This window comes from Quercus lobata, chromosome 4, assembly GCF_001633185.2.
Source record: "Quercus lobata isolate SW786 chromosome 4, ValleyOak3.0 Primary Assembly, whole genome shotgun sequence".
In the NCBI taxonomy this organism is placed as follows: domain Eukaryota; kingdom Viridiplantae; phylum Streptophyta; class Magnoliopsida; order Fagales; family Fagaceae; genus Quercus; species Quercus lobata.
The window spans coordinates 59,989,878-60,061,966 of record NC_044907.1 but is presented as its reverse complement, the minus strand read 5'-3'; the positions used below and the strand labels follow the sequence as shown (position 1 = coordinate 60,061,966).

The 72,089-nt window shown below is 36.0% G+C and overlaps 2 protein-coding genes across 4 annotated transcripts; both read right to left on the bottom strand.

Annotated features, from left to right (window-relative positions):
* Positions 1-20,444: 20,444 nt before the first annotated feature.
* Positions 20,445-24,540, bottom strand: LOC115987075 (protein DETOXIFICATION 41-like). Of its 2 annotated transcripts, XM_031110523.1 has the most exons (9): positions 24,146-24,540; positions 23,520-24,064; positions 22,349-22,393; positions 22,174-22,260; positions 21,993-22,049; positions 21,633-21,871; positions 21,401-21,519; positions 21,241-21,327; positions 20,445-20,815 (listed from the first exon to the last, which is right to left on the bottom strand). In XM_031110523.1, the coding sequence occupies exons 1-9, from the start codon at positions 24,452-24,454 to the stop codon at positions 20,744-20,746; spliced, it is 1,560 nt and encodes a 519-aa protein (XP_030966383.1). In that variant the 5' UTR covers positions 24,455-24,540; the 3' UTR covers positions 20,445-20,743. The 2 variants fall into 2 exon arrangements, with proteins under 2 accessions (XP_030966383.1, XP_030966384.1); XM_031110524.1 differs by lacking the exon at positions 22,349-22,393.
* A 10,068-nt stretch (positions 24,541-34,608) lies between these two features.
* Positions 34,609-68,297, bottom strand: LOC115988013 (auxin response factor 6-like). 2 transcript variants are annotated; one of them, XM_031111639.1, is made up of 14 exons: positions 67,898-68,297; positions 67,360-67,472; positions 66,393-66,491; positions 66,256-66,312; positions 66,015-66,173; positions 65,827-65,911; positions 52,628-52,718; positions 50,520-50,684; positions 50,321-50,443; positions 48,951-49,026; positions 48,662-48,809; positions 47,414-48,561; positions 46,667-46,857; positions 34,609-35,229 (listed from the first exon to the last, which is right to left on the bottom strand). In XM_031111639.1, the coding sequence occupies exons 1-14, from the start codon at positions 67,944-67,946 to the stop codon at positions 35,025-35,027; spliced, it is 2,709 nt and encodes a 902-aa protein (XP_030967499.1). In that variant the 5' UTR covers positions 67,947-68,297; the 3' UTR covers positions 34,609-35,024. The 2 variants fall into 2 exon arrangements, with proteins under 2 accessions (XP_030967499.1, XP_030967500.1); XM_031111640.1 differs by lacking the exon at positions 34,609-35,229 and adding an exon at positions 35,499-35,740.
* Positions 68,298-72,089: the final 3,792 nt, after the last annotated feature.

Below are 72,089 nucleotides of genomic sequence, written 5' to 3'. Positions count from 1 at the left end.
AAATGCCATAAACCTAAAGTAATGAAAATTACATAAAAATACCAAAATAACAAAATACATAAATTCATTTGAAGATTTTTTCCTACATCAATACTTATGGGATTTCTCTCTATATTATATTCTAACATATTAAAGAAAATTGAGTTAAGAGTTTATATATTGACAACCTTTCAATTAAAAAAAAAAAGTTAGAATAATAAATATTTTGTTGAGATTGATAAATTGATAATGAGGTGATCTTATCTATGTTTTTTTTTTTTTTTTTTTGAGAAAGAAACTAATGGATTTTATTAATAAAATTCAACTACATCCAATTGTAAAATCGAACCAATATGAGATGGGACATCTTCCATCCATACTTGAAAATCTTGTATGCATAATGCATTTTTAGCCAGACTATGAGCAACCACATTGTCAGTTCTCTTAATGTGAGAATACAACAATCCTTCTCTACAAACATATGAAAACCTAATACAATGAAATAAACTTGCAAAATATTTAACATCACGACTAAGTAAACCAAAGGATTCCAAAGACTGCGAATCTGCATTCAAAGCGTTCATTGCAATCACTGAAACTCCCTCTGGGGTGACATCTTCCAAACTCAGATCAGCATCAAACTGTAAAGCCTTCGATATAGCCAAAGTTTCAAGCTCTATGATAGTTAGGGGGAGAGAAATGATTCCGACCATATGTGCCAAGCCTTTTCCTTGGCATTCTCAAATGATCACTTCAATTCTTGCCCTATCATCTTCTTGAAACATTGTATCGATATAATTTATGCCCGAACCCTCCACAATTACATCAATAGTCGATCTCCAAAACAACACTAATCCACCTCCCATATCCAAAACAACATCCACAGAATTTTGTTCCCGGAAAATCGCATCATCAGATTTCACCTTTAGGATCGGCCATGGATGTGTCCCTAATATCCAAAACATGACCGAGAACAACTTTTTATTTTGTTTCGATCTGATCATCCATGACAGCAACTCTTTGAAATCCATGAAAGCTACTTCCATAATAGAATCGCTGTTAATCAAAGACTTAGTCTACTGAGGATGTGCTCTAGCCTTGCTTCGTCTACCCATGTTTCGGTTATGAACATGGCAGAGGGATCTTTTGCCCGTGATATTTCACTAGGCTCTCTCTCTATCCATGGGTTCCCAAGCCCATGGCAGATCATTACTAAGAGAATCATTTCATCTGGCGGGGCTCTGGTACAGCCTCCGCCAATATTTGTGATTGAGAGACATCCTCCAAGGAAACTTGCCTGGTCCACCAACAAGGTTGACGCATGATACGCTTCCATGACCTAATGTTTTTTGGCTGTTCCCCACTCTCCACCGTTGATGGACTTAATTGTTTTTTCTCCAAATTAATTGTCACGTGGTGCTCATGTGTTGAGGCGGCAAGGGTTGTCTCCAAAGTAATTGATTTTCTCTCCATTACTATTGTTTCCACGGGATATGCATTCATTATAGGATTTGTATTCAAAACGCCAGAGTTAGGCACTTTATTCGTTACCATATCTGATCCTTCAAGAGTTAGGCTGGCATCATCAATTGTGTGATTAATCACGCCAGCTGCTACGTGTAATTCCGAATCATTGCTCCCTGAATTTGGCATAATTACTTCCTTATTTTTCGAGGTGGATTGAGTGCTAATCTGACTCTCTAGAGTAACGCTTTCCTTCCCTATTCTTCACTGAACATTAAAGTGTGTAACGGTCTCCTTATTCAAACTTGTCTCTAGCACTTCCCCAACCGTAACGGATACCACCACTGGAGGCACCGTGGCTGAATTTTCTCCCATCGTGATCTAGGCATCCTCCTCCCCTTGCTTTCTCCACTGAGATTTCCGACTCGCTTTCTCAAAAAAACCAGGAACATAAATAACATTTTTACCGGCAGTTTTGAATGGAGGAACTCGCAAATATGGACCGAACTGCTGTTGCTCTGTTGACAGTGTACCATTGCTCTCCATCCCAGCCAACACCTTGGCTCTCCACGGTGGCTCAGATGAGTGTTTTTCAAAAAAACCTGGAACAAAGAACACATCCTTACCAGCAGAATAGTAGGGAGGTGCCCTAAGACTCTGTCCAAACTGCTGAGACTCAAGGAGGACGAAATGATCACCTAGGTTGCGTATCTGAAAGCCATTTGTGGGACGTCGTATCTGCTTGAAAGTTCTAGCCATTGCTTCCATGCTCAAAAATCGTGAAGAGAGAAACGTTGCCGCTAGTATAATCTCTCTAGATCGCTGATCACTCTGAAGAACAAAACCAGTATCTTCCATTTCGGATAGGTTCAAATTCCCCCATATTCTCGTAAGGTCCACCATAATCCAGACAGATAATTGAAGACTAAAGCAAACCAAACAAGAAAAATGTTTCCCCGTAACCCAGAAAAAAACAAAACCACAAGCTCGAGAGACAAACCTGTTGTCTCAAGAGAACAAAACTCTCCTTCTCAAGAAGGGACAAACAAACTTCTACTACCTAAGAGAGGAGGGAGAACCAACTTTCTTAAAGACAAAGAAACTCATTGTAGAAACTCCTCATAGTTTTTCTCTTATCTATGTAGTTGAGTGTTATTATCGTGGTTCTCATCTTTGGCACCAAAATTGAGAAAAGGAAACACTTGGGACACATTGCATAAAATTAGACTCTAATTTAATTTTAATTGAATTCTCTCTTTGCCGTAGTCTATATATATATATATATATATATATATATGTATGTATGTATATATAGGTAAAGCTTAGAGAAAGTCCAATTTTGCACCATGTGTCTTAAATTATTTATTTTTAGAGAGAGTTTTATTTCCTAATTTTAGAATCAAATGTAGGACCATATCATAAATATTCATCTAAGTGAGTTATTGAATACAAAAACCAAAGAGTCTAGAATAAATGAATCGTAAAAGAAAAAAGTGCTCCACAATAACAAAATTAAGAAGTAATAAATAAATAAATAAACATGGACAATTTAAATTTTATACCTTATAATATTCTTACAAGACTTTTAAAGAGTTAACAAAATATAAGATTCTTACAAGACTTTTTAAAGAGTTAATAAAATATAAGAATGACTATCAATAGTATTTAAATCATATATATAGGAATTATACTATCCATCTTTTTATATATTTTTAAGTATATCCATGTATATGCATGGGGTTACAAGCTAGTTTAAATAATATATGATAAAAATTTGGGATATATGGTATAAAATTAGACTTCAATTGAAATCTAATTTGGATTTTAATTATATTTTCACTCTGTTTCAACTTTAATATAGTATATATGATAATCAATTACATATTTAAATTGATTATACAACAACTAGAAAAGGAGGGGTAACTTTATAACAACTAGCATGTAACCTGTGCAATGCACGAGATTTGTTAAATGTTATTAATATTATTTTTTTTTTTAAAGAAAAAAAATGAAGTGTGTTGAATTGAAGTAGTTTAGTCTATGTATTTTTTTTTTTTTTTTTGTAAAAAGATTTAAGTCGTGTTTTGGGCTTTTGGGAACTATTTCTTATTCTATTAGCAATAGTAACGTGTTATGGAGTAGAAATTTAGTATTTTAGAGAACTTTGGCACTTGAAAGAGGTAAGAGAGGCAGAAATATTAGATGTTTGTGTGATGGGAAGATGGACAACTTTTGTAGATAAGCATGGGGATGGTATAAAAAAATCCCTTTAGAGATCAATGGGTATGAGAGCGAATTGGGAGGTTTCTATAAATTTTGGATCAAACTTATGGATAATCTCTTCAGATTTTGAATCCAGTAACTCACTTGACTAAGGCTTCGTTTGGGAGTTCATAAAAAAATGGAATGAAATGTATTTAAGCAAGGGAAATGAATGGAATGAAATTAAGTAACCTTATTTGAATGTTTTAAAATAAAGGAATGGAAAAGAATGCAAATGAATAGAATATAAGTAACCTTGTGTGGACACCTAAAAATTCCCCCATTAGGTTTTTTTTGGGGGGGGCGGGTTCATTTGTCGATTCCTTTTAGGTTTGTCACACATTGGGTCCTTGACAACGTGACTCGTATGTGCTTATGTCACTAGGGTAGGGCATGTGTATGTGAGTCCCTTTTTCTTATTTTTATTTTAGGAGTCATCACCAGCCATTAGTTTTGTGTTAGGTGCGATTGGTCACAAAGGGATCTAATTCATTTTAAGTTGCCTAATTATCTAAACCAAATTTTAAGGGTTTATTAATTAAGGCGAACCAAAAAGTCTCGAACCAAAGATCTTGGATTCAGAAAGTTTGATTACGTGTGGGGAAGGTGTTAGGCATTCCACAACGTCTATCCAAAGATAGCACCTCATTTTAATTGATTTCAAACGTTATCTTTATAGTGAAGAAATAGAATACTTGGCAATTTGATTTTTTAAAAGGTTTTGCAAACAATATGTACATATATATACATGTGAGTAATTATTTACTTATAATATACCATGTGAATATTAACTTCTAGGGATATTTACAAACAAAGCATGTGAGGTATATACATTAGAAGCATGTAAAGGGGTATACAAGAATAATGTGCGTAGAATATTTACTAGGTGCATCTTTTTAAAAGAAAGGTTTTATTTTTATTTTTATTTTTTTTGGAGAAGTTTTAAGAAAACATCTTCAACACATTTTTTGAAAGGGAGAAAAATTCTTTTGAACAAGCAAAATTTGATAAGGAAAACAAGTTTTTATTTTTCTAGAAAAAGGGATTTTTGAAAAGTGCCATTTTTTAAGGGAACCTGAAAATTGGTTTGAGGAATTGAAAATTTTCAAATTCATTTTAAAACATTAGTTTTAAAAAAGTCAAAGATTCATGGGTTTTTTTTTTATTATTATAGAAAAGAAGATTTATGCTATGTTTGGTAACAATTTTTGTTATCTATTTTCAAAAACTTGTTTTTGGGAATATAAAGAAAAACAATTTCTTGTATTTTTGAAATAAAAAACATGTTTGGTTAGTTGAAATTCAGAAGATAATTTTTTGAAGAAAAAAATAGAAAATACTAAGGATATGTTTGGTAACTGTTTTTTTCCCTTATTTTCTATTTCCAAAAACAATTTTCTATTTTTGAGACTAAAAACATATTTTCAAATCCTAGTAACAATATATTTTTCTATTTTTTTTATCAAAATCTATCTTTTTAATTTCAACTAACCAAACATGTTTTTGATTTCAAAAATACAAGAAATTTTTTTTCTTTATATTACCAAAAACAAGTTTTTGAAAATAGAAAATAAAAACTGTTACCAAACATAACCAAAAATATGTTGCTACTAGGATTTGAATTCTAATGCTAACTCATTAAATGAGATATTCATTAAATTAAATGCCTGTTTTCATTGACTTTTGAAAAATAAAAACTGAAAACAGTCTTTTGCATGTTTTAAGTTTCCTTTAAAAATTGAGTTTTGAGAACAGTTTTTGTTTTCTGTCCATTTTGGGTTGCCAAACAAGTTTTTTAGTCTCAAAAATAAAAAATTGGTTTTGGAAACAGAAAATAAGGGAAAAAAAAACAGTTACCAAATATACTCTTAGCTTTTGAAAGAGTCTTATGATTTTTGAGAAAATGGTTTGAGGAAAAGAGTATTATTTTTTTGAAAATCTTTTTATTTATGTAAAAGATAGCTTAAAAAAAAACAAGGTTTTGGAAAATTTCTTTAAAAATTTCATGGGTTTTTCTTTTGAAAAGATTTGAATAAAAATCCAAAAAATTTTGGGTTCCAAGAAAAATCCCATGAATTTTATGTAAGGACAAATTTTTTTTGAACAAATTTTGCTTGTTCAAAAGATTTTCTTTTATTGAGAGAAGTTTAAACGTGGTAAAAGAAAAATTATTTGAAAACATTTTTTTTTAAAAGGAAATTGATTTTTTCGGATTTTTTAAGAAAAGAGAGAACATATTTTTTTAAAGCATTTTTAGAAAAAGACCTTTTTGAGAAAAGCATTTTTAAAGCAAATTTTTTAAAGAAAACTTTTTTTAATAAAGAACTAACTTTAAAAGGAACATATTTTGAAAAAGGGAGGAAAAAGATTTTTTTTTTTTTTTTGAAAAGCATTTCCTTAGAAAAGTATGTAAAGAATCTGTTCTTCCCAAGAAACTTTAATTTACAGCAATGTTATTATTGAGAGAAAATAAAGGAACAACAATAACAAAGTGCTGAAAAATAAATAGCTAGGAAAATAAAGTGCTGAAATTTAGATAACATTAAAAGTAGAGAGTTGAAATTAAAATGACATTAAAAGTAAAGAGCTGAAAAAATAAATGACTTTAAATTAAAAAAACTTGATATTTAAGGTGCTGAAATATTACAAAGATTCATTAAAAAATGTCTTTTAGAGTCCCTCCTAAATAGATTCTAATCTCTTTCAAGTCTTATGGGTGCTTCATCATAAAGAAATGGAAATTCTAAGCCATCAACCATTCTTATGAGATATATCCATATGTGCTTTACTTTGAGGTCTAAAATCCATTTAAAAAGGATATTTAAAAAATTACTGACTGGCACAATTTATTTATTACAAAAACAGGGTGGAAACTCCGTAATGGGAAGCCCAAACAACTAGTTAAAAGAATAGGATTACAAATATGAAGAGCAATGGCATACAAATTGCCTTTCCGAGGTACCGGGGAACAACAATTAAAAAAAGGACAAGAAAATGACCATATGATTCTTTCTCCCTCCTACTCTTTTCTAGGTTTTTTTTTTTTTTTTTTTTTTTTTCTTAAAAAATTGAGTTTTTAAAATAGTACGAACAAATAAATAAATGCTGAAGGCCAAAAAACTGAACTGTAATGCGGTGGATTTGGACAAGTACCTGACTCCGAGTAGTTGAATTCAATAGAATATTAGTGAGAGAGTTGGTGCTACCGACTACCGTGCTAACTTGTTAGATAGACACTCGTGCTACCGGGAAAGTTGGGTACTTTTGGAGAACTGAACAGAAGCGTAGGTGCTTAGCCACGTGCGCACAAAATTCACGCTTTTTTTTTTTTTTTTTTTTGCTGACTACAAAATTCACGGGGCGGCCTCTTTTGAGTTAGGGAGAAGAAATGAATGTCTTGTATATTGCTTTAGGAAATATTTTTAGGAAATGAATGTCTTGAATTTTTTTTGGCTATTTTTTATATTTCTTAAAAAAGTTTTTTAATTTTTATTTTTATACAGGATAGAAATTCTACTCTTAAATAATTTAAGTATATATGTGTATATAGCTTTCTCTTGAAAACTTAAACTCCGACTCTTACCCCTCACACTTTATAAGCAATTATACTTATGGAGTGACCATCACGCCAAGGGTGCGCAGTAGTTATTTCTCACGAAAGTGGTATTAAAACTTTTTTAAAAATGGTCTCCAATAATAAATGCCCTAATTGCACCCGCTAATTGAACCTAAAGAGTTATGAGTAATACTTTTTAACCACTCCTTAGAGTCAATCACCAACCTTATTGATGATGCAAAAAAATTATCAGTTGTACTCTCTTCTATCTGAAAGACAATGACAGGGTTTCTTCCAACAATCAAACTACAAAGAAAGTTGGAGAATGGACAAAGAGAGAGCACACCGGTGTGGTGTTAGCCAAAGGCTCTCCGTTGATCAAGTTTGAAATATGAGAAGATTCACTTAATAGGATCAATCAGAGAGAATAATATGTTTAGTGTGTAAAGATCAGATTGCGTACCTCTTTACCTTTGTTTTTCTTGGGTTTTATAGCTTCCTCTTTTATTCTTGATAATAAATATTTGTATTTATTTTGTATGAAACATCTGTTATGAATGGAGGGAGATAAATTTTTCCAACGGTCTTCTGTCTGTTGGTCCGTACATTACGCTATGGCTGATTATCCTCATAAATGTCATTTATTGCTCTGATCTTCCATTAATATGGACGATACTAATAAATTCACATTCATCAAATGTTATGAACGAATTAACATGCTATGGATGACCTAACATTTAATGCTATGGACGACCGTGGCCTTATGGATGACCATTGTAAATTTACACTCATTACCTATAATTCAATTGACACTTTATGATATTTTCACTGAAAACATATAGGATTTAAACTATCTCATTAATTCAAACAATTCACTCTATCTCACTAACTTAAATAATATAATTTTAATCATAATATAGTTACTATTACTTATTAGCATAAATTTGTGAATGAATAAAAAAAGAAAGCCGCAGTGTTTCATATGTTAGGGGAAAAAATTAAGTTAATTAAGTAGCTTGTAAACAAATTCGAGCTTGTTCAATAAGAAAATGAATTGAGTTTGAACATGTAATCTACTTTGACAATGAACCCGAACTCAAATTGTGTTAAAAATAAATTTAAATAAATAATTTGAACTTTTTTAATATTTAGTTCGGCTTGGCTCGTTTATATCCCTATACTTTTCTTTTTCTTTTTTGTTTTGTTTTGTTTTGTTTTTATCAGTGTACAAGTTAGCTTAGACTAAATAGAATGTTTAGCCGTTTAGGTATTTGGATGTTTTGATTAGTTGTGGGCACACGATTGAGCACTCTTTCAATTTCTTTGTAAGATCCTGCCACGTGTAAAAAATAATTTTTTTTAATATGTAATAAGCTTTAAAATATATATTTCATTCAATTTCTCTACACTAAAACTAATCAACACCCCAATTTTTTTTTTTTTTTTTTTTTTTTACAAATCTATATATACTACTAGCCTCTGAGCACGCACTCACACGTGTGCTCAGAGACTCTTTTATTTTTTTCGATAAAAGTTAATAATTTACTTCCATTATAATTTGACAATACTACATTTTCCTATCACAAAAAAACTTAGGTTTGTGATGAGTATTATACGTTTGTAGGTGAAATAATTTTTTCATCACATCCCTAGGTATTTTTGTGATTGGAAAATGTAATAATCCTAAACTATAATGGAAGTTGTTGATACCCATTTTCACGACACATTTTCTACAAGCCCGATTCAACCAAGCCCGACTTCCTTGTGGGCCCAATTCATGTATTACATTATATTTTATTCTTTTAAGCATGGCCCAAGCCCATGCGACTTATTGGAGGAAATGGAGGAAGTGTGGTTTGGAGGGTATGCGTCGGTTCCTTTCAAACCTTTTGCATAAGCCCAACCCTTGCATGCTACCAAGTGGGCAAGGGACACCGATAGCACCTCAGGCTCATGGAGGAGGTCTTGTATCCAAAATTTCCACCCTAAAATAGCTTGAAATGCTCTAGGTGATTATGGCCCAACTTTTCTACTCTACCATTTTTTTGCCTAAAACACAAAGCTGGCCCTAAGTGGCTGGCCTTGCCTACCGCAACAACCAAATGCAATCTCCAAGGACCTGCCATGTCTAGGAAACATTAGCCCATGAATTTAGGCTACTTTATTTCCCAAATTATGCAAAAAGCAAGGCATCCCTCTTACCCAATTAAATCAAATCTGATCATAGCTTCTTTGATTGATACGTTAGGGTTCAAAGCCTCTTCTATTGACCAAAAACAGTCACTTAGAGCACCCCAAGTTCAATACAAAAGGCCTCAATCAGATTCAAAAGGGACCAACCACGTTCTAACCACATTCATGAAACTTCAGAGCAAAAGCCCATTTAGCTAGTCAACAATCTCACAATTCCGAAGTTTAGGGGTGGAAATATGGGTACATGGGAACCTTTCCTCTCTTCCTCACAACCTTTATCAATTTCCTCTTCTCGCTGACTGTGAGTCGAAATTTCAAACTTGGTGAACCACATTTTCCCTATAGAGCTAAAACTTCATAGCAAAAAACCCATTGAACCAAGAAACATTCTCACAATTCTGAACCTTAGGGGTGGAAATATGGGTACAAGGGAACCTTCCCTCTCTTCCTCACAACCTCTCTCAATTTCCTCTTTTCGGTGACTGTGGGTCGAAATTTTAGACTTGTTATGTTTTTATGCTTTTTCTGCACTTTTGTTATTAGCATTTTGATTCTCTCTTGTCAACGCACCATTAGCCTTTTGTTCATTATACATTTGGAATTTTGGGCTTGATTCTCCACAATAAACACCTCTAAAGAACCCAAGGAGAGATTTGGGCCGTTCTCACATTTTCAACCCTTGTCGCAAAACGTCCCCTACATTTGGCAACTCTGCCGGGCAAGAGAAGTCATGTATCCGAAGATGCAATACAAGCAAAAAGATGATGTTTCTCCCACCAACTTGTCGTTCTAAGAGAAACCGTATGATACTTTGCCGCACAAGAAGAGCATGGTGAAGTTTAGCTGAAATAAGTTCTATCATTAGCTCATTGAGTTGCTGTAGATGCTCCAAATCATGTGACGAAATCGCTCCAACCTTCGAAAGACAACCAAGAAGTGAAGGATGGAGGGAGAATCAACTTTCTTATTCAAGGGAAAAATTTTCTTCTACTCATTTATATACTCTTTTAGCCATTATACTTATGGATGAATCATCCTATATCTCTTGCTTTACATGATATTTGTGAAAAAAATTTGTCGTAGCTTGAAAATGCAAAAATAGTGAGCCGCAAGTCCAACCACGAAGGGAATGACGACTCTGACCAATAATCAACAAAGCATAGCTCTAAACATCAATTTCAAACCAAGAACCCTAACGACAACGGCTAAAAGCTCATCCTCAACATCTTCTCAGCACCTGTGTCCTTTATTGTTGAGTTGTATTGTTGCTGAGTTAGCGCCAAGCATATGGGAGCTACCGCGGGTGATTAACTCATTTTGGCACAACAATAATTACTATTATGTGCGACCCTTCTCAGCTCAATATTTTTGGTGTCATTGCTAAATGAAGTCTTCACCAAATAGCTAAGGGCCATAACTAAATAGCCCACTACAAGGCGCTAGATATTCCATACACCAAGCCTTAAGGTAGTGACATACCATATATCAAGTTGTATTGTTGCTAAGTCTGTGTCGAGCATATAGGAGTTGCCGGAGGTGATTAACTCATTTTGGCACTACAATAATTGTTGCTGCATGCAACCCTTCGTAGCTGAATGTTTTTTGGCGTCACCACTAAATTAAGTCTTCACCAAATAGCTAAAGGGTATAGCTAAATGGCCCACCGCAAGTTGCTAGATATTTCATATACCAAGCGATAAGGTAACAACATTCCATACACTAAGTCTTGAAGGCATACGAGCGATTAACAATTGTCAAAAAGCACACTTAAGCTAAGACTCTCAAGCTTTGCTAATTCATTATATATATATATATATATATATGGTTTAAACCATTTCAATACTCTAGACTTGTAATCAAAATATTTTATATGAGTCGTTTGGGCCCATAACTATCGTTTACTAATACGAATCATTATTACTCTAGGGGACAAAATGGAAACTTTCTCAAACCATCCAACAAAGAGGGAAAGTCGGACTTGATTCCCTCTCACCAAAGTCATGACACGCTCATGCACTCTAAGTCAAATCTACCAAATCGATGGTCTTCGGTCAACTTACTCTTTACCACCATATCATCGCTATAGGCTTCCATATCTCCTTATCTGAGCCCCAAATATTTTCATGACCATTATTTGATAGGTAAACCCAGCACTTTTCAATCCAAATGGCATGACTTTGTAATGATAATTTCCCATGGAAGTTATGAATGAATTCTTTTCCTGATCCTCGGGGGCCAATGCGATCTAACGATAGCCTTGGAAAGCATCTAAGAAACTCATCCTTAGGTGGCTAAAGGTTTCATCTACAAGCTAATTAATCTTAGGTATCGGGAACGGGTCTTTGGGGCAAGTTTTGTTCAAATCCGTGAAGTCTACGTAAACCCTCTACTTCCCTTTCTTCTTTTTCACTACCATTGTATTAGCTAACCACTTCAGATAAAACACTTTCTTGATTGCCACAACCCCTTTCAACTTGTCTACCTATTCCTTAACAGTGTTAGAGTGAATATCTGAGGACCTTCTAGGCTTCAGCTTCTTTAAAGTGCATTTTGAATCCACATTAAGCTTATGGCAGAAGAAGTCTAGATCCACCCTTGGTGCTTCAAAGGGTGTAGACACCTCATTTTATACCCGGTTAATAAACTTTAATCCCCAGTCCCAATGATGAGCTTGACATGTTTACAAAAGGTAATTAAAGTTATTTTAATAGTTTGGAAGTAATCACAACTCAAAAGTGCTCAAATTGCTCTGAAAACGATGCTAAAAAATGACATTTGCTTACTATTTTGATCTTAACTTTTGATCCACAATGAATATTTGAGTGAAATTTATTTCATTAGAAAGTAGACATCTTGGGCTTCAATATGAACACAACTTTTGCCGAAATTGAACTTATATTGAGTAAGTTATGACTATTTGAAGTTGGACAAACCTAGTAGTCAAAATTAGGGTTTTTTTTGGGTGTATGTGTATGCATGAACAAGTGTGCGTACGCACACTGTATTCCAGAACCTCAAAAAAAAAAAAAAAAAAAAATTAGGGCCCAAAGGTTTCCTCTTTGTTGGGCCTCGACCCCTAGACCCTTTGGAACATCCAAAACCCTCTAAATAAGTCTGAAAACCCTAGCTAGAGAGAGTTGATTTTTCACCTAAACTCTTCCAAAACTCTTTTCTAACTCTGAACTCACAACATTAAGCACGTTTTTTTGCTCTTCAAAACCCTCTCTCTAGTGGTCTTAAGGCAAAAATTATTTTGTAAACTCTTTCAAAACTTTTTCAAACAATCTTTTCAAGAATATCCTTTTTATTTTAAGTTTTGATTACCTGTGAACTATTGAATACTTTGATTCCCTTTATTATCATTCGATCTTCTTATGTAGCCACTGAGGGGCCAGTTAAATATCAACCAAGTTGTATTTCATAAGCAAGGAGAGTCTCTCTTCATGGCTATTCCTTTATTTGGATTTTTATAAATTGCATTCTTGTTGTTCTTAATTTGATTTATTTGTTATACATGCTTAGAAATATGTTTTGCTTTGTTTTATTTTGTTTTGTTCTTTCTTACCATGTTTTAAATGAAGGGTTGATTTAAAATATTAGAAGCATGCTAGGTTTTGTTTGATTGTTGTTTATTACTTGCTTTAAAACTGTGTTTCCTGATGCATGCTATATGTATACGTACACATACTCAAGGCATGCATACACATACTTCATGTATGCACACACATACTCGTGCTCAGAAATGCAAATTTAGGGTTCTTGCTATTTTATTTTATTTTACTTAGTTTTAATCACATGTTTAGGTCTTATTGAGTCTAGTTTTCATATGTTTAGCATTAGGGTTAGTAGAATAACATGTTTCACATGCTATGATTGTTGAATTGATGATTGGGGTTTATACTTTGATGAATCGCATAAACATTCATGAGAACTTGAACATGCATTAATGCATAGCTGCTGAGGTGTTATGGTGCAGCGAGGTAAGTCATGCATGATTACGTGAACATACATTTAATTTGGATGATGAGCATGATATGTTTGATAAACATGTTTAGCATTATGATTAGTAGAATAACATGTTTCACATGCTTTGATTGTTGAATTGATGATTATGGTTTATGCTTTGATAAATCACATGAACACTCATGAGAACTTGAACATGCTTTGATGCATAGGTGCTGAGATGTTATGGTGCAGCCAATTAAGTGAGGTAAGTCATGCATGATTATATGAACATGCATTTGATTTGGATGATGAGCATGATATGGTTGATGAACATGATGAATATGATTGGTTGATTTCATGATGCTATGCTTGAATGTTTGGGATATGCTTGATGTTGATGCCTTGTATTGCTACTATTTTGTGATGTGTTTGGGATATGCTTGATGTTTTTTTTTTTTTTTTGCTAGATGAATAGTAGGATTTTTATGCTATGGATGAGTGTGGGACATTTGCCATGTTTGGATGATAGATGCATGTTAGTGTGTGTGTGAGTTTAGAATAACATATTAGAGGACCCTTTGATGGGATTAGGATTTGGAACACAATGAGTGGAGGCTGACCTACAGGTCAGGTGGGGTTGGGTGCCTAACACCTTCCTATCCCCATACCTAAACTCTGAATATATGCTCTGGTAAAGATCAGTCTTTCCACAAAGGCACTATATATATGGTTTCTAGACCTAATCTAGGTGGCAACTCCATTTACATCCTCCGCCATGGTCCACCCTAGGCCAAGGTGTACTTCCCATGGATTTAAGGCAAAACCCGTCGCGGGCGCTTGCATCCACATATGGACTTCAAGCAAATATATCTATATTATTGACCAAAAAGAGCAGTAGCAATACCTTTTCTAGGAACAGGAGGCCTTTACTGACCTGGAAGTACTTTTCCCTAACATTTATAAAGACCTTCTCCAGCTCTTTACACTGCTCTACCAATGTGGGCGGAGTATCCACAACTTCTAAGGGAGAGAACTATAACTATTATAACCCTTGTGGTGACTCCAACTACAGCAGCTTCTGTTTTTACCCTATAGCCACTATCAAGCATTGTCTAGTCACGCTCTGATCCCCTCGAAGCTCATAAATTTCCTAATCAATAGGAAACTTCACCTTTTGGTGCAAAGAGGAAGGCATGGCTCCCATGGAATGGATGTAGGGATGACCAAGGATAGCCATGTAAGGAGAGTAAAAATGTACCACTATGAAATCTACCAACACCTCCCTCCCCCCAACCACTATGGGAAGCCAAATCTAGCCTGCTAGTGTCACAACTATTCCATTAAAGGCAACTTTAGGGGTGTCATACTTTGACAAGTCTTTCTGTGTCAACCCTAAACCTCGATTTAAATCAGGATACATGATCTCAACCCCACTTTACTGATCAACAATCACCCTTTTTTCACATCGAAACCCGAAATCTTTACAGTCACCACCAAAGCGTCCTCATGAGGCTGGTCAGTCCCTTCTTTATCTTGCCCCAAGAATCCAAGGAAATCCTCCTCCCACATGGGCTTCTTGATAGGTTAGATCTCCATCCCAAGCTCTAACGTAAGTGCCACAGTCAAAACTGTAGGAACCACTTGCTCAGGAAGACTTGGAACCTAAATCACCTCAATAAGTCTAATTGGTAAGGCCATACCCTGAGCACCACTTAACCCCGATGTCCCTTGATGACAGGAATGGTCTAGGGTTATGAACACCTTCAGATGGCCGGCCATCTCTAGTTAGCCTAGGTGATCCTTCAAGGTTCTACAATCCTTGGTGTTGTGACCCCTCTCTTGGTGATAAAAACAAAAAATGCTCTACTTCCTTCAAGATGGATCCCGACTCATCTTGCTTAACCAACTAAAAAGGGCTCACTCTTGAGAATCCAATGGTGAACGGGGTCCTTCTATAAGGTGTTCACTACTTTGGGCCTAAGCCGAGGCCCTTGAGGATAGATATCCCTCCAAGGCTGAGGAGGGGGGTGATCTACTCGTATCACCTTTCTTTCAGTCGTAGGTGCTTTAGCCTTTGACTTAGTTTGCAACTGGTCATCCTCTAACCTTTTATACTCCTCAACTCTCTCTATCAACTTTTTCATATCCGTGACTGGCTGTAGGGTCACGGAGATCCTCAGCTCAGAATCAATAGGCAACCCAACCATGAAAGTGTTGGTGGCGACTCCCCCATTGTTTCCCCCAATCTCATTATATAACTCCCAAAAGCGATCAAAATCTAAAAGTCTCTCCTTCTTTCATAGACATGGTGATCAAAGAATCAAAAGGCTTCAGGACTCAATTACATGTAACAAACCTCGCGCAAAAGCTTGGGTTAACTCGTTATAGCCATGAATAGACCCTTTTTCTAATTCGTCAAACCACCTCATGGTTGTGGGTTCAAGGCTGGAAGAGAAGATTTTGCACATTAAAGCCTCATTCTTGAAGTAGATATCCATACTCTGGTTGTAATGGCTAATGTGCTCTACAGGATCAGACTTCCCGTCGTAAATAATAAAGGTGGACCTCACAAACCTCTGGGGTAAATTTGAACTTTGAATCTCCTCGGAGAAGGGAGAACAAGAAATCTGCTGCAAGGCCTTACTCATCGCATCATTCCCCATGTTTTGCAAGGTAGAAGGCTCACCTTAAGTCCTTAGCACCTAGTTTCTTCTTAGGGACACAACTCTTTCCATGGTTCTATGTGGGGAAAACTCTCTATGCCTATTCCTCCGTTTGGGGGGGCGGGGGGGAGCGGGTGAATCCACTCTTTCCATGTGCCTGCTGATCAAGGAGACTAACCTCTCCCCGTGCCTACGTGGTGGTGAGGTTGACCTCTCCCTATACTTGCTAGGTGGGGAGCTTAATCTTTCTTGATATTTCCAAAGATGGCCTAGAGTATTCTCCCCTCCACGGGATTCCCCTCCACCAAGGCTAATCAAATGTCAATCTCTGTTTCCATCACAGCACCTTGCATCTCGCTGTAAGGCCAATAGTTGCGCTCTTAAGTAGTTTATCTCTCGAACCCTACTAGATTGGGAGGGTCCTACAGAGTTTATTGCTGATCCTTCCCTTTGTTGGGAAGGAGGCACCAACCCCCTGCTCAAACTTCGCTTTGATACATCTTGGTTATTTCTCCTTACCCCCAACTGCATCCTCCTATTTCCATAGACCAACCCAACAAACATGCTCGGCTATGGTGACCTAGGAGCCCCGTTTCTTCCCTCGTTTGCCATTATAGCTTCAACTAGCTTCCAATCCTACTACTTAGTGGAATTTTCCACAAACGATGCCAATTGTGGAAATCAAAAACATAAAACAAGGAAAACAGTGCTCACGTTCCTAATTAACACAATTAATTTCTAATAAAATGGATGAAATTCCACAATAGAAAGATTAGACAAATTGAAGGTAAAGAAAGCAAAAAAGACACTTTATTTGATAAAAATCGGTTTCTCAAGGTACAAATGATTGTTCTAAGGGAAAATACAAGCTCTTGCTCTCACTATTTCTCTCTCTTATTCTTCTTCCTAACTTTTTTAGATCCCTTTCCTGTTGGTGTCATCTTATTTTTATCCTTCCCTTCCCCTCCTTTCTAGTTGTTTATCTCTTAGTTGGATTTGTAGAGATACTTGTCCCATCAGACTCCCCTTCTGCCATTTCTTGATCATGAATGCAAACTTTTGAGGTGTTCTTACTATTCAGGCTAATCATTCAGCGTTTAATGGGACTGACATTAGGTAGGAAGAGCTCATTAATGTAGAGGTGATTGTTACATTGGGCTCTGCGTCTTCTTCTTCGCGTTCCTCGAGGAAGATATCTAAAGTCGTATCCTCAATGAGTTAGCTAGTCGCTTCTCGGTTAGGCCACCTTATCTCGAGACAAATAGGTTCCTCAGATTACCTCGATCATAGGCCCATATGGCCTCTCTTCTTCTAGGCTTTGGCTTTCCTATGTTTGCATATGGACCCGGGAGCTTCAAACATATTCTTAACAATTGGTTGTACCTACCATAAAACCACAAAAACAAATACAAAAAACAAAAACATAAAAATTACTTCTCTACCATAATCCCATTGTCATACCTTTTTGTTAACATCGATACCCAAAGAAATTACTCACAATGGAAATCACAACATAGCATTGCTGCAATAGCCAAAATCACTATTTATGCCATCTTCGGCCCAAATAAAGTGAATGCTTACCCTCAATCCCACCAGAAGCCTTCCTCCCCACTCATTGTTGTGCCAAAAAAAAAAAAAAAAAAAAAAAAAAAAAAAACACATTAGACAGTTGCGTCGCCGCTACTACTATGTCATCATTGCCTAGGTCAAAGCGTGCAATGTGCTCAGCATAAGTGAAGGGGTAAGGTCCTAATGGTGTGGAGGTAGTCTACAAGACTATGACTATGAGGGCTCTGATGGTGATGTTACAGAGAGAAAGAGAGAGAGAGAGAGAGAGAGAGAGAGAGAGATTGCAATGAAAAATAGGATGGTTTGAGGCGGCTTTTTTTTAACTATTAGATCATTTAATTGTCACGTGTCTTTTATCTATAAATAATAGGATTTTGCTAATGTGTGCCCTAAGGGCACACGGTAATTTTCTTTTTTAGAAAAATTTTTCTTAGAAATTGAAAAAGTATTGACAACTTTTTCAATTCCCAAGAAAATATTTCCAAAAATGGATGGCTTAATGTGTGCTCTTAGGGCACATATTAACCAGACCCTAAATAATAAAATATTATCAAATAATAATAATAAGGATAAATTACATATTTGGTCCTTATCTTTTACACCATATTTCAATCTAGTCCCTAACCTCTCAATTGAGTCAATTTAGTCTCTAACCTTTCAGTGCCGTGTTAATTTAATCCCTCTCTCTCACATACGCTCATCCCTTGGTCTCAACGAAAATACAATTGGTGGCTGGTGACTAATTTCAGTGGGGATCTTATGGTTCCTTTTCTTATAATGTGGCTTAAACTTAATACATAGAAGTGTATGGCAAAACAAAAAGGATCCAAAATATTATTTTAATCCATAAAATATAGCTCAAAGTTCAATTTTCTTCCTAAAAATTATGTACAGCTTGTCTGTCAAGTTTTAAAAACAGGAAATATATCTCAAAGTTCAATTTTACACCCCTAAGCCCTAACTATCTCGGCTAACATAGAAGTTTCAGATGGCGACGGCTAGGTCTGGCAACGAGGACTGGCGCTGAGTTTTCTCTTTGGTGGCAGAAGGTTCAACTCTCTCTCTCGCAATTTTTCTTTTGGAGGGTAAAATATTATTTTGGATTTTGAGGGAAGTAGTAGAAACTTGGGGTTTTTTGGCTTTGAACTTAGAAGTTGAGAGACACCTTGGGGTATTTTGGCTCTGAACTTAGAAGGCTCCCTGACAAACGTTTTGATGTGAATAGTCGCCTTGGAAAAATTTCAAAATTAGGACTTGCCTCGATATTTTTGCTACTGGCCGGTGACTTGTTCTCAATCTGTCATCAATCATACGTTTTAGATGATGATTTCATATAATACTTTTGTTTGGAGCTCAGATTGCTTATGGTTGTTCTTTTATGCTTATGTCTGTTCTTGTGGGTTTTTTGTGGCTTTTCATTTGAAGGCGTTGCCAGAAGATCGCTGTTGGAAGGAGGAGGCGCCACTAGAAGGAGAAGGCACCACCATCCACACCATTAGGGATTTTGGCTTTTAGGGAGATGTGTTTTAGATTTAATTTGGGTTTGCCGTGTTTAATAAAATCAGCAAACTTTCTAATCAAACAAAAACAAAAAAAATATATATATATATTTGATTTGGGTTTTTAAAAAAACTGACGCAGCGGTACATGTGTCCATTGATGCGGCAAAAAATGATTTTTTTTTATTTATTTAGGTCATTTGTCATGTCAGCAATTTTCATCCAAGAGATAACGGCAAGGATTAAATTAACATAGCATTGAAACGTTAAGGACCAAATTGAAATATGGTGTAAAGAATAGGGACCAACTACGTAGTTTATCCTAATAATAATAATAATAATAATAATAATAATAAGGGAGAGAACAGGAGGGTTTCTAACAAAAGATTCATTGGACCCTATAAAATAAATAATAAATCACATTACATTTCAGGTTCTGTAACTACAAATATCAGAAGATCTTAATAATTGGGTCACTCTATATATTTTATCTAGGGTAAACTACGTTTTTGGTCCCTAACCTATACACTATATTTCAATTTGATCTATAACTTTTTAATTGTGTCAATTTGGTCTTTAGCCTTTTAGTACCACGTCAATTTAGTCCCTACCATTATCTTTTGGATGAAAATTGATAATGTGTATAATAGTCAAAATAAAAAATTAGCTTCCGTTGATGTGAGAATAAACTAAAATTTTATTTTGGCCATTTATCATATCAGCAATTTTCATCAAAGAAATAATGGCAGGGACTAAATTGACACAATATTAAAAGGTTAGGGACCAAATTGACACAATTGAAAGGTTAAGGACTAAATTAAAATATAGTATAAAGGATAGGGACCAAATATGTAGTTCACCCTCTTATCTATTATAGGAGTTGACAACATTCTTGGAGGCCATAATAGTGATTTTCACTATAATTTCTTCTTGTCTTATTGTCTAGCTTTTATATTGGTATGAGATGAAGATATTTTATGCACTTAATAACTTTTACACATCTTATGAGTCTCACAAACTGCGAGAATATAATATAATTATTATAATTTTCTAAAATTATATATAACTATAATAACCTAATTACAGGGATATATCATATATATCGATCGACTTCTTTATAGAGCACTAAAATAAAGCAAAAGGTGAAGCTGTGTTTTTATTCCAAAGAGGGATATTTGACATTGAAGGTCTCGAGAAAAACCCTCTCACAAGCAGCCGCCAAGTAGTGGGAAGCATTAAGATAGCATCTTTTTTTACAACGTAATACGTTAATATGTTGTTCATCCTACAACTCAAATCCTACTCTCTTGATTCTCCAAGCACTTCATGCATAAAAATATACTATTGTTAGAATTAAGATAAACAGCTTTAAAGTTTCCTAGATTAATTTAGGTAATTCATTCAAATACATTTTCAGATTTTGTTACCAAAATATTTGTTTTTCGATCACAAGTTTCCGAACACATTTGTCTAAAACTAAAAAAGAATAGGTATTCTCTGAAAAACATATCCAAACAAGCCTCTAAATCTTCATTAGCCATACGCTGACGCTCTATAGAAAACACACAAATTTCACAACCTAAATTGTTGATCAAGACATATACATGCTTATATTATATGGCAGCTACCAAATCCAATGTATCTTCTTCCGCAGATTTCTTCAACCGGTCAGCAGCTTTTTGAACCTATATAATATAAGCATCAGACAAATGAAGAAGATAAAAACCTGTCAAATGCACTATAAGAAGTCTGACTATGACTGACATGACATATAGTTATACATCAACAGATTTTTGAAAAACACATAAAGAGCTTAACTACCTTGTATTACCCCAAAAATTAAAATAAAAAGTCCGATATATAGTTGTTAGATTAAATGTTTTTTGAGTTCGAACTCTATCTCAACCTTAAATTCTAGTGTTAGGTCTAAAAACATTCAGATTCAGTCAAAACATGTCTCCACCTTTGTTTTTATTTAAAAAATTCTCATTAAATCCTACTTAATAAGGGTAAATGAAATTCAATTTTTTTTTTAATAGTTTAAGCTTTTGAATAAGTGATAATTTATCAAATGGTTTCAAGGTACAAGTAATGAAAAGAAATAAATTACCTCAGCAGTCCAATTTGTTCTGGCTGTAAGAATAATTAGAGTTGCCGTTTGCAAAAGAACCCCAATAATCATCCCCCACCAAATCCCCTGAAAATGACCATTCCATTGTTGATAAGACAAAAATAATTAATAATGAGAGAGAGAGAGATATTAAACTTACTGCTACTCCTAGACCAGTTCTGAAGCCAAGAACACATCCAATTGGAAGACCAATTACATAGTAAGTGGCCAGGTTAACATAAGCCACCACACCTTGCCATCCACTCCCAATTGCCACTCCTGAAATTCCCAAAAAGGGAAAATTTTGAATAATTAATGATGCTTTTATTACCAGCATGTTTTTGTTTTTGTTTTTGTTTTTGTTTTTGTTTTTGTTAGTATATCATTACTACCTGAGAGTATAGGTTGAATGCCATTTAAGAAAACAGAAATTGCCAGCAATGGAGTCAAGCTGGACACTGCGTCAATAACTTCAGTGTCACTTGTGAAAAGCTGGCTTAACTCAACCCGGAATATCAAAACAATAGCACTGAAAATTATACTAATGATGATGCTGCTTCCATTCACTACTAGTACTGAAAATTTTGCTACCCTTGGATGTCCTGCCCCAAGCTCATTACTCACCCGAACACTGCAATCCATAATAGTAAAATAACTGTCATTTCATTATTACTTTCTAATTATAATAGGCCAAGAAAAGAAGAAAAAAATATTTATCCATTAATTTGGATCTGTTTTCTCGTGTCACACACCTGGCTGCTGCGCTTAGCCCCAACATAAATTGCATGTCCCAATTCAAATAATTCATGCTGAAAAAAAAAAAAAAAAAAATATATATATATATATATACACACACACACAATTGAATTTGTGAGTCAGGTAACCATAGTCAGAAAAGGGCAAAATTTTGCAAACAGGAGTAGGTTGACATACCAAATAGATATGGAATCTAGTGCGATTGTAGGGTTAGAGAGGAGCCCTGATATAAGCACTAATCCTTGGTTGTACCATATCTCCAAACTGCATATACATTATAATCAAAATTAATAAATGTTAAAAATCAACTCAAATTTCTATTTTTACTTAATTATCTCTGTAATAGCTCAACTAATATAGTCTCTTCTCATCGACCGGACCTGGGTTCGAACCCTGCCTGCAAAAAAAAAAAAAAAAAAAAAAAAAAAAAAAAAAAAAAAAAAAAAAAAAAAAAAAAAAAAAAAAAAAAAAAAAAAAACCCAAACAAACAAACTTGGTTATCTATTTTTTTTATTTTAGTCTTTTTGGTGTAGAGCAAAAATCTTTTTCTTTATCAAAGAAGTTATATCTTTATTCACCAAGAAATAAGAATTAGAGACTTATATATAGACACCTACATATGGTTATATATGGAGGCTAAATCTTTTCCTTATCAAGATTAAATACCCGTTTGGATAACGTCTGCGTTTTGCCGTTTCCTTTTAATTTTTTTTTTTTTTGGATGCACGCATTTCAGGAGATACTATGCACTATTCATGGGACCCACAAGTACTTTATTTTAAAAAAAAAAAAAAAAAGGTCCCATGGTACTATTCACACATTTAAAAATTATTTTGCTAAAGTATTTTCAGTTTTTAGCAAAATAAGCAATATCTAAATGTACCCTAAAAGATGTAAATATATGCAAAATATAATTATATTTGGAGACTAAATGTAGCTAGTACCTTTGGAAATATGTTAGAGAGAGAGTCGACTATCTTTTTTCTTTTTTTTTTACCCAAAGAGTTTACTATTAAGAAGTGTTACGTCCACAACATTTTCACAATTCTTTTATATTAAATTATAGGTGGTAAGTTGTAATTGATTCTAATTTGAATCTACAATTTAAATTAATTTTTTCCCATCCTTAACAACCTACCACTTAAAATTTGTTATGAAAGTATTGTAAAAATATTGTGGACATATTATTTCTCATTTCCTATTACATGATTGTGAGTGTATTTGTGTTTGACCTAGCAAAAGATAGAGTGTATTTGTGATTGCAAAGATTGTGGAAGTGGTGAGGGAGAGTTTGTGAGTGTAGTTTGCAAATATTGGTCTACTAGTATTATTATTATTATTATTTTTTTTTTTTTTTTTTTGAGGAACTGGTCTACTAGTATTTATAATTTCATATGGCACATGAATTTTGTTGTTTTGTGAGTGAGGCCATTCACTATCCGAAAATTACAAGAATAATAATTTAAAATGAAAGAAAATACAAAGAAGAGAGAGAGAGAGAGAGGGATAGGTTTTGCACATACCACAACATGACTGCAGAAGCTACAGTGAGCTTGAAATAAGGCCAAAGTCCTTTAAAGGCTTTTGTAGAGAAGCCAGTCCAAGTTTCCTTGCAAGAAGGGCTTAAAAGAATGTAAAGCCCATTTACCAAGACAAGAATCCACCAAGAGAGGCTTAGTGTCAAAGCAGCTCCCAGAAGGCCGTAGTCCAAAACATAAACTGCTAACCATGATAGTATACAGTGCAAGATGAATACCCCAACAGACATATAAGCCAGAGGATTTACAATGTTCTGTGCTTGGAGGAACCTCTGCATTGGGCAGCTTATTGCAAATGCATAAAGTTGTGGTATCAAACCTCGTGCAAAAACTTCACCTTCCTCAGCTATGCTCGCTGACTGCCCCATGGCTACCAAGAGTGGTCCTGAGAACCAATAGATGAAGGTGAGCAGAACAGCTGCACCCAAGTGCAAAATTATTGCCTTTTGACATATGATACCCATTGCCGCGAGCTTCTTCGCCCCGTATGCTTGTCCACACACAGTTTGGACCGCACTGGCCATGCCCAACTGTGTATCCAGTGTCACGTCAAATAAAATTTTGAACGATAAATAATAAAAACAACCTGAAAAGAATTATGGAAATCTTACCATTATCCCATAAGCAAGACCTTGAATTCCAACACTAGCTATAGAGGCACCAGCAAGCTCCAAAGAACCCAAATGGCCAGTGAACATGAGTGTCACAAAACTTAGCATGTAATTGAATATGGAAACAACAATAGAAGCTCCTGATAGAAGCCAAAGGAGCCTTGACTCCCAACCCACTAAACGAGGCCACCATCGAACTGCCACTGGTCTGTGTTCCAAGAATTCTTCAATTGCAATCGATGACAGATCAGGAATCCGAGAATGTGAGTCCAGACCAAGTAGCAGTGGTTGATACTCAGCAGAGCCCATGGTTCTAAAATATAAATTTCTAGACCCACCAATCCCACTACTAGACTAGTTTATTATTGACTTGTAGTTTTGACACTCACTTGGATGAAGTAGTACGATGATATATATCTTTTTATCTTGAATGAGTTGAATTTTCACAATCTAAGAAGCTACCATTCTAATTGTGAGCTACCAACCAGTTTATATGATTCAGGTGCAAAAAAATGGTAGCTAGACCCGTGTCTTTCTCACCTAACAGATTTTACCTCAGTTTTCTTTTTCTTTTTTTTCGTTATTGTCGTGTTACCTCTTTGACCTTTGTCCTCGAAAGAGGGAATAATTAATGTGGATATTCAAATTAGAAACTTCTATTCATTCAGTAAAAAAACATAATGAAAAATCTTCTAAGCAAGCGAAGTGGTAATTTCGCTGCCGACTTTCTGAATTTGATTAAAATAAAAAACGGTCATATCTAGGAGATTTTTAACAAGTAAATTGCACTCCCACTCCTAACTGCTCTTTTAGTTTGGTCATCAGACTCATCACGTGCACCTACTATATGACAAATTGACAATACCCGCCGGATTCCTACATTTTTTCTTCCTAAATGTTTGTGTATATTATTATATTAACAAAGATGCGAGTACTAATAGGCACTAGAAAATGATAGGCTAACAACAAAAAATAGAAGATAAAAAACGAATTAGCTGAAAGACTAAAATACTTGTTAGGGTTGTTTGCACTTAATCTGCTTATGCTTATGCCAATTTTGATTCTTGAGTTATTGTGCCGTCTCATTCACACTACAACGCTCAACTCATATGAGACTCATCAACGACCACAATTCATAGACATTGAATTTTTTTTTTTTAATCAATTTTTTTTTAGGACAAAATTTAGCTACAAAATTAAGCTACAACTTTCTTTAAAATAAATAAATATTACCACTTATTTTAAAAAATCTAACCGTTAAATTATATGTTTTTTATACTCTTAATACATATATCAAATTTTGTATTAATTGAATATTATTTACTATATGATCAATAAATCTTATAATTTATGCATAATTCACCTCCAATAAAAAGATTTTAAAGTTATAGCCTTAGATTACAACTAATTTTGTAGCTAAACTTTGTCAAAATGAGCCAAGACTTATCAAATAACAAGCTCTATTATATGGTGCATCCCATTAATGTTTTCAATTTAAATTTAAAAATAATAATAATTTAAATGACTTTTATTAACAATTTAGACAAAAGGATTAGATTGACTTAATTTTAAACTAGATACTAAATTAACAAAAATTAAACTTTACGGACAAATTTGACAATTGAGGTAAAAGTCAAGAGAGTAAATTGAATTTTAGTCTTGTTGTTGGTCCATTGTTTATCTTGTAGGCCACAAGCCCCCCATTTTTCTTGGTCCCTGTCTTCCTTGTCATTTCAAAGATGGTTGGATTTGATTTTTTTTTTTTTCTTTATTTTATGGATAGGGTGGAATAGATTTGTCATGAGAGAAATTATTAGAACTTATGGGAGGACCACATGACTATGTTGAAGTGATGTATCCTTTAATTAGTTTCATGTGTTACTCTTTTTGAAAGGAAAATGGGTATTATTCATTTAACCTTCCACCTAAACAAAGGTTATAAAAAAATTAATATTTAATTTTTATTATTTATTTATTTTCAAAAATAACAATTTTATTTTCTTAGTAATTTTAATAAAATTTTTGGGTACCACATAGCAAAAATATATCTTTCATAGCCAAAAAAAATTATTTAAAAAATTAAAAAATAAAGTACCACCACGTGTAAATTCCAAGCATGTAAACTGTAGCATGTTGGTTGATAAATCTTCAGAATAAAAGATGCTCAGTACATATACGTTATCTTAAGTTTCTATGTGGCATAATCCTTAATAAGGAAATAAGGAAATAGAATACTCTACTTTTAATCCTCAGCCTCAACAAAACTTTTAATCATTTGTTTAATTATTTTAGCATTATTTTCTATTCAGCAAAAATAAGTGTTTTCTTTTACGGTAAAATATTAATTTATTGATACATGTTCATTGACAGTACATGTATTGATTTGGTGCACTCATTTTTAATCTTTTAAAAAATAGATTATATGGCTCTTTTTATTTTTCTTTTTTCACTCACAATAAATTGGAATCTTTAAAAAAATAGATTATATGGCTCTTTTTCATTTTCTTTTTTCACTCACAATAAATTGGGAGGGAAGATTTAAATTTAGGTTCTTCAAGGAAATGCCTAAGACAAAAGGGTCCGAAAAATATATATAATTGTAGGGTCACAATTTTGGAGCCCAAGCCCAAATTGTATGGAGTCTTGGTTTAATAAGCCCAATACAATGAATTTTTAGAGAATGGGTTGGAAACTTGGACCTTAACGAATCAGATGATCAACCAACAGGTATGGATGATAAAGAAAGAAAGATGACCCAGATTTACTAGGAAGAGACGTCCTCGGATAAAATCCGAGGAGGCTCATTCTTCATATATCTCGTCCCCCCCCCTTTTACCAGTCCTTCCCCCCTATTTTATACTATCTTCTTCCCATTTCCACCATCCACGTGTAGATTTAGGTTGACAGTGATGACACTTGTCCCATCAACCCCTTCCCAAAGTCGTTGGGAGTGGTTATAAAGGCTGAAAAGTAGAGTTCATTAGTTGCAGAGCACTTAATGTAATAGTATCAGCTTTTTTTTAAGATATTTTCAAGCCTCCCTTTGTCCTTTTCTTTCTTAATACTTATCATCTTCTGTGGAATGGTCTGGAGTGTCACTCTCAATAACAGATCGTCCCCTTTGTCCTCGACCTTACCTGGCCAAGGAGGAGTTATTCTTTGGTCTGGGCCCCTGGCCCAACATATACATTGGTATGGGCTCCCTGATTTGTCACCCCCACATCAACCCCTCGGGATTCTTCTTTTCTTCTCCCTGGGAGGAAAGGAGGATCTCGATATGATAAAAGCCCCTTCACGCCCATTTTACACCATTTCTGACTGCAAGATATTTTTTAGTTTACCTAAGTCATGTTTCAGAACACAAGGTGCGCCTTCATTAAGGTCTTTACAAAGTGACGTAGATCCAACGGTTAAAGACTTCTTTGGAAATTGAGCGAGATTCATTTCACTCGTAACTCTCTTTTTGAAACTTGGGCGAATTAATTTCCACCAGATTTCACCTTCTATATAAGACACCTTTGGGGGAATCATTCTTCCTCATTCACAGATCCTTGAGTTCTGCAGGAACCTCAAGTTCTTATTCCTTTAGGCATTCCCAGGGACCCCACTATGATGGTGATCAAAGTCTAAGGAATGAGGTGGCTAAGGATAAAGGTGAGGGCAAGGAAAACAAGCCCTTCTCGGAAGTCAAGGATGCCGCCAAAATCCAGGATAACTCGGTTAAGGCAAGGGAAGCAGAGGCCAGAGACATTCCTTCCTCTCAACTGAGCAAGAAGGAAATCCCTCCTCCTTTAGTCAAGACCCAAAGTAGGTGTAGATTGCATCAGATTTTTGGTGCGACAAAGTTTGAGTCCCACCCGTTTCTCAACCTTGATAGCAAAACATCCGTAGCTAAGAGAAAAGGGGTCCATCAAGCGTTCCCACCTCTTCTTCTTTCTCATCGCCAGTACCATCCATGCTGGCTCGATTGCTGCTAGAATAAGATTGTGGATCTACCATTACTATGAGCTTTTTTTTTCTTTCTTTTTTTTTTTTTTTTTTTTTTTAGTTAGCTTTTGAAACAAGCTTGCCTAAGTCATTTTGTATATGATGTACTTTCCCTTTATTTAATAAAAAGAGAATTGCATTTTTACTTTATGAGTCTTTCCTTTTTTGCAATAATCATTTCATGAATGGGTGTGTCGGTATTTTTCCCTTCAAATAAGGCTTAGAATTGATGTTGTTGATGGTAATGGAAAGTTGTCACCCTGACTTTATCAAAACTGATAGTGACACCCGACTGCTAACTTTAAATAAGTTAACTATGTAGGACTAATCAGGAAAATAACTGTGTGCTCTATACTGCGAACAGTGCAACCATCAAAGAATATAGAATTTAAAGTAAGTGATCCGAGGGGACTATCGTGTACTAAGGTTCTGTTCAACATTTATGATGATGTTATAGTGTTAATCTCCCTAAGCATCTGGTCCGAGGACTCAGGTATGCGTTAGGTTTTGTTTAAGCACTTCATAGAGATGTCATAGTGTTAATTTCCTCCAAGCATCTAGTTAGAGGACTCAGGAATGCGTTAGGTTCTGTTTAAGCACTTTATAGAGATGTCATAGTGTTAATTTCCCCCAAGTATCTGGTCCGAGGACGCAGGTATGCGTTAGGTTTTGTTTAAGCACTTCATAGAGATGTCATAGTGTTAATTTCCTCCAAGCATCTAGTCAGAGGACTCAGGAATGCGTTAGGTTCTGTTTAAGCACTTTATAGAGATGTCATAGTGTTAATTTCCCCCAAGTATCTGGTCCGAGGACTCAGGCATGTGTTAAGTTCTGTTTAAGCACTTTATAGAGATGTCATAGTATTAATTTCCCCCAAGCATCTGGTCTGAGGATTCAAGCATGCGTTAGGTTCTATTTAAGCACTTTATAGAGATGTCATAGTGTTAATTTCCCCTAAGCATCTGGTCCGAGAACTCAGGCATGCGTTAGGTTCTGTTTAAGCACTTTATAGAGATGTCATAGTGTTGGCATGCGTTAGGTTCTGTTTAAACACTTTATAGAGATGTAATAGTTTTAATTTCCCCCCAAGCATCTAGTCCGAGGACTCAGGCATGCATTAGGTTCTATTTAAGCACTTTATATAGATTTCATAGTGTTAATTTCCCCCAAGCATCTGGTCCGAGGACTCGGGCATGCGTTAGGTTCTGTTTAAGCACTTTACAGAGATGTCATAGTGTTAATTTCCCCCAAGCATCTGGTCCGAGGACTCAAGCATGCGTTAGGTTCTGTTTAAGCACTTTATAGAGATGTCATAGTTAGCCCCACTTCGGACCATCTTTTAATCTATAGTGCTATCAACATGCACCGTTCTAGGCAAAGGATTCCATGCAGCGAGACTGTACCAACTAATTTTCCATCTACGTGCTATGACTTTATCATTTCGACTGACGAAAGTTCAGCGATATCGGCCATCTAGTTCATGAGAACCTGCCTCATGACGGGGGCACGAGATATATATTTGATATTAAAAGCCCCCAATATAGTTCAGTACGGAGCAATCTTCTGCATGCCATGCGCCATAGCCAAAATGGTCTCCTACACCAATGGTCGATATATCGTTGTACTACCTCAGTAGGTTGAGCGTTCAACTCGCTTAGAACCAGATTCCCACAGATGGCACCAATCGTAGGATCACAATTTTGGAGCTCAAGCCCAAATTGTATGGAGTCATGGTTTAATGAGTCCAATACAATGAATTTGTAGAGAATGGGTTGGAAACTTAGACCTTAGCAAATCATACGATCAACCAACAGGTATGGATGATAAAGAAAGAAAGATGACATAGATTTACTAGGAAGAGATGTTCTTGAATTTTATCTGAGGAGGCTCATTCTTCATATATCTCCTCCCCCCCACTTTTACCAGTCCTTCCCCCTATTTTATACTATCTTCTTCCCATTTCCACCGTCCACATGTAGATTTAGGTTGATAGTGATGATACTTATCCCATCAGCCCCTTCCCAAAGTCATTGGGAGTGGTTGTAAAGGTTGAAAAGTAAGGTTCAGTTAGTTGCAGAGCACTTAATATAATAGTAGCAGTTTTCTCTTAGATATTTTCAAGCCTCCCTTTGTCCTTTTCTTTCTTAATACTTATCCTCTTCCGTGGAATGGTCCGGAGTGTCACTCTCAATGACAGACCGTCCCCTTTGTCCTCGGCCTTGCCTGGCTGAGGAGGAGTTCTTCTTTGGGCTAAGCACCTGGCCCAACATATACACTGGTATGGGCTCCCTGGTTTGTCAACCCCACAATAGTTATTTTTATTTAGGATTTATATTAAAATAATAATAACTTATGAGAAAAGGGTACGAAAAATATATATATGGATTTTTTTTTAGGATTTATATTAAAATATTAATAACTTATTTGGAATATGACAGTTTTGTTTAAGTTTATTTGCTTTAGCAATAATTGAAACAAAAAAGCGACCCAAAACAAAATCAAATTTAATATTTATGTGGTTAAGTTAGTCAAAATAATTTAATAATTGTGAATTTATTAAACAATTTTTCCACTCTTTTTATATGACATGTGATGTATATCTATATAATATATAATATATAAAAGTTGAAGTGTATCAATTACTTTTGTTACTTTCGTATTGTGCCACATTATCCACTTATTTATAACACTTTCTCTCATTTTTAACTTTTTTTTCCTTATTAATTTCTCACTTTACAATTACACTTCCTCCAATATTTCCCCTTTGCTTTTATCCTTTTATCTCTTCACTATTTTATAATCTATACCTTAACGTTACAATTTATTCATTCCTTCATCTTCCTTCTATTTTGACTTTTATTCTCTCCATTTTATTTACTATATATTTGATTTCTTCCAATCAATCCATATTTCACCCATAGAAAAATGTGAATGCTCTCTCTCTCTTTCTCTCTCTCTCTCTCTCTCTCTGGATTTTTAATTCTTTATTGCATCTCTACTTTAGGTTGATGAATTTTTGTTTTGAACTCTATTTTGGGTTAATGCGATTTAGTTGTGTTTTAATCTGTTATCTTTTTTTCTTTTCTTCTCTTAGACAGTTAGATGTTATCCTATGACATTGCATATTATATAATGATATAATGTTATTTTATTACATAACATGGCTTCGATAATTTTCTTTTTTTAATATTGATGAATTTTTGTGTTTTCTATATCTTTAATTTAGATTGATACATTTTAATGTTGTATTTTTTGAGTTCCCTATCACGTGTCCTCTCTTTATCTCTCCTTCTTATAGTTTTGATTTGAATTAATTTTTAGATATTTTGTTATTGAGAATTTGAGCTAAAATCAAAATACAATCTACATGACTATATATTTGAATGTGCCTATCAATTATTTGAGTAATATCATGATAATCTCCTTAAGAGAATGAGAAATTTGAAACTAAAAAAAAAAAAAAAAAAGTTTAGTTGTACAAAAAAAATAAATACACCAAATAATGTACCCTAAACTCTAGAAGAATAGACATACCCAAGTTTCTTAAACTAATAATAATAAATAAATAAACCAAAATAATATAATGATATATTTATAGAAATAGAGAGATGAAAAATACTTTTAAAAATAATTCAATCTTCATAAAATTTTAAAGAATAAATTATACATATACAATATCGTAAAATATTTATATATTTCCATGCATCACATGGGTTTGCAACTATTACTAATTCTCAAATGTAATACTACTTAATGAGTATCATACATGAACTACAAAGATAATTTTTAACTAAATGTTTTCATATGAACTTGTTATGCAATCATTGTGGGTGCAAGCGCCTGCTTATGGGCTTATCAACTCCCCTTACTGCACACAATCGCCATGCTCTAGGGAATATGCCTTAATCGAGTGGACCGGAGACAAAGGCTTTAGTGGGAGTTACCATTTGATTTAGGTCTAGGAACCAAACTTGGGCCCCTTGTAGAAGGCCTTGTATATCCAAAATCTATGTCCGAAATTAAGGTACGGGGATGGGAAGGTGAGAAACAAGGGCTCAAGTTGTAAGGGGTACAAAATGAAGTGTCTACACTTGCGCATCACACGAGACATCTAATTAAAGTCAAACACATGGTTGTATTGATCAATAAAACAAAAACCATAATATCTTTTCCAAAGAGGCAAAGACAATCAATATCAATATATATATATATATATATATAAAAGTAAAGACCTTATGCGAGAGTGCAAGAACTCCTGCCATGTGGCACTCTAATATTTCATTTAGCCTTTTTAACCTCTTTTTATTAAGTCTTTTTTACTATTACCCAATAAATCATAGTAACTTTTTTTTTACTATTATATAAAATATGGGCAGCTCTTAACAATTAGACTAAATGTCATTCTCTACAAAATGGACTACTTTTTAAAAACCAACCAAACCTTATGAAAAGCCTACACCCTGTTATTACTTTACATATTATGACCCAGGTAGATCAAAGCCAAAACTCTTACCCACTTACAAACTCACTTCTGCCTCTCCCACGTGCAAATGATACTTCTAGAAAATCTCAAGCTCATGAAAGCATGTCTTCCTTTTTTTCTAAATTTCAATTCAATACGTTTTTGTTTACTAATAATGTTCTATGCAATTTATGTAGGCAAATTTTCTTTGTCATCAACCAATGCAACAAAAATATATATAAATCTTGAGATTCCTGAGGTTGATGAAATAATTGACAGGTACATATTTTTAAAATTATTAATAACAAAAAAAAATTATGATAAATAACATATACTATCTCACAAAATACCATTTACTAATATTTTCTTTAAAAAAAAGTCAATGATAGGAATGGTCAAAAACATGATTCTATACAAGAAAGATCAAAAATACATGCAAAACAATTTCATATGAGAATTTATCTTTAAAGAATATGAAGACAATAGAAGAGATGAAATGCATTGAATAGGATCCTACGAAATAGGTTGTTAATCATTTCAAATTATACTCATCATTTACATGAAAAAATAATAATACATCATACTATTTACATTAAAATAAAATTCATATTAACTTCAAAGTTCATTGTAGGATATGAACTGCTAAAGTATTGCAACAAGCAACATTGATACAACGACAGGTTAGTATTACATTTCATGCGTGATTTATGGTAAAAAGGTCAAACCACAATCAGAATCTTTTTGGTGCGCAAAATGTGGGGAAAAAAAAAAAAAAAAAAAAACTCCCTATCCGAAGGTTAAACCATATATACAATCTACTTCAAATACATGATTCAAATTGAAGTTTTTAATGCAACAAACAAACCAACTTTTGTGATATTAGATCGAGATGCTGAGAAAATCTTAAATAAATTTGCAGGAGATCTTGTTGAAAAAATAAACTAAGATATAACTTATTTAAATTATTGTAAAGCTTTTGATCATAATATATATTAAATATATTCCTCATATGCATATTGATATTGGAGAAGGAATCCCACATGATCTGAAGAACATTTTAAGAAGAAAATACATTTTCTTACTTCGTTTGAATGAATTCAATTTAAATGATAGTTTTGAAAATTATACAGTTGCTAAGATTTTTTATGCACCTTCAAATAACAAAAAGATATGGAAGAAAAAAAATTACACAATCCAATATGCTATATTAACTCTTTTGCTACACTATTCCTTATAAAGTAACAAAAAAATATATATAAAGTATTTACAAAAAACAGTCAAATCACTGAAATTTATAATACGAATGCAAATTCCTACGCAAAATTTTAGTGACATCAAATCCACAAGTCCAAACTTTGTAAGATCCAATCAGGAATCTTCCAATGCCAATTCATTAGTAATTAAAACAAATGATGCAACAACAAAAGAAAAAACGAATGAAATCTTAAAATTGAACAAATAGAGACAAACCTAACTTCAGACGTTGAAGATGAAGAAACAGATAATGATAATATGCCCCTTAACAAGATTTACAAGCACTGCCATACTGCAAAAACAAAGCATTGCAAATACAAAAAAAACAATATTTCGCAGTGAAGCTCTTTATTACATCACATAATAAAAATCAATAATATGGAATGAATTAACATACTTTTATCAACTTCTATTATACAATATTACTCCAAAGTTGTTTATTTTATTGCTCATTACTTGAACAAAATATTTATAATGGATTTGTGTGTACAATTTATAATTATTATTTCTTATGATAAACTCATTACTAATAAAGTTTTATAACAAATATGCTATAATATACATACAACATTTTTCTAAAAAAATTTACATAAAATATTACAACATTATCCGTGCATCGCACGTACAACTTACTAGTTAAATTCAATGTAACTATGTATTAGAAAGGCTGTAATCCATGCAACATATCAATCAAATTCAAAGAAAATTAAATTAAATTATATCAGGAAAGTGTAAATTGCAATTCGAAAGATAAGCCAAATAAGAGAAATGAAATTTGATATCTTTACTTGTCTTGAATGACCACCCTTCAGGTATCCATGAGCCAAAACTAAAAGCTTCACACTCGATTAAATGTCAAGATGTGTCTTTTAATCTCATCTTATAAGTTACAATATAAGATGACAAGCAAACTACTATCATTAAGATCTCATTCTCCTAATGAATACACTTAAACTAAACACTCTAGTGGTAGACCGTAGACTGGGAACAGTCTCCTATTATAATTTACAGTTATAAGCTGACATACAAGCTTTAGATAGACTTTCTCCGAGTACTACAACTCTAACCACAAAAGTCTATGAGAATGCCACTAATCCGTACAAGTAAAACGATACATGATATTGTTAAACATTCTTTAGCAGCTAATTCTTAATTTTCTGATTTGAAGCATATGCCTTAGTAGTCAAGAGACCCCATTGCCGCAATCGCATTGCTTGAATTCCTCAAGTCCTGACGACTCACATAATCATCACAACTGCTGCTACTATTGGACAGTTTGCGACTTGGAGCAGAAGTTGCAAGATCGATCCCTTCTTTGCCCAAATTTCGCACTTCTACTGGAGACAATATCTTTATATACCATACATTGTTTACAAATTCCCTGGGGAAGAAAGCAAGGTATAAATGAACTGAACCAAACAAGTTAAAACATCACCAAAATCAATATGCTGACTATCAAAAGTAATTAAGCATTTATTCCAAAAATATATGATGGTTAAAATTTATATTTAACAAATCCAAAGTAAAGTAAGCATATGCACTAAAAGGTCCATGTGTTGGAATGAAATTTGAACTCCTCACAATATTTGTCATTGAATTTGATTACATGAAGGTAGATGAACTTAAAAGTACATATTACCCCAAATGCTAGCCATCTTCAGAGAGGCCAGACTCCAAGCTTTAGAGTCCCAATAATTTGATGCTACTATTGTCTCATAGAAATCCATATTGTTTAGGGCTTGAACAGTTTAATGAACTTGTTGCCTTTTGTTGCGGCATTCCAAGTTTTACCAAAACAATTTTTGAGCAATTCATTTATTGGTCCAAGCCTGGGTGTAGGAATCTAAATTAGGACAAGGTCTCATTGCATTTCTTCCATAATGCTTTTGGCACTGCAAACACAATTTCCAAAGTTTGGAATAAAACCAAAAAAATAAAAAAAAATAAACATAATGATGTGACAAAAATTCACATTCCGGGATGCAGGATGCCAATTCACTGATTTGGGTTAGACTCTTTCTATTTGCCTTACTTTTATATTCTTGTCATGCCAGTAAGGTAGTCTGGACGTGACCTAGCAAGTCTTGAAGGGAATGGCCAAGCTCCATCTGGGAACCATAGCCTAATTGAATTGGATCTAAAGGCAAAGTGATTGTCTCTCACTATTTATGGAGGTACTGAATAGAATGTTGAGAACTAGGGAGGAAGGTTTTATTTTCTAGCTTTACAGTTAGTAATAGAGTAGATGTTTTATTTTATTTTTTTGATAATCAGGAAAGGAATAGATAATAGTATCATGATTCACACATCTACTCTTTGCAAATAATACTATTTTTTTTTTAATAGGTAATAAGACTTTATATTAAAAAAACTGAACATCATGCTCACAATAGTAAACACTCTGAACAAGAAACGGATACAAAAAAATCAAGAACTAAAGGAACTAGAGGCTAAAAATTCAGATAAAGAAATACAATTTGTACACCCCCAAATACGAGCCCAAAGAAACAGAGTACCAAAAATGAGAGATTTTAGATGATCTAATGTTCTCTCCTTGTCTTCAAAAGTGCGGGTATTGCGTTCCTGCCAAACTAGCCACATTAAACATGCCGGGACCATATTCCAAATGGTCAAACAATGCCTTCCAAACCAATTTCTCCACATAAAGAAAAAAGAGCTAATTGACCTTATCATTACCCATTGGATCCTAAACACTGCAAAAGCTTCACTCCATAAGGCATGAGAAAACTTACAATGAAGAAGGAGGTGATACACTGATTCCCCATCACAGTAGCATAAACAACACCTATTAACCAGAAACCGGCCTCTCTTGACAAGATTGTCAATGGTGAGAATCTCATCATTAGTTACTGTCCATAGAAAATTCCGTTTAGGCACCTTTGCACACCAAATGCCCTTCCAAGGAAATTCATCAGTGTTAGGACTAGATAACAGCTTATAACAAGAACGCACATCAAAAACCCCAGATGTGGTCAATCTCCAAACCCAGTGATCATCCCCCTCACCCCTCGGCATAGAGGAATAAATAAGCTCAAAAAAGGAATAAACAGTGCCTGCCTCCCAATCCTGAGGCCCATGACGGAAAAGTAAATTCTAGCTCCTATTTCCTTCAAGATTAGATATTACCAAGTCAGAGACCCATGCTTCTTTAGAAAGAGAGCATGCAAACATAGCTGGAAAAAGCTCCTTCAAAGGAATAGGCCCACACCAAAGATCATGCCAAAAACTAACACGGCAACCTTCCCCCATATTATACTGAATTTGACTAAAGAACTTCTCTGTGCCTTCCTTAATACTCCTCCACATCCCACACCCGTGAGAACCTCTTACCTCTCTAGTGCACCAACCTCCTCTCCCCTCACCATATTTGGCTGCTATAACCTGACGCCATAATCTGTTACTTTCATTCCCAAAACGCCACAACCACTTCTCGAGTAAGGCCTTGTTAAACAACCCAATCCTCCGGATCCCCAAGCCACCACTCTCAATAGGCAAACAGACCTTATCCCGAGCAACTAAAGGGTATTTAAAAACATCCTCTAAGGCCCCCCAAAGGAAATTCCTCTGAATCCTTTCTATCCTAGCTACCACTGCCTGAGGGATAGTAAACAAAGATAAAAAAATAGGTGGAAAGGCTTGAGAGAGTACTTTTTAACAAAGTAAGCCCACCACCTTTTGACAAATAAAGTCTTTTCCAACCAGATAGCCGTTTCTCCATCTTTTCTATAATACGATTCCATATCGACACATCCTTATAATGGGCCCCAAGTTGCATGCCCAAATATCTCATAGGCAATGTGCCCACCTTGCAACATAGGATACAGGCCAAAGCAATCAAATTCCCAACATCCCCAACAGGTACAATCTCACTCTTTCCCACATTAACTTTCAGGCCTGTAATAGCTTCAAAGAAGATCAGCACCATCCGAATGTATAATAACTGGTCCCTAGAAGCATCACAGAACAAAATAGTATCGTCGGCAAAAAGAAGATGAGAGATATGCACACCCCCTTGTCTATGGGATCCTGCTTGAAAACCGTAAAGAAAACCACCATTTTTTGTTCTCTTCAGAAGTCTACTCAGCACTTCCATAACCAATAGGAATAATAGGGGAGACAAAGGATCCCCTTGGCGCAGGCCACAAGAACTCCCAAAGAAACCAACACGAGACCCATTGACCAAAACTAAGAATTTAACTGTAGAAATACACGCCTTAATCCAACCTCACCACCTCGCCCCAAAGCCCATCCTTTCCATAAGGTAGAATACGGCATTCCAATTCACACGATCATAAGCCTTCTCTATGTCCAATTTAACTATTACACCCGGGATGCCACTTTTCAACCTGCTATCTAAACATTCATTAGCGATTAGAACCGAATCAAAAATCTGTCTTCCTCCCACAAAAGAATTTTGAGAGTCAAATATCAGTTTATACAAAACCCCTCGGAGTCTATGAGCCAATACCTTAGCCAAAAGCTTGTAAAGGCTGTCCACTAGACTAATAGGGCAAAAGTCTTTAATATTGACTGCATTAGACTTCTTGGGGATCAGACACAAAAAGGTGGCATTAAGAGATTTCTCAAAAACACACTGGCTATGAAAATCCTTGAAAAATGCCATGACATCCCCTTCCAAAACACTCCAGCATTTCTGAAAGAAAGCCATAGAAAACCCATCTGGCCCAGGGGCCTTATCTCCTTCCACCTCCATGAGAACCTCAAAAATCTCCTCCTTCTCAAATTCCCTCTCCAACATAGACCTCTCAATTTCATCTAAACAAGCAAACTCTACCCCGTCAATAGTAGGCCTCCAAGCTTCCGGTTCCTGATATAATTTTTTATAGAAATCCACTACCTGATCCGTAACCTCTGATTCATCCTCGTAACGAAAGCCATCCACATCCACTTCCCTGATCTGATTGGTTCGCCTATGTGAATTAGCAATTCTATGGAAGAATCGCGTGTTGTTATCACCTTCTTTAATAAAAAGGGCCTTGGACTTCTGCCTCCTAGAAATCTCTTCCAAAGAAGTCAAGTAATCTATATCAGATTTAACCACCAACCTTCTAGCCCTGTCCTCTAGAGTCAACACCTGCATCTCTTCTCTCATGTCAATGTCTAAGAGCTCAGTTAGTAGACTCTTTTTTTTAAAAGCTACATCTCCAAAAACATGCTTGTTCCAATGCTTCAAATCCCCTTTCAGAGCCTTCAACTTACAAGCTAAAACATAACTAGGAGGCCCCACAAAGTGATAACTCTTCCACCAAAGCCGCACCTTATCCACAAAACCCTCCACCTTTGGCCACATATTTTCAAATCTAAAAGGGCTTTTTCCCCTTGAAACTCCACCCGCCTCCACTAGTAAAGGACAGCGACCCGATACCACCCTAGGGAGAGTCCTTTGGGACACATGTAAGAAATGCTCCTCCCAATCAGCTAACATCAAAACTCTATCAATTCTGGACATTGACGGATTATTTGAATCTCAAAACCAAGTATACTCACCTCCCACCAAAGGCAAATCCACCAGCAAATGTTTTGCAATAAAATCCTAAAATTTAAATATAGCTGGACTAAAAGAATTACAGCCAAGTCTCTAAGCACCAAGCCCCATCCCACTGTGACTTCACAGAGTCCAGTTCTACCCACATGGCATCCCTAAGGCTTCCGTTAGTCGATCCATACACCCCTGAACAGATCCATTCAAAGCCATCTGACACTCCCTTTAATAAAACTAAGACTGAAAAACTACCAACCATCAGATCAATTTTCTCAAAAACCCTTCTATCCCACATCAGAATTATACCCCCAGTTGTATGCAAGGCATCTAAGGCCCCCCAGTCTACAAAAGGGCTACCCCTGAGGTTTTTTACCAAGATAGAGTTAGTGCTGTCCAGTTTAGATTCTTGAAGACATACAATATCACACTTCCACTCCCTTAAGAGGTTCTTCACAACTACTCTCTTATGAGGATCATTCAGACCCCTCACATTCCAAGATAGAAGTTTCAAAGTCATTGACCAACAGACGAACCCAAACCAGAGGATGTCAAACTGCCTCTAGTACCTCTACCAGAATGCCCATCATAATTAATAGAAGAAAACAAATTCCTTAATTCCCTCAAACTTTTTTGGGTAGAGTTGCTTGTCCTACGAGTAGTAGCAAACGTCGCTTGCTGCTCCCAAACCCTCTCAAGAGTCTGGAAAAAATCAATACACTATCTCTCGCAGCAAGCAATGGGGAATCCCACAAAAGTACCAAATCCTTTTATCATCGTTCTTACCCATTCTGAAGGCTCCAATTCCTCCTCCATGGAAGACCCATCTGAATCATCTTCCAAAGTGACGAGATCACTAACATAATATGGGTCCCATAGAGCCAAAGGTGTAATGTCCATAGAATTTGCCTCACCCTTATCCGAAGACAAAGAGTCCTCCCAAACCAGTCTAGAAATTTTAGACTCAGACAAACCACAACCCACCTTAGTTACAGGAAAGGACAAGTCTAAACCCACCTTGGGCTTTGTGGCAGCAGCGGAAGGGCAGCCCGGTCCCTCACCGGAGCTCGGGATCACTCCTTCCTCTTCCTCATGAGTCCCCGACCCTTCCCCTGTCTCCCACACAGAAGAACACGTGATATTTTCTGGAAGGACAAACATGGACTGGTGGGCTTGGGCTGTGTTTTACCCCAAGAAACAGCCCGCTTACCCTCACCCATCAAAACAACCGAGATTTTTAAATTAAAATGGGCCTAGGTCCATTTCAGGTGACTTACCCATACCGGTCTGCTAGCTGTTGACACGTAAGCTTTACAAGACTTTATGGTGAAATCAAATCCACCCAAAGACTTAGACTTATTAATCTGATCAGTACCCATCTCATTACCCAGCTCAGACAAAGGGGAAAAACGATTTTGATTCACCCACTGATGTCGCAACTCCACCGTTGTACTCGGATCGACGATATCACCTTCCATATCAGGGTGCAAAGCCACCGGGTTGGATGTGAGCAGCACCGGAGCTTGATCGAGACTGGGTAACACCAATATAACTACTGTCGGAGCCTCCAGCATCTCTGATACCACCGTTGACTCCATTGATGGCCTAGAACTCTCACCCGCCGGCGACCCAACAACACCCTTTGTAAGTCTTCTCAAGCTCTCCCCAAATACCCACGTAGACTAACCCATGGAGATCTTTAACAATCTTGGGGTTGACCAGCTCTGTTAGAACTCCCACAGAACTCTAACAGCTTCCCATTTTCCCTTAATCTCTTACAGAGTACAGCTCGACTAGGCATCCAGTCTCGTATATTAGCGAGACAAGAAAGGATCCACTCAATACCCCTATGACCAACCCAAATAGAGCTCTTAACATCCCGACGTGTCTCATGAATAGCATATGAATCAGACCTCCCCCCGTCAAAAGAGAGAAAAGTTCAGCATCAATACGAAACGACCTCTTTCTACCCCCATGTTCCGAGTATAGAGGTAAAGGAGGGATATTTTGTGGAGTTTCAATGGTGGGGATATCTGGTTTGGCTAAAGGTGTAGGTGCAAGAATAGACAGTTTAGGCAAAACATGGTTAGGCCCCTGAAGTGGTGGGGATGGGGGAGGCAATGATGGAGGAGGGTGGTAGGGATAAGGGAAAATTCCAAACTGTGGAGGGAAGCATGGAAGGGGAGGATGAGGAATATGGAAGAGCGGTAAAAAAGGAAAAAAAGATGGTGATGGTTGAAGTAGAGGGTGAAGGTGAGGTGGAGGAGGGTGGATAGGATGAGGGAGGGGTGGGGGAGGGGAATGGGGGAGAGGAGGCATGGAGAAGGGGGTGGTTAAAACTTGGCACTCACAGTTTCAATCTCTATCTTTGTCAATCTTGCCCAGCCCACCATTCATCAGATTCACTAAACCCCAGTACAGAAGAAGCTTCCTACAACAAGTCTCACCCCCCAACAATCCAGAGGCCGATCTGCTTTCGATTAGGGACCCATATAGATTTTGTTGTTTTTGTGGTTATTTTTTTTGGGATACTAATGTGGAACATCTTTATAATAGTATTGTGTTGACTTGGTAAGAGTAAAGTGGTCCCAGTGGGAGAGGTTGAAGAGATAGCTACTCTGGCTAACATACAATGTTGTAAGGTGGGGGGCGTTTGCCAACAAATTATTTTAGGCATGCCTATGGTGTCGCATTCTAAGGCAGGAATAGCATGGAATCCAATTTTTGAGAAAATGGAGAGCATGTTAGTGGGTTGAAAACACTAATATTTGTCAAAAGGTGAAGATTGAAACTCTTGAAAAGGCCACACCAATTTACCAAACTATTATCTTTCACCATTCACCATTCCATCTTATGTGGCAAATAGACCAGAGAGGTTGCAGAGAAATTTTTTGGTAGAGTCATTCCAAAGATAGATAGGTTTGAATACCATTTTATGGATTAGAATACAATTTGCTCTACCATTTCTTGTGGGGAGTTGGGAATATGTAAGCTAGGCACTATAATGAAGCCCTGTTGGGTTGGCTATGGCGTTTTAAGAGGAAGACAGCCATTTGTGGAGATGAATGGTTGCTTTGAAAAAAAAAAAATTTGGGGGGTGGGGTTCAACGAAGCGGTTTAGAAGCATTCAAGGTTGTGTTTTATGGAGAAGTATTAGGGACGGTTGGGATAATTCTGTTGCTCGTGAGCATTTTAGATGGCAACTATGAAATTCCAGCATGACAAATGCTGTGAGCATCACTCTCTGAAGGAGGTATACCCAGAGTTATTTGCAATTGCAGTAGATAAGGATGCCTCAGTTAATTCTTATTTAGAGAACCAAAGGGGAGGATGCACGCATGGAATATCAGGTTTATTAGAGAACTGGAATTGGAGGAAAATTGAATCTTTCATTGCCAAGTAGATAAGGCCTTGATTAGTTGGGATGAAGGATGAAAGGCAATGATGGGTATAATATTTGTTCATATTTTAAGGTTTTTTCCGAGCTTTAATGACATGTTTTTCCCTTGGGAAACCATATGGTGAGCCAAAACTTCAAAAGATGTTGCATTCTTTGTGCAAACAACAGCTTGGGAAAGATCCTAACTTGTGACAATCTTATTGAAGAAAGGTTATAGTACAGCTGAATGGTGCAGAATGCGTAGAAATGGAGAGACTGAGCCATAGGTTGCACTATGGCGTTGCACATGATTTGCTAGTGTTCGTCTTCTGTGTGTTTAGAATTCAATGTGCGATGTTGAGCGTCATTAGTGTGTTAATTGGTTGGAGGAATTAGTTTGGTAAAAACTCTTCATTTGTTTGGAATCTAGCCACATTATGCTTGATGTGGATGCTATGAAGAGAGGAATTATCGTATGTTTTTTTTTTTTTTTTTTTGAGAAATAATTACAACATGCTGCTAACCCCGCAGCTCGAACCCTTTCCCCCCTAGACCCCCAAGCACTTTGTGCATGGAGAGATGCCAATTCAGCCACAAGGCCTTTGGCATATATTTGAATACATAGAAGTCTCAATGGTTTAGTTGAAGTTGTCTGATGTAACACGTGGGTTGCAAAAGTAGGAAAACAAAAACAACCCTTCACCACCTAGAGTTGCTAGAAGCCCTAAGATTCACATCCTAATGCTACTTGGAATCACCACCGAGTTTATGGAAATTTTCCAATATAACATAGTTACAACAAATAAGTAAAGAAACAACATACATTATATTAAATTTGAAAATGAAACCAAAATTCAAATAAACTAAATAAAATCCATCAAAACTAATCCTAGCCTTATAAATGCCCATCAATCTGCCATCATCCACAGGTCTGGCATCTACACCAACTCTCTCGGGTTGGGATGAACTCAACCCGTCAAGTGTAACTTGTGATAACTCTAGTAGTGCTCCATCATGCCAAGGTCAAGCCATTACAACCATGGTTTTAAAAACTGGACCAGACCAGCCAGTTCAACCAGTTCAATCAAGGACCAGACCTAAATCCGATCTGGTTCTCACTAAAAATCGGAATACCAAAAAAAACCAGAAACAAGCACTTTGACCAGCTGAATCAGAAATCAGACCGGCTAGACTGGTTTTTTGACAAGCATGTCTGATGCAAAAATGTGGTTTTTGACAATATTTCTCATCAATACGATAGCATTAATGCAGTCAAAGCTAAGAGAAAGTAAGATTGGGTACTACCCCCATGACATTTATTATTTTATATTTATTAGGAAATCACATCAATGCATTAAAAGCCAAAAACAAAAATAATTTCTGACATAAAGAATGACCACCACCAAAAAGCTTTTGAACTTTTGGGAGTCAATTCCACATTTTCCTCCAACGTCCCACCTCCATTCTATTTAATTGTTTTTCCATCCCAACACCTTCCTTATCCATCGCTTGACTTCCACAAGTAATAAATGCAAATATTTCTTTAACCCACAATGCATTATTTTCCTTCAAAACCGTCATTACTTTCCTTTTAAAAAAGAACCGCCAAAAATAAATGCTCCAAGGAATTTTTCCTTCACACTACCAAAAACATGACAATAAACCTAAACAAGAAGGGTATTGAGTTTGAAATTAGTAATTTACCAAAACAGAGTTTGAAATTTGCAAATGCACTGCAAAAAACGCAGTCATATCTTTGTAATATTAATATTTTTGGTACTTTAGTTACATATTCTTATTTTTATTTTCTAAATATAAGAATTAAGATCTAAAAGCTTACATAAATTTTTTTTTTAAATTATTATATATTTTTTAATTAAATATATTTATTATTATTAATTACAAAACTTATAATATATATAATTATTTATTTTTATAATTTTTATAACTAATTAAATTATTTACGAAGTCACTAGTTCGTCCATTGATTGGAACCTAGTCCAAACCGAGTCCAAATCTTCTGTCTCACTCTTTCTGCTTCACTATATACTCTACAGATAAAAACATGCCACATGTCCATCTAATTTATTAAATGCTAAATTTATGCCTTCTATTATTTCAATTTCCTAAAATAAATAAATAAATAACTTATCATATTTAGGTAATTGAAATAATAGAAGGCATAAATTTAGCATTTAATAAATTAGATGGACATGTGGCATGTTTTTATTTGGGGAGTATATAGTGGAGCAGGAAGAGTGAGACAGAAGATTTGAACTCGTCCAAACCAAAGAACCAAGCACAAACTCTTCCGGTTCTTTGACCAGTCTAGTTTTTAAAACCATGGTTACAACTCGTCGCTAGCAATCCAAGTATAGTCTAACTCTAATCGTCCTCTCCAACACACCAAGAAACATTGAGCACCTCCATCCTTGTCAAAAATAATCTGCTCATCCAAAATAGCATCAATAGATTCTTCATGTGCTAGAGTATAGACCATACGGTTTAATGGTACAAGGTCAAGGATAAGGTTGCCAATGGTAAAGGAAGGGTCTTCTAGTATGACTATTGTACCTTTATGAGCAAAGGGGTCCTCTATATCAAAAGTGGCAGAGAAATTCGATCTGATGAACAATCCAATACTTTAGGCTAGCAATTCCAAACAGCTCTGGGGGAAACCCACTCGGGCCTAATTAAACCACAACATAACCCCTACTGTAAGTTCTCTATTTGAATTAGCATGAATTTTATAGTGATCATACTTGCTTAAATTCTTTTGTTGACCACATGATGCAATGCATGAAAATGACATGCAGATGCTCCTAGTTACTCATGTTCTCTATCATGCTGTGATATTGGAAGAAAATCTTAGGCTTCTTAGGGTTTTGACTATGTATGTCTTCAAATGACTTCATACCTATAGACCTAGTGATAGGAATATCATACGCAAATTGGGCTAGCAGTGGAAATGGAATCTTCATTCATTGTCTTTTTGAACTCTCATCAGCTTATAATGTTTAGCCTTTTCTTTTGTTCTTTCATCTCATCCTTTTAGTCGGCTTGGGTTGCAAAGGATTGAGTTGGATTTTTCTTCCCCTAAAAAAAAAAATAGACATGAATTCAAACAACCAAAAATAGTGACATCTAAATCATAAAACCAAGGTCTACCTAAGATGATACACCCCACAACCATTAGGATTATATCACACCATATTTTTATCTTGTGTAAGAGAGGAACAAAACAAGGACAAGATACCTCTCTTTGATAGCTATGGATTCCCTTTCTACCTAAGAAACCTTCAACAAGTTAGGATGAGAGACTGGTTTCAATCCTAGGAAAGAAATTACACTTGAAAAGACTACGTTATTCCAACTCCCACTACCAGATGACTTTGCAATCCTTGGCCCCACGTGTGGAAAATTGCACTCACTCTGCTAAACGTCACTCACTTTGGGCTGAGCTAAGGCACACCTGAATACACTAGTCAAAAGTGTTTCTAAACACCCTCTGGGTACTCATCTTGAAATGTTGTGGCCCTAACACACCCTAGGTAGTTGCGCTCTCCTTCGCACTCTACAGCAACTTCTTTAATTACATCAATATTAGACTCATAAACTAGCTCCTAATAGTAAAAAAATCATGCACCCAATCATAAATTATATTTGATTGGTCAAAATCATAAAAAGAGAAACCAAAGGAGAGCTAGAAACCAATAATTCCCTATGTAGGCTGTCCTTACTCCCTTCTATATCCTTTAATTGGTGCCAGCACCAGAATCAGTCAACAACTAATATATGTCTGAATAAATTGTTAAAAAAGATGCAGGAAAACCTGAGATATTAGGAATGAAAAAGTAGTAGCTCTATAGTACAATCCCAACAAATAAAAGAAAATGATGAATATAATTCACAACTTACTGCCAAGGGTCATCACCCAGGAGAAGAACATCATTCTCCCGGTCAACAAATACAAGCTGCCAGCCTGATCTCTGTGGGTCCTCTAATTGGCCTTCAAGGCCAAACATATGAGCGAGCTCACTGCGCAGCTCATCATAGCTGCTGAACTTGGAAATCTCCAGTGACCTCCCAAAGGACCCTGACTTGTGAACCTGTCAAAATAAGACCACTTATGAACAAACAATAACCTGGTGTCTTAAAATAATAGAACCACAATAACAAGTAACGGCCACTATAATTTGAACAATAAATAAATTAGATCAATAAGGGGAAGCATAGACAATCATCCACTTGGAAGTAAATTATGCACATCAAGAAATAATTACAGTTTTCAGTCAAAAGTAAATAACTAAGTTAGAGTTTCAGAAGAAAATATCAGCCTAGGTAAAGGTAACACCTTCCAAAAAAATTGTATGGATGAAGCAAGCAGATCATTTATTATTTTTTAAGTAATTGCAAAGAAGAAGTCAATTCAATGTCTCAAATAATAGGCAACACTGATGAAGATCTTCTGAAGGTGACACGCCCGGAAGAGAGATTAAAGGGGAAATATTGCCATATGACATGCATCTGCAAGGACTTCCACAGCTAGGAGATAAAGTGCACCAAACATGGCCCCACTACCAACAGAAAAACTCCCAGGCACATGACCATTCCAATAGTACACTAAGACGAATGCATACAAAAAGACAATAAAATTCCTGTTACCTTCACAAAGGTTCTGGTTGGTGGATTTACTTGATCCACATTTTCGGAAGACTGCAAAAAACCTGATTCATCTACACAACTTGAAGTTGTAATATCCGAATTTAGTGGAAAGTCAGTGCCGGTAGCACTTGTAAAATTTGAAGTAGAAAATGGCATAGACAAAGAATCACTTTCACTGCCAATATCTCTCAGGTTTGCCATCCCATTCTGCAGCATAAGTGATGAGGAATCAATGTTTACCCCAAACAAAAGATTGCTCTGTGGATCAGTAGCACCTTGGTATCCAGAGTACTCCCTCCCAGGAAATGGAGGCAAACTGGCAAGCTCAGAGACGTTTGACTGTGGTGTTCCCAATTGTTCCACTTGGGGCAGTACACACTGGGCAGTAACAGATGGAAGCTGAGGTTCAACTGCGATTTGCTTGGGTAACATGGAGGAAGAAGCCATTGCAGGGTTGGATCCATTCAAATTATGTAAGTAGGATGCTCCATCTTGGGATAATGAACCTAATATACTGTGTATAGGGGAAACATCAGATGTGGATATAGGGTTCCCGACAGGGTCGGGAAAGCACTGCTGTTGGCACTGTGAAGGAATGGACTGCAGAGATGGAGTCTGTGACTGGGTGGCTGATGCAAAATTAGATATAGCAGAAATTACATTTGGGATCTGCTGCTGGACAGACAAATGGTGTAGTTGCTGGGACTGTTGAAGCTGCGGCTGCTGCTGCTGCCGCTGATTATTATATGGTTGGTAACGCTGCAATTGTTGTTGCAGAAGCTGAGCTTGAGTGGGCAACTGGTTTTCTTGAAAGCTCTGAAGAAAGGAATTTTGAGATTGGGGCTGCTGTAACATCTGCCTCTGAATCAAATTAGGCCCATTGGAAACGTTTTGAGATTGCTGGAGCTGCAGAAGAGATTGAGAAGAACATTTGGAAGGATCCACTGTCCTCATTTCCTGAAGTGCAGCAGCTGCCATCGCTTGGTATACATCGGGTTGGGGACCTAATATAGAAGAATCAAACCTTGGCTGCATCAAGGGCGTAACCCCAAACCCCTGGAAGTTCAACGATTGAATTCCCTGATCTCCAAGCCCACCTTGCAGCCACATCAGAGGGGAACTGATGCTTATATCACCATCTTTTAGACCTGGAAGCAAACATACTCAAAATATTCAGGGAAAAAGGTACAAATACAAGTCAAAAACATACCATGTGTCTTTTGTCTCATGTAGGTAAACCAGTCATACCGTGAAAAGAGGGTAGTCCTGATGGCCATGGTCGCTTCAATCTCAGGGGAAATGAGGATGGATACATTGGATATGTTGTTAATGGCTCAATCTCCCACAAGGAGACTCTTGGCTGCCTCTCCCCTGCAGTAGATTCATCCCATCCAACCTGCAAAGTAGAACAACATTTCAGACAGCACATACTACATAGTTAATAACAGGATCAAATTTTGAGCAAAATCTCAGCAAATTATAATAGCAGAATGTCATAGTTATGGGGCATCCAAATCACCAAATTCTCTCAACCAACCTTCACAGAGCGCCAATGTGAATTCTGCCAGCGAACGGGATTTAAATCACTGATTCCAGTAATAGTACCCATGTATCTGGACAAAAATATACTTAGGTGAGCAAAAGTACCTACCTAGTTACATTTGCAAGTAGAACTTCAGAGTACATGCAATTAATGAAATGAAAGAAAATAACAATGATGAAAATAATAAAAAAGCAATCCATCCAATGACATTTACTTTGTTCATATAAATGAAAAATTATAATCTTATATAAGATTCTGAACTGAGTGATACTACAGTGAGCGAAAGCATCTACCAGTAACATTAAAAATTGTATTGAAAGGAAAGAAAAATAAGAAAATTGAAAGGGGGAAGAAAACTAAAAATATTGCAACAGCACACCACAGCATTACATTATTTCAACAGAAGACAACTAAAAAGTCTTATTGAACTCTCAAACAAGAGTTTACTACTAGCAGAGCTAAACAATAAATAAGATGAACAATGAGTCAGATTGGTATCTGTGTAACATGCATTAAAACACAAATAGGATTATTGGATTGGTATGTGTAACATGCATTAAAACAAAAGGAAGAACTAACTGGAACTCAAAAACATGCTGCATACAACTGTAGTATACCAATAATATGACCAATTGTATAAAAAAGTTGGAAGGTAATTGGTAATTATAAATTTGATAAAAATCAATTCTCCATTCCACAGCATAGGAACAAGTTACTCATACTTGGAAAGCCCAAGTTTAACTAGTTATTTATGCTTAAAATAAGGTTTGTTAAACAAACAAAAAAAAAAAATCATACTTATCACAGCTGTTCTAACGACAAGAGAATAAAATTTTATACTGTACAGCATATAAAAAACCATTCCAAAATAAATTACCTAGTTTTTAGCCCACAGAAAAGGAATCCCATTACTTATCACTGGGTATCAATTTTTCACTGGCATGGAAGGACACTGATTATAAGTTCCTGTAACATCAAGAAGCTTCTTTGTTTACCCTGTCATCTAAAGGGAATATTTCCTAGACTTTATCTACCATGGGAGAAGTAAAGGAGACTGATTAGGATAATGAAACCATGAAACAGAGGCCACAGCAACTCAAAAACAGAGATAAAAAAAAGTTATGTACAATGCTTAGATTATTGGAATCAATGCCTCCCACAACACAAAGAGAGGTTCAAAAAAGTAGAGCACTCATATTATTGGATGCAGTGCCTCACACTACTTTCTGAATGCATTAACATCTTTGCTACATTACAGTCTAAACGAAGGCAAACTTTTTTGGTTAAACATTAATATGAAGGCTAACTTGAATTTCAATTACCAATAAGCATAATGAAGACTTGCAGAGAGAAATGGGACATACCGTCGGACACTTGACTCTTCTGTTTCAAACAGCATTCTAAATCGCATGCCCACAGAAACCCGCGTGTGATAGACTGCTTTAACATACTTGGCCAATGGTATGACAAATTCTGATGGACTAGCCCTGCAATTAAGGCAATGAACATCAATAAAATGTATGTAATGACATATTTAAACTGTAACACTAGAAGATACTCCACCTTGGGTTATAAAATATAGTAAAGCGGCTATTCGTGGCAGCCGCATGAGCTGCAGCAGCAAGAAGACCAATGTGCATGCTATCACTTGACAAAACTGAGGAAGGCATGGCAGTCTGTGGACGATTTGCTCGGCGGATACCCAGGAGCAGTTGATTTTTTTCATTCCTGATGGAATTGAACACGTATAAGGAATTTCAACTTATGATTACTTTGCACTATCAATAGATTAAAAATGGGACATTGAGGGAAGCTGGCCTCATTGGGTGCACCACACATGTAGTTCAAATGCAGTAACCAACTATTTGGCAGGTCCAAACAGAAACATCCTTACAAGAAAGACCTAACGAATTGGTAATCGGATTGAAGGTTAACTTGGGCAAGTCAGAGATGGTTTCAGAAAGGGACATAAGCAACATTGAGGCATTAGTGGCTCTCTCCTTGGGTTGTAAATAGTCAACACTTCCAATGAAGTATTTTGGGTGGCAACTTTTAGAAGACTATTTGGAATCAAATTCTTAAGAAGATGGAGCAGCAATTGGCGGGGTGTAAGCTTTAACAAAGGGAGGTAAAGTTACATTAATTAGGAGTACACTTTCAAGCTTGCCTACTTATCTCCTCTCTCTTTTTCTTATCCCAATGGAGGTGGCTAGTCATATTGAAAAGTTACAAAGATTTTTTATGGAGTGGACTAGGTGAGGAGCCCAAGTTTCATTTGATTAACTGGTCTCAGATTTGTGCTCCTCTACAGGATGGGGATTTGGGTATCAGGAATTTGAGAAGGTTTAATCAAAGTATTATTAAGGAAGTGGTTGTGGAGATATGGAACTGAGAGAGTTACTTTGGGGGAGGATCATTGAGGTTAAATATGGGAGTGGTTGGGGGGATTATGTACTAAAGTAGTATCAGGCCCTTTCAGAGTGGAGGCCCTTTTCCATATTTCTTTAGTTTGACATGTGTGATTGTACTAGAGTGAAGTTTTGGCATGATTTGTGGTGTGGTGACTCTTCACTTAAAGAGGCCTTTCGGAAGTTGTTTGGTATTAGTCGTGATAAATACTCTTCCATAGCGGATCTTATGCAACATTGAAAATAATCTTATGCAATTCTGTAACGGAGTTCTTCACTGGGATGTTCATTTTTCACAATTGGTTCAAGATTGGGAATTGGAGCCTTTGTCTGTCCTTATGGACTTTTTATTCTGTGAGAGAAAGTGGGGAAAAAAAACTTTGTTGGAAGCCAGCGAAGGGTCAGGGATTTTAGGTAGGAGGATATTACCATTCATTATCTATGTCTCATGCCATGTCATTCCCTTGGAAAATTAGTTGGAGATCGAAGGTTCCTCGTAGGGTTGCATTCTTTTCCTGGATTGCTGCTTTAGGGAAGATCCTGTCTACAAATAATTTACAGAAGAGGGAAATTATTGTTTTAGACTGGCGATATATGTGTAAACGGAAGGGGGAGTTTGTGGACCATCTTATTTATTGTCCAATATATTATGAGGCGTGTCCATGGTGTTTTTTCTATTTGGAGTTCAATGGGTTATTCCACAGAGGGTCCTGGATGTATTAGCATCTTGGCAAGGTCAATTTGATCATCATTGAAACCTCACTCTTTCGAAGGCTGTGCCACATTCTTAATGAGGTGTCTTAGGCAGGAAAGGAATTCTACAAGTTTTTGAGGGATGTGACAGTCTATTCTCAAGCTTAAGTAACTTTTCTTTCATTCTTTGTTTGATTGGACTACAGCATTACAATCTTTTTCTTGTGTTTTCTATGTTAGATTTGATTGAGCATTGTAATTTGTGTGATTGACTGTATGGTTCCCATAGTATACCCCGTATACTTGGGATCCTTTTTTTCATTAATATAACTTTGTTACTTGTCCAAAAAAAAAAGAACTATTTACATTCTCTGCTAAACTGAACGAATGACTTTTTGCTAGCATTAAAATATAGATTCCATAACCAGCATCATTTCATCCAGTAGGAATAATAATTGGCAAGGACTGCACGGGTCTTGAACCACCTCAGTGTTTGACTTAACAAGAGTCTAAATTACCAGGGAAAAAAAACACAAAAACAAATGAATGGAGAATAAGAAACATTTCTACCATATGAAAAGGACAGAATCACCAGCAACAAGCCTCTTTGCACTCACAAATACACTCCATCCTGTGGTAAGAAGATGCCTCTTGGGCTGGCCTGTGAAAGTGAACAATTCAGGACTAATTAGAAGCCAGATTTGTACCTTTAGAAGTTCATGACCAGTTTTTATATTTATTTAGGCAGAGAATGCACACTTCCCTGATAGAATATAATATAATAATTGATCATTCAGTTTTTAAGTCGTTGTCCTATGACCAAGCCAAGCAAAAAAAATAGAGATGAGCAACCTCCCAACACATTGAGCCTCTAGCACTGGCTCATTCATATGTAAGTCTTGTACAATAAAAATCAACAACAGGAACAGCTCCGACCCTTCTGCCATGGTGATTTAAAAATAAAATAAAAAAATGATGAAAACAGTGGGAGGGGGGCAATACCTTTTAAACCATACAGGTTGAGGGTGGGTTAAAATTGAACCCTAAACTTTAAAGAATTTCAACTAAAACCTGATTTTTGGAAGGTTTTAATCCACTCCCTTTCCACTTCTCCCTATCACCATTTTCTTAACATATGTCATCAAAACATCGCATTTTAATAACACTATTACATATCCACCATGACACCCACCTCTTTTTCTTTCCACTTTATTTCTTTTTCTCCCTCATCTAACCCAAGTTATACCTCTCTTTCCCTTCACCGAGGTCATCCACCAACATCTCCTGGCAACTTATGTCACAGATCGGCCAATTGGTGGTGGTGGGAATGGGCTCAACAGTGGCTTGAGGTGGTGTCATGAGAAACTTGATTAAGCGGGCTCAATATTGTGAGTGATTGATGATAATTGTTCTATTGTTTGAGTATGGCAGCTTGGGGTTTGATTTTGAAGGGAGATTTAGCCGGTGAGGCTTTGATTGGGGGAGGGTTTGATTGGAGTAAGAGCTGTTCTATTTTTAATTTGGGCTGGCATTTCATATTTGCATTATGTAGGTGTATTAATGATGCAGGACAAAACCAAAACAATGCAACACACAAATTAAAGAACAATAAAATAATAATAATAATAATAAGGTAACCTAGGAGTTAGCACCTAGGCTTGTTTGGAGTAAGCAAAAAAAAAAAAAAAAAGCTTTTAGAAGTCAACACTTGGGCTTGGTTGGAGTCAGCACTATATATATATGTCTCGAAGAATTTCAAGAGAAATTTTATTCATCATCAAAATAACCAATCTCCTTAGAAGTAGATTATTGTAGTTATATAGACTACTAAACCTTAATTCTAACTGACACAAAAACTCTAATTACTTGGAAATTCACAATTATTGAATTACAGAAAACACCCTTGACTCTAGGAAATTAAATAAAAGTACTAATAATCTAATTAACTACTTAGTATAAAATTGAGTTTTTTATTTTTATTGAGATACGTCTATCTGCTTTATAAATACAAAGCTCATTGTTGCTAATGTTTGTGGTGTGAGATGGTGTCTCCTCCACCCCTCCCCCATCTTCATCCCCACCCTCTCCCTCACCCCCAGCCATCCCCAAATCCTACTCTTTTCCCATTCCTAGCACTGCCAGCCCCACATATTCCTTCTATCTCTCCATATCCCTTTTTGTTCCCACCTCCATTCCCATCTTTTGGTTGTCCACCGTACCCCTTTTGTTACCCCCCTATCCCACCCAACTCAGCCCCACCATCACAACCCTCAACTTCACAACCCATCAAACCTTCTGTGTCTAAACCTCCACCCTTACCCGTGATTACACTACCTAAAATTTCCACCAAACCTTCTACATCTTTTTCTGATCATGGGGGCAGGAAAAGTTCTTTTCGTATTGATGCAAAGTTTTTCTTTTTTTCTTTCGATGGTGGGCAGTCTGATTCGTATGCAATTCACAAGAGTTGCCGAAATGTTAAGAGTACAATTTGGGTAGGACATAAAAGGCATTGAGTGGATTCTCTCTTGTTTCGCCGATATACATGATTGGGTTCTGGGGAAGCTCTTTGTAAACGTTTCCGAGAAAATAATAAGTTACTGGAATTTTGTGGTAGATCGAACAAGGCAAGCATTTTTGTGGTCATAGAAGTGTATCATGGTGGGGCTTGCAAAGGATGTGTTATGATTCCTGAAGGCACTAATCATTCTGGATGGTCTTCTTTTAGTAAAGTGTTATGATTATTCTTTTCCGGCGAAAAATCAAGGCTTGTGAATAGAGGTGAGGGTGGTGCTGATCAGCCTGCCATTGGGGACCGGAATAGGCATATTATGGATAATTATGGGAATAAGCAGAAGTCAAGGAATTTCGAAAAATTGGGAGATAATTTGGGTAGTAACGTGATTTGTGGAGATTCTACTATTAAAAGTTTTGCCAAAAGTAGTAGACCCACACGTGCAATTTTTTTTAAGTTGATTGCTGGCAACTTGGCTTTGAGAATTTTTAAACTAGAAGAAGGGAAGAGATATTCCACTTGGATAAAGACTAGCAATTTAAATAAAGATGGGCTTTTTAATGAAGTGGTTGGAAGGCCCATTATCCCCCCTAATAATAATGAGTCTGGGCTTGGGAAAGCCCATTTGGCCGTCTGGAAGATCCTAAAGCTAAAGGACCTCTAGTCCAACCTATACATGCGCTGGAGTCTCGGGGTTTGAAACCGATACAAAGGATTATCGGCGAGAGCTCAAGCTGTGCTGGGAGCATGCTGATGGAAGATTCCGGTGTACCGAGGGCCGAGATAGACATGGAGATAGGGCGTAGCTCCTCCGTGGTGGATCCCGACACTGTTAAGGCTGTTTTTTCAGCGGCAATGGCTTCCGATGACGTGGAAACGCACGGTGAAGCACATCAATCCTCTAGCCTCACCGGAGATATGTTGGTTACCTCAACAGCGGCAGCAATGGAGTCTCCAAAAAATGGGTTGAAGTCTCATTGTCGGCATCAGTGGGTGGATCAAAATTGTTTTTCCCCTTTGTCCGATTTGGGTAATGAGATGGATGCTGACTTTGGGGAAGGGGAAGATCGAACCGAGGACTTTAGTGAGTACCATGAAGTGGCAGTTCAGCCGAGGTCAGTGGATACTACTGGATTTTATCATAATGATTCTGGGCTTCTCCTCCTGCTGTGGGTCAACAGTGGGGTTGATAACCGCTGTTGTGATAGTGGGGAGAAAGATAATTGTTTATTGGAGTGTGATCCTCTGTCTCGGTGGGATACCAATGCGCTCAGTGAGTTGTTGATGGTTCAGGAAGCTTCTGTGGTTTGAGACAAGGTGACCCATTATCCCCGCTTTTGTTTCTTTTCATAATGGAGGTTTTGAGCAGAATTTTGAGGAAGACAGAGGAGAGTAATCTTATTCGGGGTTTTCATGTGGGAGCAGTGAATTATGTCGGTGTGTGAATTTCCCATCTGTTGTTTGCCGATGACACTATCTTATTTTGTGATGCTTCTAGGGAACAACTATTGCCTATAGGGTTGGCTTTGTCTTGTTTTCAAGCTTTTACGGGGTTGAAGGTTAATGTTGGGAAAAGTGAGATTGTCCTTGTTGATGAGATGCATAATCTAGACGTACTGGCTAATATTCTTCATTGTAGAGTGGGCAATTTGCTTATGAAATATTTGGGGGTGCCATTGGGAACTTTGTTTAAGACATCTTCAATTTGGAATCCTATTTTAAAGAAGATGGAGAAGAAACTATTAGGGTGGAAGCGTCTCTATTTACTAAGGGTGGTAGGCTCACGTTACTGAAGAGTACTCTCTCAAGTCTCCCAACGTATTTTTTATCTCTTTTTACTATTCCCAAAACTGTGGCTGCTAGATTGGAAAATATTCAAAAGAATACTCTTTAGGGCTCTTCAGAAGGGTGTTTCAAATACCCTTTGGTGGCTTGGAAAAAGGTGTGTTTACCCATTGAACTGGGCGGTTTGGGGATAAGAAGTGTGGTGCCTTTTAATCAAGCTTTATTAGGGAAATGGTTGTGGAGGTATGGTCATGAAGTTACCCATCTCTAGCGGAGAGTTATTTCCACAAAATATGGTGAGGAAAAGGGGGGAGGAGTACTAAAGTATACAAGAGGGCTCATGGATGTGGTCTTTGGTGAAGCATTCATGAAGGGCAGGAGAGTTTTTTTAAGCATTTGTCTTTTGTAGTGGGTGAAGGTACTCGTATCTGCTTCTGGCATGATAGGTGGATTGGTGATAATACCCTTAAATTTCTCTATCCTGAGATCTACATGTGTTCAACTAACAAGGACACTTGTATTTATGAGATTTTGTGGCTTCCAGAGGGGGTACTGTTAGAGTTTGGGATTTGAGGTTTTATAGAGATTTTCACTACAGGGAACTAGCTGCATCTTATTCCCTCCTTGAGTTTATCCAATCTCGTATTCTTTGGGATGAAAGGAGCGATACTCTTTGTTGGCGTCTCAAAGGAGATGATAAGTTTGACATCCAGTCTTTCAACCATGCGATTCGGGGTGCTTAGAATTCTTTGTTTCCTCGGAAGGGTGTTTTTAAACCAAAGGTTCCTAAGCGAGTGGCTCTCTCTTTGTGGACAACTGCTCAGGGTCGGATTCGTACTTTAGATAATCTCATGCTTAGGGGTCATTCTTTGGCAAATCGGTGTTATATGTGTCGATGTGATGGTGAGTCAGTGGACCAACTCCTTCTTCACTGTCCTATTACATATACCTTATGGACTTTTATGCTTCAGAATTTCGAAATTCATTGGGTTATGCCAGGATTGGTGGTGGGATTATTATTTTGTTAGCTTCAATGGCTTGGGAATATACTTCGAATATTTGGAATTTGATTCCAGGTTGCTTGATGTGGATTGCTTGGTTGGAACGAAATCGCCGTTCCTTTGAGGACACTAAGAAGACATTGAAAGAGTTAAAGGTGTTATGCCAACATAGTCTTTTTGAGTGGTCTCGTTGTTGGGGTTTTACTTTTTGTTCCTCTCTCTGAGTTTATGTTTTCTCTTACATTAGTTTCCCAATTTCCCTCTCTTTTTTTTTGCAATTTGTTTTATCCTTTCCCTGTTGTTCATCATCATGAACAACTTGTATTTTTCCTAACTATTTTCATTAATTATATTTTTCTAATTACCTATTAAAAAAAGAGTATAAAATTGACTTGTAAAAATAAAATTGACTTCAAAATTAAATAAGACTAAATTAAAATAAATATTTTTTTTGCTCTCCCAACATCCATCTGCCAAGAAAATTTCTATTGGTCAACTATTTACATTCCATTGAGCAAAGTCGCAAATAGCATAATGGATGGGGTTGTTCATGCCCCGATCCAGACCAACAGAGTCAACCGATGCCACACCGCTCAAATTGCCCAACAAGGTAACCAACGGTGAATGGGGTCGTGTAAGAGGTTAGTGGGGCTTTTCAACGTCAGCGCGATATGGTCATTGGTAGCGGATCTAGGATTCTAATGATACCAAGCCAACCAACATCTATATGCATACATACATACATACATGCATATATATATGAACACCCTTCTCTGTGTCTCCCTCATTTCACTCAAAAATACATCTCTCTCAATTTGCCTCTTGTAATCTCCACAAAAACCCCAAACCCTACCTAGTATCTACCACAATTTCCAGCCGTCAATCCAATGGAATCTGCCACATTGTCATTTCTTCAACCCAGTCAAATCTCAGATCTTCAACCCAGTGGATGTTTCCTCCTTAATCTTTAGTCAAATCTCAAATATCTAGCCTTGATTTCCTTTCCCTTGTTCACTTCTGGTGCACTTAGGTGTTCCTTTTTCATCAATATATCTTATTACTTATCAAAAAAAAAGGTTTTAAATTGTTGCGGATGTTGATTTGTGGGTTTTGAATTTGTGTTTTGAATCTTGGGAGATTTTATGGGTTTGTGATTGGTGGTGGTTGTTTTAGTGTGAAACATTTAGATTTCTCTCTCAATGATGGTGCTCGGTGGCAACCGACCGCCAAGCCACTACAAAAACCACCACCGATATGTTAGAAAAATGAACTTAGGCAAGGTTGATCGGTGTCAATCAGGGAGATATCGACCTTGATGATTGTCATGGTTAGATGATAAAAAGGCCCAAAAACCGGCACCGGCCAACCGATGAACAGCCATAATGGGTGTCATCAAAGTTTGATTGGGTGAACAAAATATTTTGGTACCAGTCAATATCAGGTGTACCATTTCAAGGTTACTGCTATTTTTTATTTTATTAATATATACATGTGTGTGTGTGTGTGTGTGCACACACACGAATTCACATTTATGTGTTTTCGTAAACAACAATCAAGGCCAGAGTCTAGATTGTGAACCATGGCTGGCCAATGCACCAACTTCAAGGCCTTTGTCTTCATTGGCAACAACAGCTATTCAGTTTGGAACCATTTCTAACCAAAACAAATATTTCAGCTAAAATACCCAAAATGTCCGAATTGTCCAAAACAGGCTAGCACAAAAAGCGATACAAAGTGAAGGAGTTAAATGTACAGGTTGAATGACCCAAACGGAAAATTTGACCATACCAACTAGTACAAAAGAAACTTTGACCATACAAAAGAAACTCACAACTTTGGCAAGTGTGTGTTTTTGGGAGGTGGGGGATGTTGGGGTTGAGATATTCTAGTATGCAATTTTAATGTACTAGGAAAAGAAGTATTAATAAGTATAAAAACAAAGCCTTAGTCCCAAGAATTTTGCCTATCTCCTTAATAATCGAGATCAACCACATGTATCAGAGAATTGGATTGTTTGTTGCTTGTTTTCCTATGGAAGATGAAATCTGGTATGGAAGTCCTATGGAATTTACTTATCAAAAAAAAAAAAAAAGAGTCCTATTGAATTCAGTTGCCCAATTTGCCTTTCTATATGGTTTTTAAAAATAAAAATAAAAAATCCTTTTAAACATGGATACGGGCATTTTGTGGGTTTCAGCCAATGGTGTGTTCTCATGGGTTTATTATGCTGGAAACCTATGGGTGGAAGTTTTGGTTACCCATGGCAGCAAAAAAAATTTTTTCCTTTTTATGCTTATTAGATGCCAAAACGACATCGTTTTACGTACATGTTAATAAACATGCAAAAATAGACAAAAGGGGTAAATTAGACAGAAACAAACTAGGGAACTTGTCACATGCTAGTTTAAGAGGATTTGTAAATCTAGGGTTTAGTGTTTTAAAAAAAAAAGTTTAGAACTAAAAATTGGCTAGGATCTAAAGATTTTTTATGGCTGTTTGATAGAGAAATTGTGGGACTTTGGGGATTTGATTGATAAGAGACAACTATTTGATTTGGGGTTGTAAGAAAGAAGGAAAAGGGAGAAATTTATAGTAAGGAGTTCATAAGGGAATGGAATGAAATGGAATAGAATAATCATAAGGGAATGAAAGGGAATGGAATGTATTTAAGTAAGGGAAAGGAATGAAATGGAATTAAGTTACCTTGATTGGATGTTTTAAAATAAATAAATGAAAATGAATGGAATGTAACATAGAAAGAATGGAATGAAATCATTTTATAATAATATTATTATTAGACCCTTATTTTAAAATAAAGGGTTGAATATATGAGTATTTTGGGAGTTTTAGTAAAAAATTCATTAAATCTAACTTCATTCCCTCCCATTTCTCCCAATTTCAGAAGGAATGAAAATTTGAAGTTTTAAGGAAATAGAGAGGAATGAGTGTTCTCTCCTACCCATTCCATTCCCTCCCACTTAAACTCTCAAATAAAGGAATGGATTCCATTCCTTACATTAAAACTCCCGAACAAGGGAAGGAAAAAATATTCTAAAATTATTCTTTTCATTCCTTTCCATTCCATTCCCTCCTCCCAAACAAGGGCTAAGGGTTGTACAAATAGTACAACAAGAAAGTAAAGAAGAAAAGAAAGAAGTAAGAAAAAGAACAATAAGGCCAATGCAGCTCTATTTTTTGGTGAAAAACTCAGTCTGTCCTTCAAGTACATTGACCATTATATATAAACACTCTTTCTTGTACTAGTAGTATTAGAATTCCTAGTTTGACTAGTAAACTAAAATCTAATAAAATAATAACTAATAAAAGGCTAACTTAGACACAAAGAAAAGAAAATCTAATACACTTGGGATCTCCTACATTATCCTAGACTCAACTAAAATACTAAAATACCCTTAATTGGCAAAGATTTCCAATTATACTTAGATTGCCCCCTGAATACAAAATTGACCATATTTTAAACCTAGGACACATATATCTAGATCTTTAAACCACATGACTTTTATATCAATTGGACTTCACATGTGGACCATAAATTAAATCTTGAATAGATGAATTTGGAAAGTAGTAACAAATTAATCTTCTATGGCTGCATCTGCATTAAAACACTGGCAAAAAATAAGGGTTTTAATTGCAACTTTTAAAGTTCAAGACTTAATCTGAAACCACCCAAAACCATAAGAATTATTATAGCGATTAAATTGTAACTAGCCACAAAAATATATTATAATAATAATAATAATAATTAACCAAAAAATTTATAAAAAAAAAAAAAATAGAATGCGAAAACAGTAGGAAGGTTTCTCCAACCTACTATGTGTCAACTTGAAAGGCTATCCAAATGTGTTTTTAGTCACTTGGCCTACTTAGAGTCGTGGTACAACCACTACACACAGAAAATGTACAGAAGGTATGAAATATATACAGGAACTGTACAGATGGTATGAAATACAAATCAGCTAAGAGTGCATAAATCCATAAATTCTAGCAAAGTAGAAAAAGAATGGCCACTAAGAGCAACCATAAAATCAAAAAGAGTCCAAAGTAATAATAGTTTCAGGCTTGAGGAGGAGCTCTCAATGCCTTCAAACGTGCAAGTATTGTGTTCACTCCACAGAAGCCACATAATGCATAAGGCAGAGTGCCCCAAATATCCACAGAATAATGCCCCAAACCTTCGTATCCAACCCAAACATGCCAAACACCATAGACCAAATATCATACGCCAAGGGGAAATAGAGTAATAAGCCATCAACAGATTGTCCACTTTGCTTGCACATGCAACACCAATCCATTAGTACCCTCCATCTATTTTCCATCCATTATGACTTTCCATCCTTTTATTTCTTGTATTTTTGATCCCTTAAAAATACGGTCAGTTCAATTTTAGTCCCTTAAATGAGATTGGTTCAATTTCAGTCTTTTTTTTTTAATATAAGTAATAAAAACATATTTAAAAAAAAGAAGGGTGTCACCTAAAAACACATTACTGTGGCCTTGGTTCACAAAACAAAGAAAGAAGGCAAGAAACACTAAACATAACACAAAACAAAAAAGAAAACACAAAAGAAGCAACAAATATTCAGAATAAAATTGAGGAATGACAGATTTAGGATGTTTGGGCCTCATTCAAAGCCGATTTCGACTGTTCTGGCATGATTCAAGGCCGATCTTGGCCTTTTTCGGCCGTTTCGGCCGATATGACTCGATTCTGGCCGAATCAGCCCGAATTTGCGCGAATCGAAGCCAAGTCGGTGTGAATCGGAGCCGAGTCGGCACAAATCCCCACCCCCCCCCCAAAAAAAAAAAACTCAGACGCGGCACCAATGCGTAGGCAGCAATGTTGGTTGTCGCACCCCACGCCGGACTCCGATGCGGCACCCTCCCAGCCACATCGGTGCTTCCTAGTCCTTAACCACCCCAAAATCTCTACTTCCTCAAAAGGCGGTTCCAACCAGCCAGCCTTATCCTCAAAAGTCTAGGAAAATTCAGCACATCTTGGTGAGGGCAATGTATCTTATCTTCTGAGTAAAGACTCTTATAAATCAAATCCGAATAATACCATCTTCAATAACTTCCTGATTTTAGTATCTTACATACAAGTGCACCAGCATTTCATTATTATATATTAATGTAAAACAAACAGAGGAACCTAGTGTTGCATTTTAAAAAATGTAAAAATGCTATTTTAGTGCCTATATCTTGGGATTATAGTCAATTTGGTTCCTATCTTTTAGTAGCTAATTTGGTCCCTGTTATTTTCAACTTGCAGTCAATTTAGTCCCTACCATCAGCTCGCTAATAGAAAATGCCTATGTGGCTAACAACATGCACAGTTGGCACACTTGAAGTTTATGTGGCTATTATAATAATAAGAATAAATTTTGATAACATTAAATAATTCCAAGTCAGCATTTAAAATGAATAAAAATTTTAAACAAAAAATTCTTTAATTTTTCAATTTTTAAGATAGAAAAAACAAAATAAATAGGAACATTCATAACTTTTCTTGCACTTTCTTAGCAATCAAACACAAAAACACAAATTTTTTCTCTGCAATCTATCTCTATTTCTCTTGGTCTTAACTCTCTATGTTTTCTCCGCCCTCTCTCTATCCCCAATCTGAACATGGCCGAGCATTCGTCACCGCCACTCATCACCACCACCAGTCCAGGTGGTAGTTCTCTCATTTCTCACGGCCAAACCCACCCTCTTTAAACCCGATCTATCCCATTTCTCTCTTCGATCCAAGGGTGAGTCCACTAAAATCTCTAGTGTTTCTGGGATTGGGAGTGAGTAAGGATGAATCGGGCTACTATAAAGGGGTATTGGAAGAATACTGGGAAGGACGTCACAATTTTTGCACTGGATGAAGCCGCAGTGGTCGTGCTCCTCCTGGTTTTCATACCAAATGGGTTATGCATGAGTACCACCTCATTGATGAGGATTTGGAAAAATCTGGACTTGTTCTTGTTTTAAATTTGATGTGATCATTGGATATGGGTTATGCACGAATGCTAATTCTCAATTATGCAATAAATTTGTGATTTTGGAAATGTTTAATTATGGTGGCATTGGAATTGATGTCGTTTTTGAAAAATCTATGTGATTATTGAATCAGCAGAATACATGCAAGAAAATGAATTAGTTCTGTTTAGGTAATAAGAAAGTGCAAGAAAGATTAAAAGAAAAAAAAATTCAAGTTTTTTTTTTTTTTTTTTTTTTTTGATAAGTAATAAGAATTTTATTAATCAAACTGAAAAATAGAAGAAAGCAAGTACAAGGTGTTCATGATGGTGAACACAAAGAAATGCTACAAACAAACAAACAGCAACAAACAAACAAACAGCACCAAACAACAAAAATAAACTTAATGAGCAATACTAAGAGACGAAATAAACTCCAAGATAGTGGAACAATCTGAGAAGCCCCAACATCTAGCCCAATCAAATAAAGTCTTTTGGCATAGCGCTTGTAACTGAACCAAGGATTTCTCGGTATCCTCAAAAGAGCGCCGATTTCTTTCCGTCCAAACAATCCACATCAAACAGCCAGGAACCATATTCCAAATGTCTGAATTAAATTTTCCCAGCCAAAAACTCCAACAATACACCAAACTTTCCACAGAACCTGGCATGACCCATTGCGTCCCAAAGATTTGAAACATATAAACCCACAAAGAGTGAGCTATAGGACAGTGGAGGAGAAGATGATCCACCGTTTCCTCATTCCGATGACACATACAACACCAATTCACCAAAATGCGACCCCTAAGCATAAGATTATCCAATGTAAGGATCTGCCCATGAACCGCTGTCCACACAAAAAAAGCGACCCTCTTAGGAATTTTAGCTTTCCAAACACCCTTCCACGGAAAAATGGATACAACTGATGACATAGAATTATTTAATGATGACATAGAATTATTTAATGCCAATTAAATTTTTTTTATTATTTTAATAGCCATGTCAACTTTAAGTGTGCCAACTGTGCATGGCATTATCCACGTAGGCATTTTCCATTAGTAAGTTGATAGTAAAGACCAAATTGACTGCAAGTTGAAATAACATGGACCAAATTGACTGCCACCAAAATGTAGGGACCAAATTGACTATAACCAGAAAAATATAAGGACTAAAATGGTATTTTCGCCTTTTAAAAATTTGAAGAACCAAATCATACACACTTAACACAACCCATATTTAGGGGACCAAAAACACAATTTTACCTTTGAAATTAGAAGCCCCTAAGGATAGGTTTATAACCAATTAGTCCTTTTGTCACATTTCGTTAGCTAGACCGAACAGAAATAATAAAAAATTCATTTGATCTTGCCAAGCAACCACACCACTTCAAGACTATAATGAACCCTAGTCACCGTCACCAAGATACATAAAACAAACCCTAAATGTAGCTATCAGCTACGAACAAACCTTCTCTAAAAAAAACCCAAGAAAAATAAATTGATTTCTCTCTGCAAAGTATTTTCTTATAAATTATATTGTCTTGGTGATTGGGAGTTTGGTGGATGGACTATCGACTGTGTGTGGGTGTAAGGGTTTTGATAACCAAGTCAGAAATCTTTTGTGCATATTTGTGTTTGTGTGTGTGTGTGTGTGAGAGAGAGAGAGAGATTATTCCTTTCAATTTGAGGCTACTAACATGTCTAAATCCCAATTGCAGGAACCACTGGCCAAAAACCAACATTTGTGAAAGTTTTCCTACATCATCACCCAATTCTCTATTATAAACAACTCAGTCCACAGCCACCACACTGGACAAATTCCTATATCAACCACATTGAAACATGTCGTGCATCACATCCACAAACAATCACACAATTCTCTACCAAACAATCACACAATCATAAAATCATTATGTCTTCAAACAGACAATGCAACTAGGATTCTAGCTAAGACCCCAAAGGTTAGCTAGGATTTCAATAATCCAAGAGTATGACCTTCCTAACTTAAGAAGGACAACAATGTCACCATAAAAAACATAAAACACAAACTTGAACCAATCTGAACAAGCCAATGGAGCCAAACTACAAATGAAAACAGCATGTATACAAGTAAAACAACAGTGGCATTAATGCATAACACCCAACTAGAGAGGTTGTTACATTGTAAATCCAAAATCCAAAGAGAAATTAACATGGTAGGAAATACAAGACCACATATATATTGCTCAAGCAAGTTAAGTAAGTATTCTATGTAAATATTTTGTTAAAAATTCAAAACACAAATTAATGGAACATCAAGCTCACTAATATTACTCACCTGCAAAGCTAGAACAACGATATCATGTAAACTAGGCAAATCAAATGCTGAAGGAAACAGAATAAACAATAAAAATGTGCCATGATAGAAAAACAAAGCAAGTTTCAACATTTTATATTTCATGGCTAACGAAATAGAGTTTTGAACAAGGGCATTGTGGGAAACTACCTCGAAATATATGTCTAAATTTCCATTCATTATCATGAAGATCCCTAGCAATTAATTCTTGAGCTGGAGGCTGCTGCGAGTAGTCCTGGAGGAACAATTTATAAAAAAGATGATTAATAAGAGGGAAAAAAAAAAAAATTTCATGAAAATCAGACAATGGTTAATTACTTAAATCAAATGTCACGTACAAGAGGAGGAAAAACTTTTTCAGCTGCCCTGCGAGGAACAGAGAATCCTCCATGAGTGCTAGTATCACTTGCAGTTAATGTTTTACAGAAATAGTTGGTTGGCTGTTTGCTGGGAGTACCCAATTCTGCAGGCAGTAGATATACATCCTTTTGCTCTTGCTACAAAATAGTTTATGTTATCCCAGGAAACTTAAAAAAATAATAGCAATCTCAAAACTCCAAGCGCGGCAAAGCAAAGTACCGGACTCAGCGGTTGCAAGGTCATTTGAGCATATACTCCGTCTGTCTCCACGTCTGCCTGTAACGTCACAAGTTTTGATAGTTGGAGCGGCCAACACAATGTTTAAAGCAGATTTAACTAAACAGATCTAGACATACATGCATGGTCACATTGTGAAGCTGACAAATAAGTTGTGGGGGCAGGTTAGGGTAATTGGGAATATGTGCATCCACTTCCTTGTTGGTTGAAGCAGCAACCTGCACATGTAACATTGAGGATAACAAATTACCGATATGGAAAATTTGGGATTAAGAAATAATGGCATACTTTAAGAGATATCTTCAAGCTAGGAGCTTCAACCATTCAAGCAACAACATTTGTATTCAATTGTTTTATATGATACGATAGGCAGCAAGACAATGGCACATAAGGCAATAGCTTCAAATTAGAGAATAACTAAAATTTTCATTTACACAACATTTGTTTTCTTTGGGGGGGGGGGGGGGGGGGGGGGGAGATAGGAGGGGAAGGAAGAGGGCAATGGGAAAAGCATATGAGGAATGGGTATATTTCTTCTTCTTTGTAATTACCTATTTTGAATATTACTTGATTATGACTTTGAAAATTACCTCCTTTGCAATTCTTCCTCAATTGGACATACTACTTAAAATGCCTCCTCCATTGTTATTAAGTGAGAATAGCAAAGCAAAAGCTATTTGTGGCTTCCTTTTGTACAAATCCTATTGTTTAGTCCACTAGTTCCTCAGTGTCCCGTTAAGTTTTAGCACCAAAAAAGTACAATTTTTTTTTATCTTCATTCATGTTGTAGCAAACAATTATTTTTGAGATCATTGTATGATTGGATGGCTGCACTAAGCAGTGTCTATATTATATATTGAACAAACACTTCTTGAGCTTGATATGCTTGTAGTGTATTTTTCTTCTTTTTTATAAGTACTCCAGTGTATTTAAATAAAATATACTAAACTATCAAAGATGATTATGATGATAACAACAGCAATGTTAGCTTGATATAATTCTATTGTAATTTTCCTCTGTTTTTCTATAAGTATTAAATAAGATATATTTAGCTATCAAATAATAATAATTACCATTTGCACTAACCTGCTCGCTATGACCCTGAGGAAAGTAGACCACACGGCTTCCAACAGGAGGCAGAGACACCAGAGGGCCTGCACATGCATGCCATAGCTCGGAATTCAAGCATTTCTTCTCCCCTGCTTGCATGAAATGAATACACATGAAACATTATATTTGCATCATCATCAAATTTACTGAATTACCTAAGAAATCAGCATTGGAAGTCAAGGCAGCAAAAATTGAGTATCAACGATTAAGCCATCTTATGACTCCACCTTGCGTAGAGATGAGACGAGGTACAGCTTATTATACAAGTTGAAATGGCTGAAGTTTATCCACCCATTACTTCGAAAACCCCAACATACATGAATACTAATGCATAAATGAACTCAAGCTTGACCATAAATTTAGATGTTGAAATGGGTCAAGTTTATTTATTAAGCCATTTCTTTTTACCCAAACCACAACATTGGGGAAGTAAAAATAAAATAATAATTGGATAGTGTTACAAAAGGCGTTGGCATAATTATGAAAAAAAAAAAAAAAAAAAAACTGGAGTTACCTTCCTGAGAGTGTTGATTGAAGGCAGCGGAGGAAGAAGAGAGTCTCATTGTTGAAAAAGCCAAAGAAATCAATGCTTATTATATAATAAAGGAACTAAAACCTCTAATAATATTGGTTCATCCAAACCCAGTCATCAGCACTGAGCAGGAGTACATCTTTTTTTAATATTTAAGAAACCCTAACCTCAACCACCAAAATTACAGTTGCCAGAAGAAGAAACCCTAATGAACAGAAGAAGCAGATCTTTATTAAATTTTGACTGAGATCATGAGAGAGTGAAGAAGAAGAAGAGTAAGAAGAGTCGAGAGTAGTGACATTTTGGGAAATCCACTTTTCTCTCTACTCTCTACTTCTACTTACTCTGTACTCTTTTACTCTCGGGTAGTGAATACTGAATAGTGATGATTGATTTTATTATTATTATTATTATTATTATTATAGTATTAATAAATAATAGTAAGTAAGAGAGCTGAAAGACTAAAAAAAAAAAATTAAAGCTAGGAGAAGGAGGAGGAGGATGCGGACGATTGGTAGAGCTGCCACATAATTTTTTTTTGCATTTATCATTAATTTTGAAATATTTTAGTTAGTTATCAAATTTGCAAAACTATGTAACAAACTAGTAAATCGAACCTTTGAAACTCGAGTTCAATGTAAAACTTGAGTTGCAAGGTGTTGGCAGTCTGATGTGGAAAAATAAAAATAAAAATGCACGTGGAACTCGAGTCTCTGAAACTCAAATTCCTTCATTAAGAATTACCGTCCAACTGGGTTTCTTCATTTTCCTAGGTTTCTTCTTCTTCTTCTTCTTCGTTCTGTTCTTCTTCTATTGGGCTTCTTCTTCATTTTGGGACCCATTTCTTTGAGGCCCTTGTTGTTTGATTTTCAATCGATAAGGGCAACGACTAGCCAAGTCTAGACCGAATTAGTCCACAACTTTATCGTTAAGGTTGGGTTTTTTTTTTTTTTGAGATGCTTTTCTTTTTTTTTTTTTCTTTTTTTTGGTTTTTGAAAAAAATTTCACGTGAGTTTGTGATGTTTTGGGTTTCTTCTTCTTTGTTCTACTGGTTTGTTCTATTGGGTATCTCTTCTTTGTTCTGCTGAGTTTCTTCTCCTTCATCATTCTTTCTCTCCTCTCTATGGAACTCGAGTCTTACAAACTCGATTTCCATGTGGCTTTTTTGTTCCACATCGGAATTGAATTCGAGTCTTAAGGACTCGATTTTCGTCACTAATTTCGACCCTCTATCGCTCGAGACGCTAGTTTGTTAATATTTTTCCAAAACATGCCAACTAAAAATATAGTTGCTAAAAATAATGTTACTCTGCAAATTACCTCACCGAGTGAGAGCTATAAAATAAAATTAAAAGGACGCCCAGTACTGTACTATTCTTTTTTACCCAACATTATTTTTTATCATTTATTATTTATTGCCTAACCCGCTACCTATTAAAATTAAAAACACTAACAAAATAGATACTATTATTAAGAGCATGTTTCTTATCAATTTAAACTTTTAATTTTTAGTTTTTAGTTTTAATGTACAGCTTTTTAAAACCTTTCTTTTTCCCGCCTTTTTTTAATTTTTTCAAGGTACAAGTATACTTTAGCATACATTCAGCAAAAAAAAATTCAGTAAAAAGCTAGATAAGCTATTCCCAAACAGGCACAAGGCCTTCACATCAATCTTCTCAAATTTTTGGCTAAATTAATCCAAAACTCTCTACTTTTTCTAGTTTAACTATTTAATTTTTTTCATGCATATACATCAATCTCAATACTATATCATTGTAGCAATTAAATATAATTTATTCTCAATTCTCATTCACATTTTAAATCCCAAATTAAAAACTATACAACCACTGAGCACAACCACAAATACAACCCATAACACACACAACTAGCAAAAACCCAAATTACAAAAACCACTCAAATCAAAATAAAAATACAAGATTCCAGATCTGACCACCTAGAACCACTAGATTGCACCACCACCAAATCGCACCACAACACCACCACCAGAACACATCACAACGCCACACCACACCAGACTAAATCGCAACGCCATTGAAAATGACAGATCCACACAACACTGCCAAAAACAACGGATCTGACCGCCACTACATCGCACAATTTACCTCTGCCTAGAGGAAAGAAGGTCAAATGAAGAGAGAGGAGAGATGGAGATGAGAGAGAGTTAGATGAAAAGAGAGAGGAAGGGAGAAGAAAGGCAGACTGAAAAATTGAATAAAATAGTCTTTCTTTTAAATGTAGTGAGAAGAGTGACTCACTACATGTAGCAAGGATACTCTACATTGCTAAAAACTTATATTAATCTACCAAGACAGATGCACATTTTTTTGGTTGGGTTTAGTCAAATTTTTGTTGAAATGTTGTTGAGGACAAATTTTTCACACCACATAGCTTCATTTCATTGGCGACCCACACTACATCAACACTATCATGGATTTTGGGAAAGTCTCCTTTAAAGGTCAAAGGAGTCCAAATTCACAAAATGACGCTGAAGCCCATGGTCCAAAACTCATGGCGATATAATCTCATTAAAACCCATAGTTCGAGCTCATGGCACAACATCTCATTTTCGGCTCATGATCCAAGCTCATGAATCTCATCGGGGGAATTTTGAGAGTTGTGGTTTAAAGGGCTAAGAAGTATGTTCAGTAAAGCTCTGGTGGTTCAAAGTTGATAAAGGAAAGCATGTTGCTTGGCATGTTTTCCCCGATTCCCTAAACTCTAACAGGTCAATGTGCAATAGGTAACATTTGGGTAAGCCTCTCATATCACATAACACTTAAAATGATAAAAATCTTCATGATCTTTACATAAAAATTAATGTTCATCATATAATATAAGTTTAAAAATGAAATTATAATATTTCATATAAATTATATTATTATTTTCATTTAAATCAATTCCAAACACATGACTAAATATATATTAATATCTCATATCTAGCATTAAATGCTCTCTCCAAGATTTGGTTAAAATACAAAGAGACAATAATTACGTCTCTAAAACTTCATCAAATATCAACCAACTAGTCTATTACTTACCAATTTTTTTTTATATAAAATTACTTAACAAAATTATAGATGGACTAAACATATAATTTTTCAAAAGAGGAAACTTAGCCAAAAATACCAATAACAGCTCCAGCAGAAGTTGCAACAGCTCCTACAGAAATTGCAACAGCTCCAGCAGCAACTGCAATAACTCCAGCAGGTTGACACATGTCCTAAAATGACATCACTTGCCCATTAATGCCCAATCCCAACAGCTTGCTGTCATACCCAAAGAAGTAAGGATCCCATAAAAGATATCCTACCATTTTAAGCTAAGATCCTTAGCCTCCAACTGTAGTACTAGAAATAGAAGGATCCCATAAAGATTATCTTACCATTTTTAGCCAAACCATAAATTTAATGTCAAATATTTTCCTCTAGCAAAAGATGTCATTCAGATAACATCATCCAGCTATAACAGCTGTGATTGACAGCTGTAACAGTTGTAACAGCAGCATTAAAGTCTCAAACTTTTTTCTTTTGACTAAAAAACAAAAACCCATAATGAAACCACTTTACTTTGTCAAAGACTTTTCTTTATTTGCTAAATTTCCCTTCAACTAATTCTGATCTAGTTACATACTTGGCTTTATATAAAGAGGATCAAGCTACACACTAATAAAAACCACTATCCATCCCTCTCTCACCCTCTTATTCTGAAACTTCATTCACTTTGCTGCCATATCTCTAAACATCTCCATATTTTTCATCTCTCTTACAAAATCCATTTTCTTAGATAACACCTATTACACACACTACTACCCATCTCTCTCACACTTCAATATTTTGAAATTTCATCATTTTGCTGAACAAAAACACATCTCCATCTCTTTCTCTATTTCTCTTACAATACCTCTCTCCTTAGAAAGTAACATAACCCATGACATAACACAAAAAACCACTCCAGCAGCAAATATAAGCTTATGTATTCACTATATTTAACTTTCATATTATCTATCTCATACTCCCATATATTTTACAAACATATTCCTCACAAACTATTCATACACACTTCTTACATATATTTCTAATCTATCTTACAAACACCATATCTCACAAAACATATATATTTCTTACCATCTCCATATATCTTAAAAGATACCAAA

What these genes read in the sequence shown, in the direction of transcription:
- LOC115987075 (XM_031110523.1), bottom strand. Translation starts at nt 24,454, where the DNA reads ATGGGCTCTGCTGAGTATCAACCACTGCTACTTGGTCTGGACTCACAT. An exon ending in GTCTTGCTTATGGGATAATG is followed by an intron (nt 24,065 to 24,145) that starts GTAAGATTTCCA and finishes CTGGATACACAG; the next exon opens with TTGGGCATGGCCAGTGCGGT. An exon ending in GAACAAATTGGACTGCTGAG is followed by an intron (nt 20,816 to 21,240) that starts GTAATTTATTTC and finishes TATATTATATAG; the next exon opens with GTTCAAAAAGCTGCTGACCG.
- LOC115988013 (XM_031111639.1), bottom strand. Translation starts at nt 67,946, where the DNA reads ATGAGACTCTCTTCTTCCTCCGCTGCCTTCAATCAACACTCTCAGGAA. An exon ending in ATTTAGACATATATTTCGAG is followed by an intron (nt 52,719 to 65,826) that starts GTAGTTTCCCAC and finishes TCACTTTCACAG; the next exon opens with GCCAGCCCAAGAGGCATCTT. An exon ending in AGGACTACCCTCTTTTCACG is followed by an intron (nt 48,562 to 48,661) that starts GTATGACTGGTT and finishes GTTTGCTTCCAG; the next exon opens with GTCTAAAAGATGGTGATATA.